Source organism: Hyaena hyaena, unplaced genomic scaffold (genome assembly GCF_003009895.1).
Source record: "Hyaena hyaena isolate Hyena2069 unplaced genomic scaffold, ASM300989v1 scaffold_429, whole genome shotgun sequence".
NCBI classification, from domain to species: domain Eukaryota; kingdom Metazoa; phylum Chordata; class Mammalia; order Carnivora; family Hyaenidae; genus Hyaena; species Hyaena hyaena.
The window spans coordinates 1,387,297-1,458,910 of record NW_024081060.1 but is presented as its reverse complement, the minus strand read 5'-3'; the positions used below and the strand labels follow the sequence as shown (position 1 = coordinate 1,458,910).

The 71,614-nt window shown below is 43.2% G+C and overlaps 2 protein-coding genes across 4 annotated transcripts; both read right to left on the bottom strand.

Moving 5' to 3' along the window:
- Nucleotides 1–25,687: 25,687 nt before the first annotated feature.
- Nucleotides 25,688–45,540, bottom strand: LHX9 (LIM homeobox 9). Of its 3 annotated transcripts, XM_039252697.1 has the most exons (6): nt 45,513–45,540; nt 40,297–40,415; nt 38,253–38,455; nt 36,724–37,079; nt 29,971–30,173; nt 28,461–28,718 (listed from the first exon to the last, which is right to left on the bottom strand). In XM_039252697.1, the coding sequence occupies exons 1-6, from the start codon at nt 45,538–45,540 to the stop codon at nt 28,461–28,463; spliced, it is 1,167 nt and encodes a 388-aa protein (XP_039108628.1). The 3 variants fall into 3 exon arrangements, with proteins under 3 accessions (XP_039108629.1, XP_039108628.1, XP_039108627.1); XM_039252698.1 differs by lacking the exons at nt 28,461–28,718; nt 45,513–45,540 and adding an exon at nt 25,688–25,782 and having other exon boundaries at nt 40,297–40,587; XM_039252696.1 differs by lacking the exon at nt 45,513–45,540 and having other exon boundaries at nt 40,297–40,587.
- Nucleotides 45,541–50,704: 5,164 nt separating this feature from the next.
- Nucleotides 50,705–55,946, bottom strand: CUNH1orf53 (chromosome unknown C1orf53 homolog). The gene is made up of 3 exons (XM_039252695.1): nt 55,683–55,946; nt 52,515–52,616; nt 50,705–51,021 (listed from the first exon to the last, which is right to left on the bottom strand). The coding sequence occupies exons 1-3, from the start codon at nt 55,944–55,946 to the stop codon at nt 50,950–50,952; spliced, it is 438 nt and encodes a 145-aa protein (XP_039108626.1). The 3' UTR covers nt 50,705–50,949.
- Between the last annotated feature and the right edge of the window lie 15,668 nt (nt 55,947–71,614).

The window sequence follows — 71,614 nt, the reverse complement described above, 5'->3', positions numbered from 1 at the left end:
GAAAATCAGTCGGCCATTCTGATCTTTGGTCTCAACATGTGCACACACAGGAGCTGTGGTGCAGCCATGTTTGATCACATGTTGAGTAGCAGGGCGGCAAACGCCCCCCTAGAGAGAGGGGCGGAGGAAGAGGAGGAGGAGGAGGAGGGGGAGGAGGTGTCTCAGTTGGTTAAGCGTTCAACTTCAGCTCAGGTCATGATCTCACTGTGAGGTGATTACTGTGAGCTGGAGCCCCACGTTAGGCTCTATGCTGACAGCTCAGAGCCTGGAAACTGCTTTAGATTCTGTGGCTCTGTCTCTCCCTGTCGCTCCCCGACTCGTATTTGGTGTCCCTTTCTCTCAAAATTAAATAAACATTACAAATTTAAAAAGATAAAAGGAGGAGAAGGTGCTGAAGGAGAAAAGACAGTAGAGAAAAGCAGAGACAAAAAGCCACGTGGGGATGTGGGGCAGAGGAGGGGAGGGCAGGGAAAGAGAGATACAACCTGATTCCCAGGGTCATTCCACCTCTTATTTCTAGTCCCTCAGGTTTATTTCCTCCGGTTCCATTTTCCCTCAGGCTGGTTGGAGTGAGTTCTGCAACTTAGTCTATTATAGCTCTTCTTACCTTCTTCTTTGAGATGTCTAATCATGCCCTACCTTCTCCCCACCTTGAAATAGCATATTTCTTCTTCCCAACTGCTTCCTTCTCATAATTTTCAGGCAGGAGTCTCTGAAAAATGTTTCTGTAGGTGTCTATTGCTGCAGTCAGCGAGGCAAGTTCGAAATAATCGATCCTTGTTCTCACTTCTCTCTTGAATTTGGGACTTTTAGGCCCCTTTTTCTTAATAAGTATTTCCTTTTAAAAGCTACTTACGTTTAATCAGAACCAGAAACATACAACCAACGGACTGCGACCACCGCGCCGGCAGCAGCAACAATGCCTCAAGAAGCAGCTGTTTTGCCTTCACTTTGATTTCCGGTTAGTCTGTCTGCTGTGCTTGTTTCCAGGCTTTAAAATAAAGAAAGAAAAGAAAAGAAAGAAAAGACCTTCTATCTGACTTTCCATATTTTTTTTAATGATTTAGCACACTGACCTGCTAAAAAGCCCAAGGCTCAGAAACCCTAATAAGGCCTTATAATAATAGAGTTTCTCCTCAGAACAAACTTCTCCTCAAGAGCACCTGAGTCAGCTGGTTGGCCGTGTAACAAGCCCCCTAACGAGCTGTGCGTCTGCAAATCCCGGAGGAACCAGAGAGGAGGCCTGTGCTCCCCAGCAGGCAAGCGCAGGATTCAGAGTCCCGTTCTGGCCGATGCAGAGGCTCGGCAGAGACACGGCTCCAACCTCCAACACCATGTGGATTACGGTTTTAAAATATATCAGTTAACAACAGAGTTTTGGAAATTTTATCTTGCCTTTTTTTTTTTTTTTTTTTTTAAGATGTGGGGCTCACAATTTTTCTGGATGAGATTTCGTGCTCTTCTTGAGAATACGCACGCAGGTTGAGACGGTCTTAACTGGGTTTTAACATGGAGCCGGGGGACGTTTTCACGTCCTGAATTGGCTCATGGGCCTTTTGCCAAGAGAGATCTTGCTCTGCCTCTCTGCCAGGTGGAAACCTTCTGCCCGGGCGACACTTCGTAGACGCCGAACTCTAACTGGAAATTGCCTTCCGGTGTTTAAGGGTTAATAAGCAGATGATTTTCAACTGTTCTTCTCTCTCCACCACTAACCCCCACCACCACCACTGGGGGTGGGGGGAATTGCACTCCACAGGTTTTAAATTCAGTGCAAGTGTGTCACAAAAACTGTAACCTGATAAAGAGTTGTAGGACAGAGAGATGACTCATTTAGCTCAGTGGTAGCGATTCTTCTCCATCGTGTGTCGAACCGGTGGGAGGCGATGAGGTAATCTGAACTAGGACCTCTTGAAGTCGCTCCCAGGCATAGGGTTTTATTATTAATAACTCCAGGAATACACTAACACTTTTATTTGCCTGCCCCCTGTTTGTGGGAATAGTCACAAATAGAAGACACGCTGCGGGGCACGCTTCACCTTTAGTTAACACTCATATTAATTAATGAATTTTACCTGTTAGTCAAAGACCTTTCTGTAAACTGGATTTTGAGGACTCGGGCTGTGCGACACAATCTCCATTTTCAGGCTCTCTGTGTCTGGCCACCTCCTCCTGTCAGGCCAGCTCATTTCCTCTGGTACCATGACCCCAGTGCTTCTGGGTCCCGGGAACCTCAATCTGTTGATCCTGCCACCTTGGCAAGGTCCTCAGCCCCTTCGTGTCATCGCTCTTCTCCCGTAGCAGCTCTGCTTTCCTTGTCCGTCATGATAATTGCTCCCTCTTAGGCCTTCACTCCCAGGACCCTCTCTCACTTTGTCTTCCTTCCTTGGCAAAGCTCCAGCTCCCGCCTAATCCACGCCTGCACCTGCTCAGCCGATTGGGGCCCGAGACAGGCTGGGCTCTGTTTAAATTCACCACCAGAACCTTAAAGGGGCCCTTCCGGCTGGCAGGCCATTCGGCCATCAGCTCCCAGGCCATTGTTTCGTCTCCACTTTTCAGCAAACCTCCAACACCTCCTCACCTATTTTCTTGCTCTGTGGGTCAGCTCGCTTCCTCTTCCACTGAGAAAATGGAAGTAATCAGTAGAGAACTCTAACCACCCCCTCACCTCGCCTCGCTGCTTTCACCATTACATTTACCCACTCCTTGTATCTGTGCTACAAACTCTGTCTTTTTTCTTATTGTTTCAAATAAACTGTCGGTGCCCCTTGGGGGCAGTCAATCCCCCACTCACCTACTCAGACCGCAGACCTCCTCCTCTATCGCCTCTATCAGTTTCCCATCTCTGCCACATCTTTTCTGCCAGCAAACACACATCACGTCATTTATTCCATTTTAACCAAAGAATGTTGGCTAATTCCATAGTAACTGCTTATGCAGCATCTCCACTTGAATATCTAATAAGTACCTCAAACTTAACTTTTCTAAACCCAAGCTCCTGATGTCCCATCCCCCCCCCATAGCTTTCCCACCTCAGCCAGTGGCTCTCCATCCTTCTGGTTGCTGAGGTGAAAGTGTTTTTGAAGTTTTTAATTCCTTCCTTTCATGTCCCATATCCTGACAACAGATCCATTTTAATCTTTAAAATAGATCCAAATCTGGGGTGTCTGGTTGGTCAGTCGGTTGAGCGACAGACTTTCGATTTCTGCTCAAGTCACCATCTCATGGTTGTGTGATAGAACCCACTTGGGTCTCCTTGCTGGGTGTGGAGCCTGCTTAAGGTTCTCTCTCTCCCCCTCCCTGCACCCCTCCCTTGCTCCCGAGTACATGTGCACGCTCTCTTTCTAAAAAAAAAAGTCCAAATCTGATTGGTTCTTGCTACCACCGTTGCCTTAGCCTGCTTAAACCCACTGTTTCTCAACAGGTCTATCACAGAGGTCTCTTTACAAGCCTCTTAGCTCCCTTCAGGTTCTTTTTAACATAACAGACCAAGTGATCTTGTTTAAACATTAGACATTTAGACACAGCGCGTCACACCTCAGCTGCTAACTCTCCAGTGGCTTCGCATCTCACGGAGAATTAAAAGTAGAGTCCAGTAAATACCCTGCGAGACTCTAATGATCAGCACCCTCTCCCCCCAGTAAGGCTCTGAGTTTATCTCCTTTGGCTCTCCGACTCTTGCCACACTGGCCTCCTTTCTGTTCTAGAACATTCAGGCCACTCAGGCCCAGAACTGCCTTCACCCAGTTAGCCACATGGCTCCTTCCTTCCCCCTTTCTGGTCTTTATTCCAAGCTCAGCATTTGAAATTCTGACCCCAGCAAGCACTCCCCTACTTTCCTGCTTTGCTATATTCTCCATTGCAATCCATCAGCATCCAAAACTGTTTCTATAGGGAACTTATACTTGTGGTTTTGCTCTCTTTCACCATAATGGACAATGACCTGGGGATGCAGGCTTCATGAAGGCAGGGGTTTTGTCTGCCTGCTGCTTTATTCCCAGCACCTGGAGCAGCGCCCTCAAAAACTGTTTCATGAATTAAGAATTATGTTAGTGATACGACCCTAGTTTGCAGTGCATCTGTGTCTTAGGTAGTCCCCTCGTACTACATGTAAAGCAAAAATGGTGAAAAGTACTCTCACCGTCTCACCTCTGGGCTGGGGGTATGGCTGGTTGATAGAAATCAGGAGCAAAGAGAGGAAAGCTACTGGGCGGCCATAACAAAATACCATAAACTGAGTAGCTTAACCAACAAAAATTTAGTTTCTCAGTTCTGGTCATAATCAGGGTTCTGGCTGATTTTATTTCAGGTGGTGACTCATCACTTCAGGTGGCTGCCTTCTCTCTCTATGTCCTCACATGGCCTTTTCTCAGTAGGTAGCAGGGAGCTCTCTGGTATCTCTTCTTATGACACCAAACTTAGGGCATCAAGGGCCCAACCCATACAACCTCATTTAACCTTAAATACTTCCTTAGAAGCCCCATCCCCAATTACTGCCACTCTGGGGGTTAGGGCTTCAACATATGACTTTGGAGAGGACACAAACATTCAGTTCATAACACGGTCCCATTGAATCATCTTGTCTCTGGCCTAGCACAGAGTAAACCAGCTTCTATTTTTCTTTTTTCTTTTTAAGTTCACTTATTTATTTTTTGAGAGAGAGAGAGAGAGAGAGAGAGAGAGAGAGAGCATGAGCGGGACAGAGAGAGAGGGAGAGAGAGAGAATCCCAGGCAGGTTCCAATGCAGGCTTGAACCCACAAACCAGGAGATCATGATCTGAACCGAAATCAAGAAGGGTGGCTTGACCCACTGAGCCACTCAGGTGCCCACACCCTCCCTCCCCCCATTTTTCTAAATGAGTGATGGCATATGTGGAATTCAATTCTTAGGATATCCTTTTGTTTGCTCTCATGCACAATATCCCTTTGATGGCTATAATTATGCTTTTCTTCCTGATGTGATTATCATGAGTCTACTCACTGCTCAAATTTTTTACAACATCTCATTCATAAAAACGAAATAAAAACACTACCTAGTATTGGAGTTTCAAGGTTCTACTCATAATCTGATTCCTCAGTAGTACCCAAATGGTCCAAGATTTGCAAGAGGTTTTTCTTACTCCAGTAATACATCTATTAATGTTTGCTATGCTCAGACCCAAAGATACAGGCCACAAAGACCACTGAAGAAACATGTAACACTGTCCCTCGGCTTACGAAGCTTGTGCTCTTAGAAAGGAGAAAAGATTTACGCAGAGCACAGCAGTATAATTAATACAAGACATGATAGAGTGAAGTGCAAACAAAGTGTCACAGACAGTTTGTGTTGTAGAATGACAGAAGTCTTCAGTGCAATTTGAACCCAATGAAGCCTCTTGATGGCATTTCTATACATGAAAGCACTGTTGTAGTATTATTTAATGTTCATTTATTTTTGAGAGAGAGAGCATGAGAGCACAAGTCAGGAAGTGGCAGTGAAACAGGGGGGACAGAGGATCCCAAGCAGGCTCTGCTCTGACAGCACAGAGCCTGATGTGGGGCTCAAACTCAGGAACCATGAGATCATGGCCTGAGCTGAAGCTGGATGCTCAACCAACTGAGCCACTCAGGTGTCCCTCCTGTTGCTTTCTTTTTAAATCTCAGCCAACTTTGATCTAATATGCTATGTGAGGATGCAGAGAAAGGGGAACCCTCTTACACTGTTGGTGACAATGTAACTCGCACAGCCCCTGTGGAAAACAGTACAAAGTTTCCTGAAAAAGTCAAAAATTGAACTACCCTATGGTCCAGCAATTGCACTATTAGGTATTTACCCAAAGGATACAAAAATACTGATTTGAGGGGACACATATACCCTGATATTTATAGCAGCATTATCAACAGTAGCCACATTATGGAAAGAGCCCAGATGTCCATCAACTGATGAGTTGATGAAGAAGATGTGGTATATATATATATATATATATATATATATACACTGGAACATTACTCAGCCATCAAAAAGAATGAAATCTTGCCATTTGCAACAACATGGATGGAGCTAGAGTGTATTATGTGAAGCAAAATGTCAGAGAAAGACAAAAAACATATGATTTCACTCATATGTGGAATTAAAAAAAAACAGATGAACACAGGGAAAAGAAAAAAAAGAGAGGCAAACCATAAAATAGACTCTTAACTATAGAGAACAAACTGAGGGCTGCTGGAATGGAGGTGGGCAGAAGGACGCACTAAATGGATGATAGATATTAAGGACGGCAGTTGTTGTAATGAGCACTGGATGTTATATGGAACTGATGAATCACTAAATTCTACTCCTGAAACTAATATTACATGATATGTTAACTAACTAGAATTTAAGTAAAAACTTAAAACGAAACAAGATAACACAAAAATAATATGCCACATGAATTTCAAAAACAAACCAATAGAAAACGATCCTGATAAGGAGGGCAGAAACATGCCCCAGCACTACTTGCCATTAACCAGTGAGGAACAGGGAACTCCTCTTTGGACACTATAAATCTTCAAGGAAGGGAAAATTGCTGGGTACTGGTCAGAACGATCACCTTTGCTTGTACCCTCACTGTTTTTTTTAAATCAGGACAAAATTGTCAGTCACCTGAGGGAATTGACACATGAGGCAAACTGTTATCTTGTAAAGTAAATGTGTGAGAGGGCAGAATGTTTCTTAAATATTGCTTTCACACTTGTGAAACGGGTAGTGGAATTTTTGAGGTATTTCAGGAAAAAGAATTTTTTTCCTCCATGATTTGTTGGAATGAATACAAAACATTTGCCAAATTTCATAGCATAATGTTTACTATGTAACCTATATGAATATACGAAATGAAATGCCAAAATTTTCTGGCCATGTAAAAAGAACTCTAGTCATATTGAACTTGATTCCTTATCTATGGAGTGTTCATTACATAAAGGAAGCGATCCAAAATTTTTGATATTTCATTATCCTGAAAAATACCATGTTTACTAAGTGATATAGTCTATATTCTAAAGCCAAGAGCTTCCCCTGCATATAAATGCAACAGCTGTGTTTCTGAAGATATCAATGACAACGAGGCGGTGTCGGGTTTGATACACTGTCACCTGGTTGTGATTATGAGTGGAAGAATACCATTTTTCAAGGCACAGTACTTCCTTACGACTTAAGTCCTCATGTCCTGAGCAGTGAACATTCTATAGTAGCCCTGGGTGCTTTGCAAATTATCTCTGAAAACGGTTGCATACAACAATAGCTACAGAATCTACTCAGAGTGATTCTATAGAAATGTTTTAAGCACCTTTCATAAAAAAGTAGAATCTTAATGAGTTAGGATAACTTTTACCAGGACCTGCTTTTATTACCTGAAAACCAAGCATTACAAAACTGTTGACACTTTTGTTCCTACAGTTTGGCTCTATCGACATCATATTAGAGATTGTAGTGATAGAATGGAGCACATAGTAGTTCACAATCCTCCCCCCATCCACTCCAACCCACCTTATAGAAGCCTTTGGTTTTCCCTGGGACCATTGTTCCTCTATCAATGAGGCAGGTAGTGAATAGAGAATGGAAAATGAATAGAGGTATTAATTTTGCCCCCAACACAAAAAGTTACTAACCCACCTTTTCTTCTATTAGGCTATTCTCACTGCTCAAAGGCTTCTTCCCTTCTCTCCACTTCCTGTCTAATTTTACGTTCTTCCTTTACGTGAGTCCTAGGGTCCAGGTAAATAAGCTGATTCTCTATACCTCCACATACAGTGTTTGCCTTCTCTTCTTGGCACTATTGTTCTAACCACTCCTCATTCCTACTCCACCCTGAGATTTCACCTATTCAACCTTTCTTAAATTCCTGCAAAGCTCATTGTAAATCCTATGAATTATTTCTATGATCATTTCAGTATGAACTGATTTTTCTTTTTCATAAACGCCCATTATTGTCACAATAATTCTGGCTCCTGCAACTTTTAATTACTGTAGTTTTTTACTCAATTTTCTCTTATCTACTCTTTGCACCTGGACAGAACTGCAAATTTCTTGAAGACAGTACCCATGTCACAATCATGTATTTAAATCCCTAAAGCAATGGTCCTCAAATTGTGGTCCCTGGGCCAGCAACATGAGCATACCTTGGAACTTGTTAAAAATGTAAATTCTTATGTGACACCCAAGACCTACCGAATCAGAAATTCTGGAGCTGAGGCTCAGCAATCTGTGCTTTAACAAGCCTTCAGGTTATGCTGATGCTAAAGTTTAAGAACAGGTGCCTTAGAGCATCTAAAACACTGCCCTGAACATACTATTATATATTCAATCCACATTCACTCGATAAATATTTATGGAGTGTCTACTGCATGCCAAGCATTTTGCTAGGGATATAGTGGAAGAGCAAAAATGTCCCTGCCCTCGTGTGTTTATAGGCTACTTAGGAAGGCAGACATAATAAGTAATCTCACAAATAAATATAAAATGGCAGCTGTCATAAGTTGTATAAAGGAAAGGAACATGAGGCTATGAAACCTTATAGTGGAGAATTGATCTTGTCTAAGCTGTGCTTCTGAAAAAGTGTCACTTAAGCTAGAAATGAAGGGTCAATATGTGTCTAACAGGTGCAGAGGGACTAATGCACATTCCAGACTGAGGGAACAGCGTGTGCAAAGGCCTGGGTTGAGGGGGAATGTGGCTGGTGTGGCTGGAACATAGGAAGTCAGGAGGAGCATGATGAAAGATGGATCTTCCATCTCAAATTAAAAACTGGCCCTTTTTTTTGTTTTGTTTTTAAAGATGGGATGCGATTTAAGAAAATGTAAAGCAGGAAGATGGGTGGGACTAGTGTGGTGGCTAGACATGTCTCACATGGATCACACAGTGTGGGACAGGGATTAAAGGCAGCAGGAGGGGCGCCTGGGTGGCTTAGTCGGTTAAGCGTCCGACTTTCGCTTAGGTCATGATCTCGCGGTTTGTGGGTTCGAGCCCCACGTCGGGCTCTGTGCTGACTGCCAGCTCAGAGCCTGGAGCCTATTTCAGTCTGTGCCTGTTTCAGTCTGTTTCAGTGTGTCTCCCTCTCTCTCTGACCCTCCCCTGCTCATGCTGTCTCTCTCTCTCTCTCTCTCTCCCCTAGAAATAAATAAAAAAATATTTAAAAAAATAAATAAAGGCAGCAGGAGTGGCTGTGCAGGAGCCAGTTAAAAGGTTTTGCTGTCATCCAAGAAGGGAAAGACACAAGGTTGGACCACAGAAGTGGTAAAGGTGGAGGCGGATTTCAAAACTATTTTGCAGTAAAAATTGACAGGCTGTGATGATGGGTTGGATTTTGGAGATGAAGAAAGCTAGGTGTCACAGATTAGTCTGCTTTTTTCTGGCTTGCATAATGGATAAATGATGGTGTCATTTCCTAAAATAAAAATTAAAAAACAACAACAATGAGATCGGTTGACAAACAGGAGAGAAAGGAATGAATTTCTGTGTATGGCTCCTGCAAACACTGGAGAATATGGACTCACTGGGGGAAGAACTGTATCTAGGAGAGGTAAACCTCCTGTACTGTGATAAGGGAGAAGAGATCTGGCCTCCTGATGTGGCCAGGCTGGTATGTGTTAGCAAGCATTGATACAGTCCTGTCTGATAGATGATATTTGCTAAGAAATCAATGAATGAACGAATGAATTAGTGATGAAAGAACTCTATTCCATAAATATTTTAAATTTAGTTCCTTGAACATTCATGGATGAAAATAGTCACAGCCAGACCGTAGTACATGTGATTGTGTATGATAGTAACCTTACGCTACTTCTTCTAACCTTGCTTGAAGGCAGTCCACAGCTAACTATTCCAAGGTTTGCTTAGGATTTTGGCTGTCACCTCCCCTCTTCATATGTGCCATTTGATGGGCCAAAATTATAGTGAGCTTGACTTTCACATTCGGGGCTGCCCCTAGGGAAAGGTTCCAGGATCTCATTACTGGTGACCTGATTGGGAATGAAAGGGCCGGAGTTATGCCTGTGGCATTGATAAAAGCCACCATGTCTCTTCTTGTGCTGCCTGCATTCTAGCAGGGGTTGAAACCAGCCTCTATCTCCTTCACCTAGGTGATACGTGTCTTCACTCCGAGGGAGACAAAAATGAGAATATGGCCTTCGAAAAGTTTGAAAGAAAAAAGGAACAAAGGGAAGGAAGAAAGGGATGAAGGAAAGGAAGGGAGGAAGGCAGGAAGGGAGGGAGCGGGAAAGCGAAGGAAGGAGGGAGGAAGAGCAGAAAGGAGGAAGGAAAGTGGGAAGGGGAGAGATCAGGAACTTAACAGGCCAGAAATCATATTAAAATTCACTAAGAAGTTACACGAAAGCACAATAATTCAACTTCTTTGTATGCTCAGTTCTTCTATCCTTTTCCTTTCTTGATTTCTGCATTGTGAATATCCAAGCAGAGAAAAGGAGAGAAGAATGGCCCAAGTAATGAGGCATTTCCAAGTAAAAGCAGAGATTTGGAAGCATCCAGCACTTACCTTACAGCTCCAGACTCTGCAACAACCATGATAAACTGGGTCCTCATTTTGTGACCATTGGGCACTGCTAATACAGATCATGCAGTGATCTGGGCACATCCTGGCTCCTTCTTAGGAGTAGAAACACCTCAAGGTAGGGTTATCCAGATAAAAATGTCATTCTTTTCTGTGAGCACGTTCCTGCTGCAGGGACTATGACACCCGCTCTCCCTACATCCTCATTTGTGGGATACAAAAGGGTGGTGGATGTTAATTCTCTTCCCAAATTTTGGATCTCTGGTATTGCTTCCCACCCTTATTTATCTCAGTCTCCAATATCCTTCTTCATCCCTACATTTCAGTTTTACTCCCTGGAGATCTAATAACTATCCTAACATTTTGTTCTTAGGCAGGTTTCCTAAAGAATGCCCTTAATTGAAACAAAACTCAGACAAAAATGTCCATGAAAAAGAATCATGCCAGAGCTTCAAAAATCAACATATAAGGACTGAAAGAGAACTACAGGTATTATGGGATGATTACTTTTCAAATTCCTGGTGGACCCTCATGAAACCAAATAAGGACAGAAGAGCAGGAAGTTCAAGAGAGAAATGGCAGCAATGAACTCACTGGAGAATGAAATTTTGCTATTTTGATAACCTTTTAGAATATCCATTCTCAAACTTTTGATCTCACTCTTAGACTCTTAACACTTGCTGAGGACCCCAAAGAGCTTTTGTGGGTTATTTATATCAATAATTTCCTGTATTAGAAGTTAAAACAGATTTCTCATAACTGCTTCTGTTTTCAATCTCTTACAATGTGTTGTTTTGTTTACAGTATATGAAGAAAATTTGGCCTCATTAGAATATGAAATTGGAAAGGAGAAGAATATTTTAATTCCCTTTCAGATGATTGTGAATAGTCTGACAACACCAAACCTTGACAATGGTAGTTTCTTAAAGATTAGCTGCAATATGGGATCTAGAAACATGACCATGAACTTCTCATACTCTCTACACTCATGAGAGACTAAGAGTGAAAATGGCAAATAACATCTTAGTATTATTAGGCAAATAATGGTGACCCTGTGGAAGCCCCGAGAACCCCCTTGGGACTCACAGTGGTCCTGCTACCACACTTTGAGACCAGTTGTTTTAACAAGGAGACTACATGACTCTGACATGGAATGGATAGATTCAGCTGTAGTGTAATGTACTGGGTATTACCACCTCTGTCTCTAAAGACACGTTTTTCACTGACAAGAAACTATAATAGAATTGCAAAGCATTAAAGCTGAAAGAAACATTGAGAGATCATCCCATTTGGTTCATTTGTTTTGAAGGTGAGGAAACTATTAAAGAAGGTCAGGGCTAAGCTACGTGGTAAACCTGGAACCACTCTGCTACTTTGGGAGTCCATCTCCTTTGTGGATGTGGAAAGAATCCTGGGAACCTTAACTGTGTAGAGTATTTTCATTGCCTCACTTACTCTTATCACACACCCCAGTGAGGAAAACAACACACCTTGGTGTTACTATAATTCTTTAAGTCCTAGAGGAGCAAAGATTCTTTTTTTAAAAAAAATTTGTGTCATTTTCCAGCCATACCATTGTTGTACATCTGATCTTAAAAGAAGCCATCTTAGAGTTCTGAATGGGAGATAATCTAACAGAAAAATGAGAAAAAGTTAAGCGGAACACCTTTTTGTTATGTAGTCTATGAAAATAGCATCCTTGAACTTGCACAGTCCAGAGCCTGTGCAGCCATACGTGGCATCCCTGTGCAAGCTTCCAACAATGTTAAAATATTTGTGAAAAAGCAAGATGCAAAATTAAGGCTTACAGATGATCACGATGGTGTGAAAACGTAATGTTCCTGTATGGTTTGTCCAGCAGAGACTCATTCCCAGTCTTACCCTCTGAGTCTGTTAACCCACCATGTTCAAGGGATCAACCACATCACACCACTGGCTCATAGTGAGCTCACCTTGAACTAAAACTGATTAGGTTTCTGAAACACTCCATGTTCAGTCTTCCTATGCCTTTCTCCCCACACTTCCCCACCATCCCAGAGTCCAAGAGTTTTCAAACTATGTTTTACCAAAACACGGAGGCCTTAAAGAAAGATGAGAAGGAATAGGACCCATCTCAACCAGAAGAGGTTTTATCTTACATATGGGAATTCTGGTAAGGTTTTATTTGATAGAAGTATTAAATGGTAAAATAAATTTAAACACCATCACCGTAGCTTATAACTGTGCAGGTTGATTTTAGGGCCTACATGTAGCTCTTTACATTTTCTTTCTACTAAATTATCTCTTGGGCTCAAACCATCATTCCAAGTTCTTATCTTTTCAATTCTGATTTTTCCATGCTCCATATTTTCTGTCCCTCCCAGCTTTGTTCCATCTGCAAGTGTGATTAGCTTGACAGCTCTGTCCTCAAACTATTTCAGTTAATATAAATGTTGAAAAGAACAGAGTCCCTGAAAAAGCCCATAGATGCCTCCCTCAGGGTATATTAATTCATTAATTGGTACTCTCTGGGACAAGATTTTTTAAATCAGTTATCAATCTACATAGCTATATATAGCAGGCCCTCCCACCTCGGGCCCAAACTGAGACTCAAATCTGTTGAATGATGTCTGGCAAAAGGGGCAGGCCTAAAATAGAGTTGAAGAGAGTAGTTGGCTGAGGATTTTTGTCTGGGGCTGAGGAAGGAAGGAGGGTTGTGTACAGATGTCGGGGAGTGAAGTGGGGTGATTTTAAAATGGTATTTCTCTGGGGCACCTGGGTGGTTCATTGGGTTTAGCGTCAGACTCTTGATTTTGGCTCAGATCATGATCTCATGGTTTGGGAGTTCGAGCCCTGCATCGGTCTCTGCACTGGCAGTGCAGGGCCTACTTGGAATTCTCTCTCTCTCTCGCTCAACATAAGTAAATAACCATTTAAAAAATAATAAAATAGAATGGTGTTTCTCCCCGCCACACAGTCCTGTGGGCTGGTATCAAGGTCTGGGAATAAAAGAGGCCACAGGCAGAAATGCAGGGAAGGACTGTGATAAGGGGGTTCCTGCAGCACTACTCAAGTCCCAAGTGACAAAGTGCACCAGCGAGTGGGGGAGAAGGCATGTTCCTTCTTTGGGAACATTAAAGAAATAGCATCTTCGGCACAAATGCCGCACTCACAGTGGGCATCGTCACACAGCTTTACAAGCAGAAGACACCCAAGGAAACCAGAACAGAAGGGGAGAACATGAGGGCACCTCAGACTGATAAATTAGTATGTTTAAAACACCCTTGGGGACTCACAGACGTTTCCAGCAGGGGGTGTCAAGAAAATATGGAGGGGCCGTTGGATGGCTCAGTCTGTTAAGCATCTGACTTTAGTTCAGGTCATGATCTCACAGCCCGTTGTTCAAGCCCTCCATAGGACTCTGTGCTGACAGCTCAGAACCTGGAACCTGCTTCAGATTCTATGTTTCCTTCTCTCTCTGTCCTTCCCCCGTTCTCTCTCTGTCTCTGTCTCTGTCTCTCTGTCTCTGTCTCTCTCAAAAATAAATAAAACATTAAAAAAAGAATGGTGGAAATGTGGAAGTTCTTTGGAAGCAGAAAGTGGGTAAAAATCACAATTTGGATATTTGAGATTAACATGAGCCCTCCATAGCCCAGGTTGATGAGGCTTGGAGAGGTGCCAAATAGGCATTTTATTGCTCAGTGCATATTTCACTCCAGAAGAGAGTTATAGCTTATTGAACCCCAGATGCAATCTTCCAGTGTATACCCTAGTTTTTGCTACTTCCTAAAAGATGCCTGACAGCTCTTTGGATGAATTTTTGGGGAGGAAAACATCTTTTATATAATTGCCATTGCTCTGTCATGTTTAAGTTCTTGCCTTTCAGAGTTTCTATACCCTTACCAATCTGAAGAAATGTCCCCCTCCCAGAAGTTATAGAGGAAATAGAGAAACTGTGTGGAATCCCAACAAAGGCTGGCAATGAATGTCATTGAAGAAAGTATCTGAACTTGTGTTTTCTTCCCAAACTTACCTGATCACTTGAGAATAATTGTGATGTAACAGATTTCAGGCCTCTTGCATGGAATAAGGGGAGGGCAAGACACCTCCCCCCACCCAATTTTTAATTTTTTTTAGTGCCCCAGGTAAACTGTGGGATCAGGTAAGTGTTAGAAACAAGGTAGCCTCTTTTTTTTTTTTTTTTTTTTATGAAACTAACACCAGCTCTGTTCAAGTGAATCATTCAAGGTCATACCTTTACTTTACATCTCCCTCCCTCTGGCTGCCACAGAGAATCATTTTTGTTCCTCTCTACGCTTTTATCAACATCTGTAACAAGATCTCAGGACTGGACTCAAAATTGTGGTTTTTGAATTGAGCACCTAGAATCTCCCCAGACCCTAAGGAGAAGCCCGAGATTGCTATGTTCGAAGGGGTTGGAGACAGAAGGGTGAAGCCATAACTTCCCAAATGCCTTTTTCTCTCCACCAGAACAAGCCTGATTCTCACCTGTTTTGTATATTTGCTTTTGTGAAAACAGTTTAGCAAGTAAGCTTTTGTTGCTTAAAAGAATTCGAGAGAAGCTGATTTAAAATATTCCCATCTGCAAACTTGATCATACTTAAAGTTCACCTCGCTCAAAAAGAAGAGCCTCTTGTTTCAACGTTCATTAATCCTCATTGCTAATAACACCTACATCTATTTAACTAAAGGTCATATTTACTTTATTAATGGGAAGATGGCCAATAGTATACTGATTACCATTCATCTCAAAAAGTTCATGCTTAATAAGGACGATTAACACAGATTTGGTGGAGGAAATTAATGTGTTTTCTATTGTGAAGAATACCAAAACCAACAACAATCCTTGGAAAATAAGAGGATCTATAAACACCAATGGGCTGTGGCCTCTTGGGAAGAAAACAACATGCCACCTTCTCTAACATGGTCATTCTCAGCCAAATGAGGCAGCTTGTGGAAGCGAGGCTGTGAATACTGCAAAGGTTTAATACCAAACTTTGATCTATGTGTAAAATTTGTTTTTGCTCTGTGTTTATACACTGATAAGATAATGCTGTTGGTTAGATGTTTGTAAAGCCAGATATGCTTTGTGCCAGCAAGAGGAGAAAATGGAGCTTAACACTAATCTGCCACCAATAAAATATTTATGCTTATTGAAATGTGAAATCTGCCTGGTGAATATATAAGAAAGTCTGGTCAGGTCTCACTCAAATCAAGACTCAGAACAGAGGAACAGACAAGTGAAGGGTACGAGACATAAATGCCTTTGTCTTCATGTAGGACATTATGATTCAGTAGTATGATTGTATTTTTATCATCAGTGATGGTGCTCTTTGGGTTTTTTAATTCTTTTCAAGCACACCTTCAAAAACTAAGAGTGGTAAGTGCTCTTAACAAAATAGAAAGAACTTCTATAGTAACATAACCAAAAGGCTTAAGGCAAGGAGATCCCGTACTTCCCAGTCAAGGCACCAGGACTAGTCCCTGGAATGCTCTCCATGTCAGAAATGGATAATGGTGATGGGTGTCACATGCTACATTACATGCCATATTATATGCTCATCATTCTGGAGAGGTTACCTCCAAGAAACATGAGTTGATCTCAAAGAAGGAAAGTAAGACTTGGACATCTGTAAACTTTCCCCTGACTTATATCATCAAGAATTGTAAGTGCCAGTAGTAACTCATAATGACAGCTGCTCTTTCCCCCAGAGTTCAGGTCAAAATGTCTTCTTCAGCCTATCCTATCCAGTAATCTATGAAAAAACTACTGCTTCACAATTCAACTTTTAAAAATGCTTAACAAGGAATTGCTATTTTCCTAGAATCTTTAGAGAGAAATTGGAAGTATAAGACATCATCCCTTTTCTCAAGGCAGGTATAACATTTGAGTGAGACATAAGAAATACTTAGACTTGCAATGTATATATAATAAAGACCTAATATTACTCACGTCAAGGGTATGGGACATGCAGTGAGTTCTGCCGGGGTCAGGAAGGATGACATTGATCATCACAAATGTTGGTGGGAATGCAAACTGGTACAGCCACTGTGAAAAACAGTATGGAGCTGCCTCAGAAAGTTAAAAATAGAATTACCCTACAATCCAGTAGCCACACTACTGGGTATTTACCCAAAAAGTACAAAATCACTGATTCAAAGGGATACAGGCACCTCTGTGTTTATCGCAGCATTATTTACAATAGCCAAATTATGGAAGCAGCCCAAGTATGCACTGATAGATGAATGGATAAAGATGTGATACACACACATACACACACACACACACACACACACGATATATAGGCATACACACAATGGAATATTATTCAACAATAAGTAATGAAATCTTTCCATTTGCAATGATATGGAGAGAACTAATAACAAGTGACATAAGTCAGCCAGAGAAAGACAAATACTGCATAACTTCACTCATATGTGGAATTTAGGAAACAAAGTAAATGAGCAAAAGAAAAAAGAAAGAGGCAAACCAAGAAACACACTCGTAACTACAGAGAATTAATGGATGGTTACCAGAGGGGAGGTGGGCGGGGCACAGGTTACATTTGTGATGAGCACTGGGTGCTGTACATAATTGTTGAATCACTATATTGTACATTTAAAACTAATATAATTTTATTATATTGGAATTTTAATGGAATTTTATATTGGAATTATATTGGAATTTTAAATTAAAAAAATGTTTTAATGTTTTACTTATTTCTGAGAGAGAGAGAGAGAGAGAGGGTGAGCAGGGGAGGGTCAGAGAGGGAGATACAGAATCTGAAACAGGCTCCAGGCTCTGAGCTGTCAGCACAGAGCCTGACTCAGGGATCAAACCCACAAATCATGAGATCATGACCTGGAGCTGAAGTCAGACACTTAACTGACTGAGCCACCCAGGCGCCCCTAAAATTTTTTAATAAATTAAAAAATCTAGTGCTAGCAAAGACAATTTTCATAAAGATAATCAGAATAATTTAAAGAAATGATAGTTTTGAGATTCAAATCAACTACCATTTATTGTTTCTCATGTCCCAGGCACCACACTATGAGCTTTATCAAAATAATTATAATTTCATAAAATATACCAGCACTGGAATAAAGCATGGAAAAAATTATGTAGGTGCTATATGACAGTTTGGGGACATTAGGTGATTTTATTTCTTCTGAAATGTTGATGTATTCGAGTTATATATGAAATAAGTAATAAAGAAAAAATTTTCTATGATTTAGGCAGATAAGAAGTCATGAAATAAAATTTATGATTAGAGAAGATGTGGTGTACAAAATGGTGATGGGGAGAATAGACTGTGATACTGACAAGGAAGGATTAGTGCCAGGAAGGAGTGAAAAATAAACTGAAAAAGTAAATCAGCCACACTATGAAGAATCTCAGCTTTCTCAGATAGTTTATATTTAATCACATATACAGTGGGAATCCATTACAATTCCTGAGGAAGACGGTGTAGCTGACAGACAATATTTCAAAAGATTGCCCTTGCTGCATGCAGGAAGGCCTCTGAGTGGAGAGAAATGAGCAGTAAAGGGACCCACAAAGTTGTAATTGTGGAGGAAGGAATGTGGGCAAATCAAGGCTTCAACTAGAGTCTCAGGGGAAGAGGTCGACTATGAACTCAGATCTGTTGGTCCAAAGCCTATGATTTTTCTGCTCCTTCGGCCACCTGTCATGTGTGGCTGGAAGCAGGAAGATTCTTGGAGACTTCTTATACTCCAGTACTTTTCAAACTCCTCCACCTAAGTATTCCTAAGTAACTGGGGTTCACCTACAGACCAAAATGTTCTTTGACATAGAAGATTTTATGTTCCCAGCTCGAGCAACACGTGTCTTCTCTGTGCATCCCATTTGTTTTAAGATGCAATTTGCATTTTAAATGTTTATCAAGCAAAAATCAATGAGAAGTATATTCTATTCCAGTTTTACATGGACTGGGAAAGCTATTCTCCAGCTCCTCCAAATAAATGATAACAAGGCTCTTTTTAAATCTCCACCGTATTTTAGGTCATATGATTCTACATGAGTAAGAAAGCTATTTCATTTAATTCACTTAAATAGAATCTAAAATACATCTGAAGTATCTTATGATCTCCTACAAAGAATATCTTCCCATAAGCTGGGAAAATCTAGTTCCAGTGAGTATAGTGGTAGCAGGTGTGACAAAAAGAGGTAGATCAAGAGGGTTGATCAAAGACATACGGAAAAAGAAAGAAAGAAAGAAAGAAAGAAAGAAAGAAAGAAAGAAAGAAAGAAAGAAAGAAAGAAAGAAAGAAAAGAAAAGAAAACAAGGATGGTGGCTCCTGGGTGGCTCAGTTGGTTAAGCCTCTGGCTCTCAATTTCAGCTCAGGTCATGATCTCACAGTTGGATCCCTGCATCAGGCTCCGCAGTGATGGTGCAGAGCCTGCTTGTGATTCTCTCTCCCTCCCTCTCTCTTTCTGCCCCTTCGGCACTCTCTCTCTCTCTCTGTCTCTCTCTCTGCCAAAATAAATAAATAAATAAACTTAAAAAAATGGATAGGTAGGATTTGGTAACAAAATGGTACGAAATAATTTTTAAAAGAAACAGCAAGGGGAAATCTGATAACTCAATGGCTCCCAGCCTGCATGAACAGGAGAAGAGTCATCTCATTTACAGAAATGGAAAAGTCCAGGACAGTTGACTGAAGAGAAAAGTGTGTTCAATTTCATTTATGTTGCACTTCACCTAACACAACAGTCAGGTGGAAATATCCCAAGAAATATATCTGGAGTCATCACTAAAAAGTTAAGCCTTTAAGAAAGAATGCAGTTTGGAAAGAAGCGAGCAGGGGGGAGAGGAGATGCCGTGCTGGACCGTGATGTGTTCTCTCGGAGTCAGCAGAGCCGGGAAGGGAAGCAGCAGGTGCGCTGCCTGTGGCAAATGCCACTCAGGAAGATCATTTTAAAGACAAGCAAGTAATAAAGGGTGTAAAATCTGGCAGGAAAGCAGATGTGAATAAAGACAGGGAAAATGCCATGATTTTGGTAAAAAAAAAAGATCATTGCTAACTTAGGGGAAAATGTTTCAATAGTGTAATGGGAATAGAACTGAGATGAAAGAGAATTTTAGAGGAACAAGGGAGAGCAACTGACGAGCTAAATAGAAACTCTGAACATTATAGAAAAGTCCATGAAGTAAAAGTTGCCAATGGTTTGTAATAATTGTAAGCTTTCTTGTTTTTAAAGTTTATTTTATTTATTTTGAGAGAGAGATAGAGAATCTGAAGCAGGCTCTGTGCTGTCAGCGCAGAGCCCAAAGCAGTGCTTGACCCCACAAACCTTAAGATCATGAGTTGGATGCTCGGGGTGCCTGCGTGGCTCAGTCGGTTGGGCATCCTACATCGGCTCAGGTCATGATTTCACGGTTTGTGGGTTCGAGCCCTGCATCAGGCTCTGTGCTGACAGCTCAGAGCCTGGAGCCTGCTTCGGATTCTGTGTCTCCCTCTCTCTCTGACACTCCCCTGCTCGCACTGTCCCTCTCTCTATCTCAGAAATGACTAAACGTTAAAAAATAAAAAAAAAAATTTAAGTTGGATGCTCAAATGACTGAGCGATCCAGATGCCCCAGTTGTGAGGTTTCTAAATGAAAATTGCACTGAATGCAGGAGTGTTAAGAGATATTAGTATACTGCTGTTATGGTATTGCTTCAGCAATGGTTTTTTTAAAAAGCAAATCTGGGGGCGCCTGGGTGGCTTAGTCGGTTGGGTGTCCGACTTTCGCTTAGGTCATGATCTCGCGGATCGTGGGTTCGAGCCCCGCTTCGGGCTCGGTGCTGACTGCCAGCTCAGAGCCTGGAGCTTGTTTCAGTCTGTGACTCCCTCTCTCTCTGACCCTCCCCTGCTCACGCTGTCTCTCTCTCTCCTAGAAATAAATTTTTAAAAAATAAACATTTAAAAAGCAAATCTGCAGAGATTTAAACTGAAACTTTTGATATCCATACTTTTGTGAGGAAAACTCACAAATGCCTGAACCAAAAACAATACACATCTGCCTGAATGCTTTCTGTTTCAACTGAAACATAATAAATGGGAATTTGAACCAGACAACCTAATAAGGCCCTTTCTAGCCCTCAGAGTGATTTCATGAGTTTATCCATATCTGAGTCAAAATTCAAACAAAAACAAAACCTATAGTGGTCATTATTATTGGTAATACATTCCAGTACAAGGTACTCTAAAAAAGTAGAGTATACAAGAGTTGAAACCATATGTTTCATATTCCAACACTTAAAAGTTAGGTACTCCGGCTATTGAAGGTGCATATATGGTGAAATGCCTCTTGGGAAGCCTCAGACTCTACCTCGGCCTATAATATAACATGTATATTTAGCATACCTTAGCATATACTTTTGTGTACCTATATATGGGTAGAGACAGGCTAATTTATACTTCGTGTTCAGTAATGAACTCATTGAGGTCCAGCCACCTTAACAGACAAATAATGTTCAATTTAAACCAAAATATGTCCTTTCTGAGTTGTGAAAGAAACCTTTGTTTCTAATGTGCCTCTTTTAATAGATGAAGTACATTAAACTATTCATTCCAGTGAAATTTGCCCTCCTTTTTGTTCTTGTTGTTATGGTTGTTTATGTTGATATACAAACGTAACAAAATTTTGTTCAACAGAGAAGTTCAAAAAAGCAACATAATTGTAGTAAAAGGCAAAGTCATAGCCAAGCTCTCTGAAGATGTAACCTACATAGAACCTAGGAAGATTCCTGGTTTAGCAGAGACACTTCTGGAAGCATAACTGCATGTTCAGTTAACAAAAAGAAGGTCGATTACAATATCTCCAACTGAAGGAAAACTGCCACTATTTTGGGGTTTTTGTTTTGCTTTTAGTGAAAAATGGTTTATGACGGGTAGCTTTATTTCTTAAAAATATGTATCTTTTCATGGGTGTTGGAAAGAAAGTCTACAACACACACAGAGATAGACACACGCACACACACACTGGCTGGTGATTCTTCAGAAGAAAACTGAATAAAGAACTATATTAAAACCCTTGGAAACATAAAGATCTCATTAAACTAGCCAGAAGGAGACCTCACATCTGTGCTGAAATAATAAAGTAACTATGTAAGTGTATTAATAAAATAAGCCATCTCAATTTATATCATAGAAAAATACCAGCATTTAATTATTTACATCATAACATTTTGGAGGTTTTTATAGCTCTTTAAAAGTCCTGTGGAGCATCTAGGTCAATCTGGTAAGATGCTACAAATATTATATTTAAAATAATTCTTCACTATATTTTTCTTCTGAAAAACCACTCTTGAATTCAAACAGCTTCAGCTGAAATACCTTTGTGCTCTTCAAAAATCACGTTTCATAAAGGGCATTTATTCTATGGAATTAAAGTTTACTGAATAATAAATATAACTTTAAATGATGCAAGCTGTCAAAACCCCTGAATGTCAAAGTTAAAGCCGATAGCCCTGCAAGAGTTTTGCTATTTTGGAAAAGGAAAAAAAAGCAGAATAAGTAAAGGAACTTCACCTTTGAATTTCTTCATCTTTGTATATTTGTCATAAATAACAATTTAAATATCCGTTGAGGTTAATATTTTCTGGTTCAGTGGGAAGTACAGAAAAAAATTAATATATTCATGCATAATATGAGGCAACAAAGACTAGGACATCTTATTTGTAGCAAATTTTATTTTCAAATAACCATAAAAGGTATCCAGTTACTCTTCAGATTAATTTATAAGATCATGCAAGATGTAAACAAGAAGTTCCAAAGGAAAAAATTGTTCCTGACAATTCTAATATATGAAGAAAAAGTACACAGAAATGCACACCAGGAACTTTCGACATATGGCTAATACCTGGGTCTCTATTCCCGCCGCTTTTTGTCATTTCAGCACAAGATAAATGTAGTGCAAAGAAGCAAAAATTAGTAATCCAAGGAAAGAAAAACTTGTTAATGTGATGCATGATAAGGGAGCATTTACTATATTAATATTCACAAAGAAATGTTGGAAGTGGGAAGTGATGTTAGATTTAAAAGATATCCATTTTGCGGCACAGATGAAAAGAAATTTTGTTGTGGTGATTATATTGCTACTCACATCATATTCATAGACTTTTCCTTGAGTACCATGCACAGTTCTGAAAAAAAATTTTTTTTTTTGCTTTGGAAACAGGTAAAATAAAATGAAAATCTTCCCAAAGGGCATTAAAAATAATATATTAACTTAGAATTTATGTTGCAAATAAGGTAAGTGGGAATATTATTCCGGGAAAAAATGTTGGACGGGCAGAGTAGGTATTATAAAAACGTCTCAGAATCAATGGCACAATCACAAAGAAAATAATTTCCTGTTTTCACATTGGCTGTAAAGCAAAGGACTGTGGCTTTACATTAGACAGTTTTTATTTATTTAAATATTCAGAGTTGGTTCTCAATTGCTAAAAGTATGAAATCCAAAAGGCCAATCCAGAGTTTATCTACGTATGGTTTCAAAGAAAATATAATGTCATGTCTCTAATTTGAACTAAGTGCTAGTATTTTTATTTAATCCTTGTATCTAGAGACCATAAAATATAAAAAGTATTGAATCACCTTGAGAGTACACAAAGTCCCTACAAGTAAAGCTACCTTTATTTAATACACAGTTGAAAATTAAATAGCAAAACTCTATACCAAATTAGGGGTTTATATTTACCTTTTATAACAATAGTACCATTCTTAGTATCCTCCTTAGGAGCCTAGAATGACATGACTCCACATTTCCATTCCAGAACTTCCCACTTCTAACGCTTTTCTCCATGATGCCCTTTGCAAGCACTCTGGCAACATAAAATGGGATGCTATGTCTATGTGGCTTATAAAACGCTTTGACTTCAAAGAAAGGTTATTGGAAAAGAGTGTGCTGTGGATTCTACAGGGTTTTTGTTAAATAAAGCTATCTGTATTTTAGGTGATAACGAATCACCTTACAAGTCTTAAAAGTGTTTGCTTTGGGTCCCTTATTATGGAATTTTATCTTTATTTGAGGTATGAAAACCTTACCCGCTCTATAAGTCAGCATTAAGATTGCTACTCACCCAAAGGGAACAGATGCTAACTTTTCATAAAGCTTTTTTTTTTTTTCTTTTGCCCAAGATCGATTTGCCGGAATTAGACTAACCCAGGCATCCGGGAGGTAGAAACTCTGCAAATTTAGTACCTTGATCCCTTCTGAGCAGTCTACATCTGTCTCTTCCATGCCCAAGAATGAGTGTGTGGTTGCCCAGACTCAAAAACTGCCATGCATTATGGGAAAGAATGGCAGACCTTCCAATTCTACATCACATGCTTTTTTTTTTCTCTTCCCACTCGCATAATTAGTGCTCTTTCTTTTACTTTTTAAAAATGTGCCTGTTTCAAATTTGTATTATTTTTTTCAGATGTCTAATTGCAGTTACGTTCTTTCCCTCTTTGGTCTCCTCCCGCATTTCACATACCAGACAAATATTTAAAGGTCTGTAAAACCAGGCGAGGCTCCAAAATATTTCTAACCGAAACTGCCATAGGTGACAGCACAGGGAAAGAAAGTAAGGTTGTAGGACAAGCATTTGAATAAACTGGGTGGAAATGTATTGGAAAATCTATTTAAGTTCCTATAGCCATGGATGAGGTTTCAATGAGGCATAAACATTCAAGTTCCTGACAAAACCAACATGTTCCATGATCAGTCAAAATATTCTATTTCTCATGGTGCATTGCTTTTTTTTTTAATTAGCAAGTTGCTCTCTATTTTTAATTTTTTTTCCTTTTTTAGTATTCAGGAAGTGAAAGCATTTAAGAACACATTCAAAGTTCTGAGACTACATGTAAGTGAAATATTTAATGTCTGTCATTCATAAAAGTTACATCATTTACATAGGGTTCATTTGTATATAATAAAAATTTCATCATAATGAAAACTTTTCTGGAAAGTTATATGTTAATTTGTTTAACATATGCTTTGGATATACAGCTAAATAGGAATCATTAAAAAATTCTTTCTTCAAATATTCCCTTTAACAATTAAAAAAGAACCTCATTCCTAAATATTTGTTTTCCTTTCCATTTGCTCCTTTGTTTGTAATATCATATGTAATTTGAACTATGCAAAGACTGGATCTTTTCATAGTTCAGAATATATTTGTATACTTCAATAAATTTGCTCATTGCATAGCCAACATGTAAACTTACACGGGATCTATAAATTTTACCCTAGTAATCTAAAAAAGTTGCTGAAATTTTACATGATAGTTTAGTCTAAGGTTTATTTTTTGTTGTATTTGTGTTTTCTCTGTGGTTTTTTTTTTAATAATTTTTAATGCATTGGCTAATTGAATACAACAAATAAAAAGTCATAAAAAGTTAAAAACCAAGTAAGTTGCTAGACTACCAGAATTTAACCTCATTATATTGTTTGGATTGTTTTCCCCTAAGTATAACAAGTTGGAAATGTATTGTGCTGCCTCTTAAGACAGTGTTCAAAAGTAATTTCAACAGTGTGTATTTAACATAAAGTTTACTATGTTTGCATCAAATAAAATGTTTATTAATGAAAGCTATTTATCATACAAGAAACAGCAAAGATAAGTCATCATACAGAGATGTACACTAGAAGTGACAGATGTAAAAGTGCATGCAGAGATTTCTGTTTAAAAAGGAAGTAATAAACAATAATTCTAAAATTACTGGGTTTTGATTCCTATTCTCTCAAATGAGTGATAGCTTTTCTTTGAATTTACAATTGGAAAATGCCATTAACAGATAGGACTAATACACATTAGCAAGCAGGTGAAATGGATGTTTTTGGACTTTATTTTACAACTACTGTGCTTGACAAATGTGTGGGATTTTTTAGCAATAATAATTTTCTTCAGATGTGGGGTGGGCATATTACTGCCAGGTTGCTCTGGTTTATACACGGCTTAACTAATTTTGTTTTAAACCACATAACTTTAAGCCTCCATTTGTGTTAGACGCCATAAAGAACAGAATCTTGTTAACATTCAGTAATTGACATTTAAGTCTCTCTCTGTCTCTGTCTCTCTTTTTCTTTCTTTCTTTTTTTTTTTTTTTTGGCTCAATAGATTTTAAAATGTATGATTATCATAACCTAATATTGTCTTTGTCTTCACTGCAGTGGATTTCCGATCAAACTTTTCCCCTTCTTTTAATACTTTAGGGAATTTTCAAACGTCGGGATGTTTGGCTGTAATGCCCCAAGATTTGTTCTCCCTGAAAAAAATCATAGTGACAATTTATTAACTACAGAGCAACTTGGCTTTTAGGGGTCTGCAATTTCTATTTTGATTTACAAATATCCATTTGTGCTCAATAGACCTAACATTAAATCTTAATCATAGTTAAGTTTCTTTTCATGCAACTACTTTGTCTGCTAATTATCTTTTTTTAATTCTAAAAATTGGGGGGAGTCAAATCAGTGGGGCATTATTTTTATTGTAAGAAAATACATTTAAAAATAATTCGAGGTTGAATTACATTGCATATGCAATGGTGTGTACACTTAAAATGAATCAGAAGTTTGGAAATCTGAAAACTGTATGTTTGGATATTTAAAAATTGTTTGTATTGCCATTTTAATAGCTTTTACATATAGATATTGGAAACACACTAGTACAATTAAGCCTTAAATAAAACTGATGGGAAATAAAACTCTTTAGATTCAAAATGGTTTATTCACACAAATTTAATAGGATATATCACAATTGTTTGGTCCATAAATATTTAGGGGAAATAGTTTCTATACAATGCATTTATCAATAAACAAAGAAACATGGACAATTTTGCTAGACCACTTACTGTACTATAAACACGAAGCTCAATATATAAGATTATTGAATTTATCAACTATATTTGAAAGAGTGCACAACTGCTTTCTATGACATGTTTGTCCCCTCTAACAGGATACACCATAAAAAGAGTTTCGGAAATAAGAGGTAAAACAGTACAAAACTAGTGAGGTGTCAAAAGGGCTTAAAACAGTTAATTTAACAAACAACACATATATCCTGATTTTTCACAAACTTACTTCCAAGTTATATCATAAGGCACATAGGAGAACTGAGTTATAATTAGTCTACTTAATAAAGTAGATCTATAGTACCATACATTGTTCTGTCAAAGAACAAAATTTATAAGTATCAATATTTTACCTGTAAAAGTGTATTAATAAGATCTCAGCCTTACCAAGGTTGTTTGGTCTGGTTAGTGGTAAATGCCCAAAATGTAATAGAAATATGAAAAGTCAAGATTTAAGCTCCATATAAGATGATAACCACACTTGCTAAATATATAATGGCAATCACACCTTTCTTCTGTTACAGTGTTAACTTATCTTCCATCATCTTTTTTAAAAAATAAGCTACTTTCTGTGCTAATTTTCTAAAGACCCTGAGCAAAAGTTACAATAATGCACTTTAATGTGGGCAGTGAACTGTCAATATGTAACCACACGTTTATACAGCCAGAAGGACACCTTTAAAATCTATTAAATAGCCACTTCGACCACCAAAGGAGATTTAAGGGGTCCAACAAGTGGAGAATATGTGCAAAGTTATTCTTAACAATCCACTAAAGCAAGACATATATCTTGACTTCTTTTTTTATTTTTATTTTTTTTAGGAAATCCACAATCTAATTGGTATTTAACTACAACAGAAGCATATAGATGAACATTCACCACTGCCCAGACCATTAAGATTTTAGCTTAAATTAAAAGAAAAATAATGCTACTGTAAACTAGGAAATATATTCAGATCAGCATCCACGAGGCTTCTGAGTTTATCTACTTTAAGACTAATAACTTTAAATGTGTAATGCCAGAAAAGTTTTCTTTTTCTGACAAATATATCAACCTATGCCAAAGTAAAATAAAGCAAAACAAACCAAAGAATTCTAGTTGTTGATATTAGTCTACTAAGGTTTGTTTTAAACATTATTCATATAGAATGCCAGATACAATATCATGGTACAGCTGAAGCCAATTAATAGAGCTATTATTTAAATTATACTGATTTTTTAACTTCTTAAAAAATTATATTTTGCTTATTTCCATTTTCCCTAGGAAAAAACTAATTTAGAAAGAATGGTTTTAGAACTATCATTTTTAGCTTTAGGTTAAAGGTATAGAATTTCAAACTCTATATGGAATTATCATAGATACACAGGGAGTTTAAATATTTTTCAAACGTTGAAAGGCAAAAAACTAACAAGTTTTCCTGGGACGTACATCCCTAAAAGAAGGAAAAGTCACATCCTTAGAACATATTTCCCACCTAATTAATCGTTAATATTTAGAGCTGTTATAGTTAATGCTTTTTGTTTAATCATATTCCTCATTTGTAAGATGAAAGAATAATCAAAACATTTTTGCTTAAAACTAAAAACAATTGGAAGGTTTCAAAATTCCATAAGTATACATACAATCGCAAGATTTAAAAAATAACTTTAATTATCTGATTCTTTATTGACCTAATCATTTAATTGGGAATATGATTATTTGCCCATCATTATACCACTTTTTTTTTTCTTCGAGATTCTGGAAATAAGTAACATACAATTTTAAGAGGCACTTATTAGAATAATTCAAAAACTCCCCTTACCAACTGAAAGATCTAATTAATTATTTTGAAAAACCATCCAAATACACTTTGTAGACAAAAACAAAAAAAAACCCAAAAAGCAATAAAAAAAAAAACACTTTGTAAAGGAGACAATACTGTAAACTCATTTGCCAAGTGGCTGCAGATGCTACACACCAAGCTGTCGTTTTTATTTCCCAAATATCTTGTGGGTTAGAAAAAAAAATCTGGTAAATAATAAAATAATAATAATTAGAATAATCATAAAAAGAAGAGGAAGAATTAAAAAAAAAACAAAAACAAAAACCAATGTTAGAAAAGGTTCGTTAAGGTAGTTTGTGAGGGGCTTCCGGATTCGTGGCTGTCCATGTTAGAGGTCACAGATGTCACTACAGTGATAGTGGGATTGGTCAGGTCTGTTAAAGTGGTCGCTGTGCCGGGTGGAGTGAGAGCGCCGCTGTCTGCTGAGGGCGGGGCCGGAAGCGATGTGCCTTCAGCTTTATCAACACCCCCATTCTCCTGCCGCAAAAGGTTCCTTCTGAATTTGGCTCTTGCGTTTTGGAACCAAACCTGCAAACCAATCCCAATGGATTTCTTTACCGATGTTTATTTTAGACTTTTGTTTCTCTCTCTCTCTCTCACTTTCTTTTTTTTCTTTCCTTTTTTTCTTGCTTGTTTTTTTTAGAAGGTATGTTTTCTTTTTAAATATAATTGTTTATTTTTCTTGGGAGAGAAGGGCTGGGGTTTTGTTTGTTTTTGTTTTTGTTTTTGTTTTGTCTTTTTTTTTTTTTTAACAGAGTAGTTCAAGTAATACTACGGGTACTCTCAATTCCATATATTCCCCCCCAGCATTAACAAGTGTCACTTGGGACAAGTGATGCTTAAGTGGAGATACCACAGACAGGAAGGTGCAGAGATACAGGGGGTAAACGTATCCTGATTCCTTAACTGTTATCTTTTGAGAATGAGGAAAGGCAGGGTCATTGAAAGTTTTGCAGTGTAAGAAGGACTCATATGAAACGAACATCAATGAAACAGATTTCAGGCTGTTCTGGAGTCTGACACTTGGGAAGTATTCTCCACATAGGTCAAACCCAGGGCCACAGACCCCAAGCAGCCAGAAACTGGTCGGTAGAATTTTAAATGCCTGCTCTTTGTCACTGAGAAGTAGATCACAGGTGACCCACAGCAACCCAGTATAATTTCATTCATTGTATATTCTTACCCTGACGAGTTTAGAAAAACAATTGGACAGCAGTCTAACTCCCAGTATTTAGTTTTGATATACAGTTTATTCAAATGGGAAAATACTTGCTACAGTTGGTTACTGAGACACTAACCATGGTTGTGGTTTTTCCAGAGTTGAAAAAAAAAGGGGGGGGGGAGGTCAATCTGAATTTGGAAGGTCGTGGCATGTGAGTGAGGCTGCCGAGAGTTTGCTGAAGTAAAACAGCACCGGCGGCTCCCCCTCAAGTCTGTGCACTGAACCCAATGTGAATGGAAATCTCTGAAGCCACAACTTGTACAAGTGACATCACCCACATTAGCAGAGCAGTGAGGTGAGCTGTACTGGCTTTGGTGGCTCCATCTCTCCATCGATAGGAAGAATGTGGCTGCATTTCAGAAGACCCTGGGTCTCTCTTTGGGCACCCTCCCGGAAGCCCCTGCAAAAGTTCCGCACACCCTCTGGGGAGATAACTAAGGTAAACTAATGAAGAAGCAGTACAGGAAATACCTGTATTGCTCAAAACAGGGAAGAGAACTCTTTTGACTGGCAAGGGTGAGGGAGATTTATACACAGCCAATGATGGAGGTTTCTTACCTGCAGAACTCTTTTGGTGAGGCCTGTTTTCTGAGCAAGCTGCTTGAGGTCCTTGGCATCCGGGTTGTGGTTGATGGCAAAGTAGGATTTCATGGTCCGGAGCTGGTGGTGCTTGAAGGAGGTGCGCATGCGCTTGGTCTTCTGTGAGGGTGGGTAAGGCTGCTGATCCCGGTCCAAGTGGTCTGCCTCATTCTCATTACAACCTGTTGAGGGATCAGTGAACAAACAGCTCAGTGGAAAGTCCTGCACTCGCTGCAGCTTTAGCAGGCTGTGTGATGCTATGATAATAAAGCAACGGTGGGAAAGGCTGTCAACCCATTTGTAAGCTGTATCGAGGCAAGAAAGAGGTTAATTACCAAAGTCAGCCAAAGCTGCCTCTTAATGTGGCCACAACCAAAGTTTATGTAATAGAAAAATGTTAGATAAATCCTCTCTTTTGCATAATGGTTGCTGGAAACCTCAGGAAGATAAATAAGTCACAAGTGTAAAAGAAACATTCAAGGATGAAAAGAAAAAAACTCTAATATGTTTATGCACATTGGCACCCTACACGCTTCTGCACACACACAGTCTTAGAGACCCCACATTTTGTCTATGTTTGCAAAATGAGACATACTCTCTAAAGGCACTGCTGTTTGTCATTAGGGGTATGAAAACAAATAATTTCATCTCTCTCCAATCTGAGAGTTTCTGAGAACCCACCAACTAAAGAAGACTCTAAGTCAGTTTCAATTTTTAGCTTTTTCTGATATTCCTAGAGTCTTCTCAATCAGGAAAAAGGTAGTAGCAGAGAATGGGTTAAAGTTACAAACTAAGAATTTGTAGATTTCTTATGTAATCCTAAGAACATTAATTTTTTTTTAGGCTTTTTGGCAATAACTGCTTAACAAGGCAATGCTAGGAAGAAAACAGTTTTCCCTTGGAGTTATTTTAATAAATATTTCCGAAAGAGAATGAGCCCAGACTTCTCTTCACTCAGTTCATGCCTGAAGCGCTCCCCACAGCCTACAGTTCAGAGGCACTGCTGGTGCTTATTTCTCAGCTCAGATCTTGGCCCTCTTTGCTGTGGATGTTTGTGAGTGGGATTTGAGCTGTGCCCCTGGCTGATCTGGCAGAAAGAGGGTGACATCTCTCTCCCTGCAAAGCTCTGCTTAGCATTTAGGGCAAAACAACCTAGCCTTTGAAACCAGCCTGAAAGTCATTATCCCCAGGATATAAAGCTGCACATTTAAAAGGTCATTTCCAATAACCTATTGGCTCTGCATAGGAAATATGATTACAAAATGAAAATGTTTTGCTAAATATTTGCTAAAGAGTCAACCAACTTCTCAACTTAAAGGGCATGGCAATTTTTTTTTCTTTAAACCCTTACTTCAGGTATTTATATGATGCATTTTCAGATCTGATCATCCTACATTTTAGTACATTATAATGGAATATCTAAAATCAACCTGATCGTGTCACTTGGTGGTGGTGAGGGGGTGGGGGTAAGGGACAAAACCTCAATCTGAAGAAAGTAAAACATTTCTTAATATTAACTCTTCTGCTAAATAAAACATTATTTGCCTACTATTCTCTGGTTAGAATTATGTTCCGAAACCAGCATAATCAGGAGAAACAGTAGTTTGGGCCATCAACCAAGAGGTCATGCACATCACAAAATCCATTTAACAAGAAATTTGGTCTGCTGTAAGAAGACATTACATTAGACATGAATTAATGTCTCCTTTGTTTATATTTCCAGAAAATACACAAGTAGGAGGGTGCATTTGGCAAAAGAGCAGATGAGTTCATTGAGGGAAAGATTACATAATATTCACCTTTGCATCCCCTGAGTCAAGCACAGGGCCAGGACTCAAAAGCATTCCACCAAGATTTTGAATCCTTGTTCATCGATAAAATCAAGTGACTATTAATGCAAAGTCAAGTCAACTTGAGTGGAATCCAAGCTGGATATATACATACAAATGTTGAGCATATCCTTCTTTTTAACTGAGCAGAAAAGTAACATATCCTCAGAGATAAGAGAAAGAATATGTGTTACATCTTATCCTATTTTAACCAAGTGGGGGATATGTTGGGTTCAAATATTCTACAGAATTGCACTTTCATATCCTCAGATGGATGAAACAGCCTCTTAAGACCTACTATAAAACTGTATTTATCTCTAGTAAACTGAGCTATAGTTCACAACCAGATTATAAATGTACCCAGAACAAAATGGTCAAAGAGGCACACCTGTCACTGGAGGCTTCTTCAAAAAAGTTTTCATTCTTAGCGTATGTGAGTAACATGTAACTTCTTCTGAACAGCACATCAGATTGAATACTACACTTAGAAGACTTAACTTAGTGTTTAAGTAATGCCCTTAGCCATTCCCCCACCCCAAGGTAATATTGCTTAGAGATGAATGTGATTCCTAACCTCACTATGTACTCATTAGTCTTTTTTTTTTTTTTAATGTTTTATTTATTTCTAGGAGAGAGAGAGAGAGACAGCGCGAGCAGGGGAGGGTCGGAGAGAGAGGGAGTCACAGACTGAAACAGGCTCCAGGCTCTGAGCTGGCAGTCAGCACAGAGCCCGACGCGGGGCTCGAACCCACGAACTGCGAGATCATGACCTAAGCGACAGTCGGACGCTTAACCGACTAAGCCACCCAGGCGCCCCTGTACTCATTAGTCTTTAAAATGAAGTTTATGAAAAATAATCATAGAATAGTTTAAGCTGCTTTTCTGAATATGCATTCTACATTTATTATTGCTAATTAAAATCTCAACAGATACTGTTAGTTCATTAGACACAATTATGGGACTTGTTTCCACACAGTATACAATTCAGTGCATAAGGAGATTATTAGCTCTTTAATAAACAGATATTACTGTATGCTTTTCCTATGACAGTGTTATCATATTCCTCAACTTAAAAGAGCAATCTACTTCTTCCACACAGTAACTCGGAGCATTATCTTAAATTGTTTGTGTTTAACTACAAATGCATTATATAAACTTGCAAGTGATTGTGTTTCCCCAGGGTCTACTTCCAGAGTATATGTGTTTCCCCCCCACCCCGAATTATGAGATGGAATGGCAATTCTCTTAAAAACTGCTTTAAACAACAACCTGTAAGTGCACATCTGACATTATAAAGCCAGTGAGAAGATACAGATTTTTTTTTCCAGTCACTGATGAAATGGTCACCTATACTAAAGTGAGTTTCTGTTCTGAAGGTGTGTAACCTTCTGAGAGCTAACTGATCCCTGGGAGACCACTAGGGGTCAGTGCCAGGCTAACTTCACAACTATCAGGAGCTTTTGAAGTTTGGAATCCAAGAAAACCGAAGGAAGGGAGATTTTAAAAACTGGCAAAAATTTAGTCTCGCCACTAATGCTAAATTATCCAAATAAGAACTGCCTATCCTAGACTAAATCTTCTCACTTCTGGAGGGCTGCATTTCAATCTAGCGTTGCAAATCAACTCTCTAGGTCTCTTTCTAAAATATCTACCTGGGGGGCGCCTGGGGAGCTCAGTCTGTTAAGCATCCGACTTCAGCTCAGGTCATGATGTCACGGTTCGTGGGTTCGAGCCCCGCATCGGGCTCTGTGCTGACAGCTAGCTCAGAGCCTGGAACCTGTCTTTGGATTCTGTATCTGCCTCTCTCTCTGACCCTCCCCTGCTCATGCCGTCTCTCTCTCTCTCTCTCAAAAGTAAATAAAACATTTAAAAATTAAAAAAATATATATATCTGCCTGGGATCTGCAGAGGGAGGAGAAACTAAATTAGGAATATTCTCACTAAAAGGCATTTGCCAGATGACAAACGCTAACTGATCTTTGCCAAGTTTCACATCTTCTCTGGACGTCTTTGAATCATAAACATATTTTGTGTAAATGTTTTTAAAAATACATATCAATTTATAGATTTAGTGTCAACATTACTCTTTCGGAGACTACTTTACATTTAAGTGGAGATGGCAATATGAGATCCAAAGAACGCAAAAATAATGAGTTAAAACTGTGGATCCAATTCATTTTCTACCTTTTAACATGATTTCAATTCGCTGAAGCTTTTCTTTTGCTAGTTTTGTAACAAACTGGCATTAGATGCATAAACATTTTTTTAACAGTGGGGTTGATTTCTGGTCATGTATCTTTCACCCAGTTTCTCTAGATTATTTATTTCCATCTGATTCTGAAGAAGTATGTATTCATTTGTATCTCTAGGAAAAGTCCAGAAAGGATGGGGTGGATACTAATTAAAAGGCATCGAGTCTGGGGTGGTGTGATGTTCAAACTCTGGATAGAGAGGCCCCGGCAACCCTCTTGGCCAGCAGGAGCCAAACAGCATCACCCTTCTCAAGAAACCTGCAGCAGTATTAATATGCAAACTAAAGACTTAAGTGGAAGGAGATTTTCGGGTTTTTTTAAAGATATAAATTTGTATTCTCTACCTACCATTAAATTCTACTGTCCTTAAAGCACGCAGCTCTTTCTAACATAAAGATCCAAGGTGAAATCAAATTGAGCTAGTTAGATTCAATAAACAGGCGGAAAAAATAGGATTGCTGCCCTGTGGCTAGAAATCTCCACCTTTCTGCACACTTTCTCGGGCTGAGGGATTCCCTCTCTCCAAAAGACTCGCCAGTTATGTGGGTCCCGGCCTCTCGGTCTCTGTCTCTGTCTCTCTCTAATTAGGGCATTAGGGCCTTGGTGAGTGGCTCGAGATTCCGATGTCATCTTCTATTAATAAAGAACAATTAGTGCCCTGCCTGTCCTGCTCCGGGGACCTCGCATCAAAGGAGATGAAATGAGCGCGCTGGGCAAAGTGGCCCCGAACCAAAGCCCCCCGCGGAAGCGCAGCAGGGGCGAGCTCGAGGCTGCGACCCGCAGCCGGGGGTTGGCAAAACCCGGGCCCGACACAAACTGGTCCTGGGGGTGTCTGGAGCGAGCTGGCTGCCCTTTCCCCCCTCTATGGTCTAGCGACCCTGGCCTGAACCCCGTAGGGACAAATGTTGCCGGCGCTGAGCTCCCTGGTTGCTAATCTCCCTGGGATGCCGCCTGCCATGCAGTTCCAACAGCGGAGAACCCGGGAGACGGCCGACCGAGCAGAAGGCTGGGGAGAGCCCGCTCTTCCTGAGGGGCTTGCCCTGAAGCTCTTCCTGAGGGGCTTGCCCTGAAAACTCCGGGCTAGGAGCAGGCCTCTTAGTTCCAAGTGGTTCACGCTGGCTGTGTGACCATGAGCAAATCATTTATCCTACTGGATAACACTGAGTGACAACGGGTCAGGCACCATACCAGGCACTGGGGACGGGAAGACTAAACCAGCACGATCTGTGCTCTGGGATGTCCATGCTTTGGCTGGTATGTGGGTGCTCATGGTAACAGAGTAGGGTTCCCACAGTCCATTCCAGGAGAATGGACTCCCTCTCCTGAGTCTACTTCTTTTTTTTTTTAATACTTTTATTTATTTCTAGGAGAGAGAGACAGTGTGAGCAGGGGAGGGTCAGAGAGAGAGGGAGTCACAGACTGAAACAGGCTCCAGGCTCTGAGCTGGCAGTCAGCACAGAGCCCGACGCGGGGCCCGAACCCACGAACCGCGAGATCATGACCTAAGCGACAGTCGGACGCTTAACCGACTAAGCCACCCAGGCGCCCCACCTGAGTCTACTTCTGCTAAGATTCCCAGCCAGGGCTGGGCCAGGCATGGGAAGCCAGTCCTTGGTTTCCCAAGAGTTAGCCTGGGGGCTTTCCAGATCCCCTTTTCCTCCAGTGTCTAGAACTCATAAGAAGAGCTTCCTTCCTGCTTGGAGTTAGATATGGTCTACAAAGTCCATCTCCACCCTCACTGGGATATGGGGAGCAGGCGCAAGTTACCAACCACAGGAAACTGCTGATTGAGGGAGATAAATGATACGTGTGCTCCCAAAGCAAGGAAGAAAGTGTGCTCTCGGGCCCGTTGCCTACAGTTTGTTTTTAATTAAGACAGAAGGCTGGTGGAGGACAGAAGCTCAGCCTATCACAACACCAAGCCTCCTCAGTGGTTCTGACCTGGAGCTTCCTTCAGTTTTCCAGGGGCCCTGGATGTCCGGGTGGTTTATCACACAGGGAATGAGCTGGCTGGCTGGCTGCCCTGACCTACAGAAGGGGCAGGCCAGCTCAGCTGTGGAGGGTGATTCTTGCCCCTACAGCTGCTTTTCCACCAAGACCAGGAATTCGGTTTTCGACACTCTTGCCAACTGTGTTCCTGATTAACTCTGGGCTGGTGACCACAGCCTCTGCTCTCTCTAGACAGACTGGGGTTGGGCTCTGAAGATTTTTTTTTTTTTTCAGTATATAGGAAAACCTCCTCCAGGATCTATAATTTGGCTTCCACACAGGAATTGCCCTGGGGCTGTTTTGCTCCAACTGGGAGCCAGAAACTAATGGGCTCATTAACTAATGGGCAACAAGGATTTGGCTCTGCCTGTTTGGGGGAAGTCACTGCAGCTTCATGGTTATGAATGTGTTTTCTGCCACAACCTAAATAAAGGTCTTTCTCTCTCTTCCCTCTCCCTTTCTCCTCCTCTCCCTCTCTCCTCCTTTCTCTCTGGTTTCTCTCCGTTTTCTTCCTTCTGAGTGAAAGGGAGTTGTACTGAGGAAAGAAGAGTGTTAAGCAAAACACTCTCTTGCCAGGAGATCTCAGATAGGACGGGGATTCTGTGGAATCTTCCTCTGGACGGCCGGAGGCCAGGGCTGATACAGGGGTGAGGAGGGAGTACCTGAGTTGTAATTGACGATGTCCACTCCCAGCGCTGGGCTCTTCCGCTTCCGGGGCCGCCCTTTCTGCACGGTGCCAGTGCCATTGAAGTAAGGCAGGGCCAAGCCTCCGCTCTTGGCTGCCAGCTCGGTGTAGCTCAGCTGCGGTGGATACTCCCCTTGCAAGAGGGTCTCGAAGTGGGCACGGCAGTACACCAGGCTGTCCTTCATGCCAAAATGGTCGCCCGTGGTCAGGGTCTTGTTGCAAGTGGAGCAGGTGAAACAGCTCAGGTGGTAGACGGAGTCTCGGGCGCGCATGACCATCTCGGAGGCTGAGATGCCAAGGTGGCAGCGGGCACATCTCTGCACAGAGAACCTTCTGGAAAAACAAACCCGTCAAGTCAGGGCGCTGGTTGAGGCAAAGGCAGGGCCACCTCCCACCCGTGACACCTGGGGTTTGGTCACCAGTGGTCCAAGACAGACACGTAGGAGGGCTCCGGGAGAAGAGGAGGACACGGGTCCATTTGGTCATTAATTTTATTTACTTATTGACCTGCTCTGATGAACCAGGACAAAGAACCCTTACATTAAAATTAGAAGAAGCAGGTAACATCCTCAGTTTCCTTCTCTGTAAAGTTAAGATTAAAAAGAAAAGAAAAGAAAAAAACCAAGACGCCAAACAAAACAAAAAAAAAACAAAAACCCGTGCTCGCTGACTTAAATGCTGTGGAAAGAATATTAAATTGCAATGCCAAGGATGCAGTTCATCCCTTACAAAATATCCTATGAGGGGTGGTATTATTATTATTATTATTATTTATGGATGTGTGAGTGTAAGTGAAAGCATTCAGACGGACGCTTTTGCAGAGGAAAGCTTATTCTTTTTTAATCACTTCTCTTCCTCTGGTTGACAGCAGAGCGGGGTCACTTGCACATAACTGTTCTCTTTCCCACTCCAGAAAAATAACTGGGAAGCAGCAAAAAACATCCCCGGAGTTTACCCTCCAGGCTGACCAGCACGGTTCTAACTGCCGGCAAAGGGAACTCACAACTGAATGGCTTAGATTTCACCAACGGTGATTATTCCTTTTCATGGTCATTTACGCAGTTCCCCGCCACCCTTGTGAAAACCTAACACCCGGACTGGGCTGCCTGGGCCACCAGTTCGTTTCCAAGGTGCGGATCTCTCCCCGTTCGTACTAAACGGAAAAAAAGAAAGAAAACAGTCCGCTTCGGTCTCGGTCGACAGACACACGTGCATTTGGATTCCAAGATTTCCCCAGATTCCCTCTACCTAGCGGTGCAGTGTCGTGAGCGGGCGGTGTTCCCTGGTAGCTCTGGACCTTGGGTGTTCTTCCCACCCATCCTCGCCGCCCTTGGTGAGGGTGGCTCAGCTTGAAGGCGTCCGCGGTGGACTCCCCCGGGCTCGGGATGGATGGTAACAGTACCCCGGAGGGGCGAAAGGGGGCGGACCGAAGGGGAGGCTCTCGGGCTGGGCAGGTGGCCGCGCCAGGTGTGCCGGGGCGTAGGGGATCGATAGGTGCGGGAATACCTGTAGTAATCCTCCTTGCAGTAAATGCTACCGTCCTTGGCGAAGCAGGTGAGCTCCGACTCGAGGGCCAGCTTACATTCACAGCACTTCAGGCACCTCAGGTGCCACTGTTTGTCCACAGCCAGCAGGTAGTACCTGTCCGAGATCTTGCCCCCGCAGCCGGCGCAGAGCGCGGGCTTCTCGGGGCTCAGCGGGGGCATGCCCTGCAAGGCAAGCACAAGGCGCCGCTGAGAAGGACGCGCGGTGGGGACGCCCTGCTCGGAACCCCCTCCCCGAAGCGCGAGCTCGAGGCGTTCGGGGGCGCACCTCCAGGGGCGGGGGCCACAGCGCAAAGGCACACGTCGGGGAAACGTTCCCCTCTGCGACTCGCTCCGTTTCTGCAGCGTCTGCCTGGACCGGGCGTTCGCATCCTCCCGGGACTGTTAACCTCAAGACGCCTCGGCCACCTCGAGCCTCTTTTGAAAAACGCTCGGACCGCACGGAGCGGAGTATGGGCGGATGCTCCCAAACTCGAATGCACACGCTAAAAATTGTGGCTTTCAACGCACACAAAATAAAACAACGGAAATGTTTGCTGGGGAAGAGAAAGGAGATTTGGACGAACACAGACTGTTTTCAAGCCCTTCTATTTCTTTAAACTCCTACGGGCAGTGTTAAGTTAAAGGGAAGGAAGTGATTAGTATACCTGTGCTCACAATCTGGCCGACTTTGTGTTGATCTGGATATATTTGGCAGGTCTCTATTTTTGCAGGGAGTTCGGTCCCCTGCCCAGTAAGGGTGTAAAGTGCCTCTTCCCAGAAGGAGCCCGTGGTCCGGTCCCCTCTGCACCGTCCCTCTTTCCCCGGCACCAACATACCCAGGAGATCTGTGTCCTGAAAATCGGGTTAGTCCCCAGGTTCAGCTTCCCGCCCCGCTGACCAACCGACTAGGCTGAGGATGAGGAAGCCTCACCTTGACGAGCCCAGCCCCGCCACGAAATAAGAATTTGGGTTGCTGTGTTTTGTTTGTAGACAGGGCAGCCACAACAAGAAGGGACGAGAAGGTGGCCGCCGGACACTTCCCTCAAGACTATCAGGAAGGGGTCGGACTTTCGCGCAAAACTTGGGCGGCCCTGGAACAGTCCAGCCTCGTCCGCGACTCAGGGCAGCCCCCACCTCCTCCCCGGTACTGAATTCGTGTCGCAGATGTGGACACACGCACCAGCTCGGCTACTTGGCGGAATCCCAAACCCCAGTGACCCGCTCAGGGCAGGGGACCGGGCTAGTCTGAGCTACAATAATACCCGGTGTGATGCCGAAGGATGTGCACAGCTCTGTGTGGCTGAAATCATTTCCGGAGACTTCTGTGGTTTCCCCCCCGCCGGCTCGTAAGTGGGAAAGGGAAGGACACCGATTCTTGATTGGTTTTCTTTATTAATCGGACACGACTTTCATTACTATGAATATTAGTAGGAGTGGTCGTTAATTACACCGTTTAAGGGTCGGAAAGTTCTCGCGACGGGGCTGGGTGCCCGCTGCTCCGGATTTTTTTGCACGGTTCCCCCAGCACGTTCCACCCGCCCGGCCCGGAAGTCGAGCGCCGTCCGGGTTCGCTAGAGGGGCCCAGGCCGGCCGCCGGAGACCCCGCGCAGCCCCGAGCGCCCCGAGACCCGAAGGTGGCCCGGCCGAGTCCGAGTCCGCTCCGAAGGTCCCGCCGTCACCGCCGGAGGCCGGGCCCCCTGCGCTCCCGCCCGGTCCGGCCCCTCGCTGAGGAGGCGCCCGCAGCCGAGGGGGACAGGACCCCAGGCCCTGGGGGCCGCAGGAGAGGACCCCCCGCCCTGCTCTGCGGGGAGCAGCCGCGCAGAGTTGCGAGCTCAGGGTCGCGGTAGCGGGGACATTTCAACGCCAGAGACGCGGCCGTTTCGTAGCCCGCGGGCAGTCGGCGCGGAGCACCCCCGCCCGCCGGCCGGGCACGGACGCCGCCCGGGACCCTCCGTCCTAACTCGGCCGGGCCGGGAACGGGGGCCGCCGCGCCCAGCGCGCTCGGCCGAGGGGCCCTTCCTTACCGCGTCGCGGCCGTTGAGCTGAGCGCCCTTGGCCAGGCGGGCCTCGGTCTTAGATCTGCGCTCCATCTCCTCCATGATGCCTTGGATGTGGCCTCCGGAGATCCCGTGGAAGAGCATGGCTGGGGGACGGAAGGGACACGAGTTGTCTTCTGCTCGGCACCCCACTATTTCCATATACACACGCCCGCGGCTCTCCGCTCATCCGAGTGAGGAGCGGAAGGGACCGCAGAGAGCGGCGTGTTGCGGGAGCGCACAGCCGCTCTGGGACGGACGGCGAGGGGCGAGAGCGAAGCAGACAGAGGCAGACGGAGGGGAAAGTGGTCTGCTCGCAAAAGAAAAAAAAAAAAAAAGGAGGGGGAACCTCAGCGGCTCCCTGAAGGAGGTGTGCAGAAAACAAACAAACAGGGGGGGGGGGGGGGGGGGGGGGGGGAGGAAAACAAAATCTGGCGAAGAAAGAAAATAGTTTTGAACACAAAGAAAGAAAAAGAAGTGCTATTTTCAGCGGTCCCTGGCTGCTTGCAAGTTCCCAGTGCCTGTAGGTTGGGTTGGGGACTGCTCCTGCCGTAGCTGTGTCCAATTTGTTAAGAGACTAAAGCCAGCCCATTTTTGATAATTTAGTAGGAGGAGTTCTCTCCCTGGAGCTGCCACGGATTTTTATTCAGACAACAAAGACCTGTCACACTCCTCTCAACCCCCTGGTGATGGGCAAGCAGGGACAAACATTACAAAGGGGAGGGGGCTGGAGGGGCGGTAGTAGGAGGGGGCATTTACTTTCCCCCCAACACACACACACACACACACACACACACACACACACACACACACACACCCTTCCAAGAGTTCCCAGTAATCATGTTTTAAAGGGGAAAAGGAGCCCATATTGTCCCCGCCCCAGTGCAGGAGGCAGAAAGCTCTTCTATTTGGTCCAAGTTCAAGATCGGACCCCCGCTCAAGGCAAACAGAGTGTCAGCTCCAAACTTTGGGTTCCTCTTTGTGGACTTTACGGTCCCTAGGTTGCCGGGGGTTGGGGGGGTGACGGGGGGGGGTGGTGGCAAATAAGTAAATGTTAAACAGAGATTCCTCTCTTCCCGTCTTCCTCAACTCACTTTTTAAAAGCAGGTCGCCTCACCTCTCCTAAAGGCCCTCCGCCCCACCAAAGCCTGAAGCATCCCCCAAAGTGAAAAATAGGCTGGGAAAACCCAGGATTCTGGTTATTGGTGGCAAAAAGCTTTTCTTTGAAAAATGAATGCAGAGGACAGGGCATGGACTTGCAGTGGGGGGTAGTCACCTGAACCAGGACATGGGGTGAGGTGTTCTCTTACCCAGTTCAGGTCAGAAAGTAAATTGCCGGTGATTCCAGGGTCCCACTTGAAACTTGTCACTGCGGGCAGCAAGTGGAGGGCCCTGCGGACTAGGAGCACACCCTATTGCGCGCCGTTCCCACTGCCCCTGTTGGACAGGGGACTTGTAAAACTGGATGCGCCGCACATTTAGGAGGATGTGAAGGGGGTTCCTCGCGGTGGAGGAGGGGAAGGTGAGAGCTGACAAGCAGAACGGCAGACCTGCGCCTCACAAGAGGCGGGATTGTTCTGTCTCCTTCTGTTCCCGTTAGCGGCCGCCCCTCCTTGGCCCTATTAAAAAGTGCCCACAATACTCTGATATTGTCGATTCATTCAAACCACCAGAAGCCCCCTAGGGGCCCAAAGCACAGAGCAGCGGCAGGAGCCAGCCCAGCTTTAGCCAGAGAAAGGAGGAAGCCGGGGCTGCTCGCTGCTTCTTTCCTTCCTAGTGCCTGCCTGTTTCCCAGCGCTCTCCCTCGGCTTTCCCAGGACCGGCTCGTGGCCCGACACATCCCGGATACCTCAGAGGGGTATGCTGGCGGCAGGCTTGCTTCCCTCTAGGGAACCGACTTGGAACAGTGGCCAAATCTGGAAAGATGAAGGGAGAGAAAGAGGAGGGAAAGATGAAGGAAAGAAGGAAGGGGACGGGAAGAAATGAGAGAGAGAATGAAAATGAGAGGGAGAGGAAGGGAGGGAGGGAGGGAGGAAGGAAGGAAGGAAGGAAGGAAGGAAGGAAGGAAGGAAGGAAGGAAGGAAGGAAAAAAGGCAGGCAGGCAGACAAGAGCGGAGGGAGGAAGGGAACTACTCTGTGCAGCAGTCTGACTTCCTGTCCCAAAGCTTCGCCTTCTGAAGCTGCTGGAGTCACCTCTTCCATGAAACCCAAGACTCCACTGCTTCCCCTTGCTCTTTTCTCAGGGTCAAAAATAATGTTATTTGCAGACTGGACGCTGTTACAGTCCTCCGGGTGCCAGAATACAGCTCATAAAACACAATTTCACACAAAAATGAAGCCAATCAAGTGAACTAAGCTGGAGACCTCCCCCCACCCCCCCAACGCTTTGGCAGCCCTACTGGACAGCAGGATCGCTATTTACTGTAAGTAATGTAATTAGCCCCTTTGGATGGAAATCAATGAGCTTTTCAAACCCACGTGCACGAACGAAGGGCCCCAAGGAGGGGCTGGGAGCAGCAACCCTTTCAGAGACAGCAGGTCCTCTCACAAAGGGGCAGATTGCCTTCCCACAAGTCAGCAGCTAAATGGACTCAGACCCCAAGGAGGAGGAGAAGAAAGAGGAGGGGTTTCTGAGAAGAAAACCGGTTAGTTAACCCAAGGAAGGCTCCAGGGAAAAAGTAGATTTGGCACCTCAATCCAGACACTTCGCTTTGTCTAGTTTCTGGACTAAACTCCCACTCTCCCCCATCACCACCTACCAAATGAGTGTGTTTGGAATTAGGCTTGGGTGTTGGTGGGGTTTGGTCCTGCTCAGCAAAAGCAAAGAGCCCAAGAATACCACCCTATTTTTGCAAGAGATGAAACTTTGGAGACTTCATGAAAGGAGAGTTTAACAAACAACTCCAGGAAAAAGCCAGAGTTTGGTGAAGTCTCCAAGGAAGCCAATCACAGAAATGCTGTAAACCATCCACCCATCCACCCATTCATTCATTTGTCTTTCCCACAAGTATTTGTTAATCATCTATCAGGTACAGGCAAGGCAGACCACCTTCTACAATCAGCTTCGGGGTTGGATCCCAGCTATGCCTGCTTTTCCTTATAAAACTCAGGTTATAAGTTCCTACACCCAGTGGGAGTTGCTACTTCCCATAAAGAAGCCAACTGCCAGGAGTCTTCCTTCGCAGCCAATGCAGAAAGTTTTTAGAAAGCTAGGGGTGGGGCAGGGGGTGCTGCTGGAGTTTGGGAGGTCCTTTTTAATCCTGCAGAAATTGCTCCCCATTCACTCAGCTCTGCCTCCTCTCACAGTTCCTTGAAGAAGAAGCCCATGGAGGGGCGGGAGGGGCTCCAAGAACTCCTAACCTTTTTGTCTCAGAGCCCTTTAAAGATACCAAAGAGCCCCCCCCCCCTTACTACCGCTTATTCACAAAGAACAGTAAGCACTTTAAGGAGAGCATCTTTGTAGCTCTGACTTCTCTCCCCTGTGAAGAGGAGGGACTGGAGCCAGTCATCCCTCAGAATAGCCAGAGTGTGCTCTATGAAAGTTGGAGTGCTCCTGGGTTCATTTCCTTGGGCTCCGCCTCTCTAAATGGGACAGGTGCAGTGGGCTCTCCCAGCCTGGGGCCCATAATGAGATGTCGACTCTCCTCTCCGAACTCAAAGCTGTACTGGGACCAGTGGCGCGGCGCTCCTCACAATTGGGCACACACAGTCCACTCTTCATTATTCCAGGATCCATCCATCTGGCTACTGTTACAGCTTTCAGAAACGTGGTTAGTTGGTCTCTAGCAGGGCAGAGGAGTAGAGATCGAGGGTACAGCGTTCCGGAATCTCCCCGAAAGTAGCAACTTTGTCCCAGACGCAGGCCCAGAAAAACTCCCCAGAGGGCAAGGAAAATAAAGGGAATGGATTGCTCTACCCTGGGAGCAACCAGAGAGGAAAAAAAACAAAACAAAAACCCAGCAGACCCATCTCTTGATAAGATAGGCAACTCAAGTTCTCTTTATATCTGAATTTCGGAGGCCAAGATCCTGTGGCCCCAGTTTGCCCTTAAAAGGGCAGAGGTCACCTTCCCTCCTGACCCGGTTAAACTGTTTGAGGAGCCCCCCTTGGTCTGAAAGGTGCAGCTCCTGAAGCAGTGTCTGGCTTTGGGCACTGTTGAGAGCGGCCCAGGGCCCAGGGAAGTCAACGTCGTCTAAGGCTAGGAACCGCTTACTCAATCCTGGTCACCCCGGCTGCTCTGGGTGGAAGGCCAGCCGATGACCCCGCGCCACCGGGCCTTTTCTAGTCGGTGCGCTTAGGGAATCTCTATGTTCAAACAGGTCCTGACGGGCACTGCAGCACGGGCGCATCTCTGATTCAGTCGTACTAGGAGGGCCTCCCTCCAGACAGATGGGAGTGGGCTGAGCGGAGCTGCGGCCGGGGAGGCCTCCCGCGCGGAGGGGGGACCCAGGGCCGCGCCCCAGCTACGCGCCTCTGAAGCCCCAGTACCTGCCCCCCTGCGCTCTGTGACCCACGCACATCGTCTGCACCCGCAAAGCCACCTGCCCATCATTTGCTCCGTTCAAATCTCCGGCTTCTTTTCCGGGAGGAAGGGAGGAGGCTGCCACGTCCGAAATCTGAAGCCCTTTTACCTGACATTTGCCGCGCCGCTGGCCCTCAGCCGCCCAAGGAATAAAGGGAGATGTCCCGCACCACGTTCTCTGAGGTCGCCCGCTGGGACTGCTGCGCTGGGTTTGCATTGAACGGCAAATGTCGGGGAAGCCAGTTTCCAGTTAAGCCTTACACAGGTGAGCAACGGTGTCAGCCTGCCCCCCCCATCCCTTCCGGTGGGGAGACGCCCCCAGCAGCACAGCGGAGGATCTAGGGCGCATCCCTCTCGCTGCCGATAACTTGCGGCTCAGCTGCGCCGTGCCCTCCACCACCCCCTCTCCATCCTCAAAAAAGTCAAAGACATTCAAGAAAACGGCAGAAGGAGGGAAACGTAGCTTTCAGAAATCCTGGCGGGAGACTGAACGAGATTACATTTTAGAGCCTTCTAAACGTGATTGAATGTCTAACACACACACACACACACACACACACACACACACCCTTCTTTCTTCCACCCAGTGAAGGTGCGCACACGCGTGTGCACACACACACACGGATGTGCACAGCAGCCCAAAGGGCAGAGGCAACGAGAAGGAGCCTGGTGGATAACTCACCTGCCTCTAGAGTGGTGCCGTTCAGCATTCTTAGAGCCATAGGAGTTGATCACGCTGTAATGGTGGCTGCACTGGCAGAGAAAAGCCGCGCGTCAGCCAGGCGGTGCGGCCGGGCCCGGGCCCCTGGGCGCCGTCTGCCACCCCGCTGGGCGGTGCGTCGGAGCTGCTCCTCCCGCCGCGACCTCGGGCGTCGGCCGGCTGAGAGTGAAGCCCAGGCTGCCCCCGCTAGAGCCCGAGACGCTCCTGGGGCGTCCGGCCGTCCAGGCGCACACCCAGGCCGGTGAACTGCTCCGACGAGACAGCCCCCGTGGGGATCTTACCTTGAGGTCCAGACTTCTCCCCCCAAGAACCTGATCCTCGGCGAGGGAGGGCGGGAGGCTGCGGCCAGAGGTGCGGGCTGGTCCCCAGGTCTTGCCGAGGGTTCCTCTGTTAATCCAAATAAATAAACCGTTGGGTGCAAATCAAGCTCGCTCTCTCTCTCTCTCTCTCTCTCCCTCTCTCGGAATTGACCCGATTCCCTCACCTCTGACCCGCAGCTCCTTCCACCTGTCTTTTATTTTCAGTTTATGCTTCCAAATCGGGAGGAGGAGGAAGGGGTGGGCAGAGGGCACAGACGCGGGCTGGTGCGCGGAGACACGCTCTGAGGCTGCGTTCAGCCCTTGCAGCCTCTCAATAATCAGGGGAGGTGTTAATGGAGGACTCGGCTGTAACTGAACCTCATAAAGCCCTGAGCATCTTGAGGCTTGGGCGCAGCGGGGGTGCTGGGGTCCCGCGGCGCGCCCTGGGCTCCCGGCCCCCCAGCAGGCCTGTGCCTTCCTGGAGCTTGTACCTAAAAGATGCTGCCGCCAGCTGGTGCCTGCATAGACCGTGAATGGGCGGTAGCTCCTGCGGGAAGCGGGGCTAAGCCATTGATTGCGCCCCCGCTGCATCACCGCCTTCCCCTCCCGGTCCTTCTCCGCTCTCGGCGCTCCCGGGCCAGGTGCCAGGGACCCAGCGCTTGGAGATGCACTCCGCGCGCTGCAGCGGCATTCCCAGCCGGGTCAGCGCGGGGCTCGAGGTGTCTCTCCCACCGGCCCCGCTAGGAGGTGCGGATGGCGACTAACCGGGAGAAAACCGACTCAAATCTTGCGGGATGAGCATTCCTGGGGACACGGACAGACTCCCAGAGCCAGGACGGGGCGGGGGCCAGGTTACCTGGTGTCAGGTTCCCGAGGGGCTGCGTCGCCCCAGCAGCCCAGGGCGCAGTCGGGCCTCGGGGAAGCAGAGCGAGAACCGGGTAGCCGGGCCGCTGGCCAATTATTTACTCACGCCCCCACCCAGTGCGCCCTCCGCAGTCGGAGACGGGGGGCGGGGGACTGCTGCGAGGCTCCTGCGCGAGTGCGGGAAGGGCGTGTGAGCAGCGAGATTGGCAGCTGCGGGCTGCGGGTCCCGGTGCCCGAGCGGCCCTCCCTCCCCAGCCCTCCCCGCGGTGCCACCCGCGCGGCTCCTCCGCGGTGCGTGGGCAGAGGGCGCCGAGGGCTGGGCTGCCCGCGCTCCTATCAGCCGCCTGAGAAACTAGTGTGGGATGCGGGCGCCTGAGGCTGTGCGCGCGGGGAGGGGGACCACCTCTTCACCAGACCCGCAAGCTCCGCCACACAGCTTGGGGGGGTGGGGGTGGGGGGTAAAGTATCCAGCGGGAGCCACGGATCCAAGCCCTCTGGCTTTCTCTTTCCGTCCCAAATCCTGGAATGTAGCTCAGAGCGCCCAGGACAGAGACCCTGGTTTCCTCTCGAACGCTTGGCTTCACTGGCCAGTCCCACCCGCCGTCCGGTTCCACTAGTTTACCTTTAAGTTCCCCTCGCCCCCGATATTTCCCTTCTCATCCCGGTCCCCTTGGCTCTTTCTCTCCTCCAGAACCCACCCCCCACTCCCCATTTCGGTCCGTTTTCGCAGCCAGGGAGGAGACGAGCCTCTCAAGTTTAGTTTCTATGCTCGCCGGGCGAGGCTAATGAACCGATGGTTGGCGATACCGACCAGAAACGCTTAGGTCTTTCATTCACTCCTTTTCAAAGCAGCGGCTTTTATCCTCTTTGGGGTCACGAATTATTTTGGATATTTGGGGGGGATTCTACACACCCACACACACACACACTAGGTGCGCGCTCACTGAAGCGCACACTGGAGCTCACACTTTCTACAAATTTCGAGTGGGAGGATGGGGTCGTCATGAATCTCCCAGTCCCTCTAGAGCCCATGATTCCCAGGTTTACACTCACTTTTACACCTATAGTCTCAAAAATGGAGGTCGTGTGTCAGGAGCCCAACCTTGAAACCGTTTGCAGGGACGACCGTCGGTTCAGCGCCTGGGGTGCCCACTCACAGCAGGGCACGCGGGGATCCCGGGTAGGCTGGGCGTCCCGGAATGACTTAACCCCCAAGTAAAAATAGCTGCGGGCTCCTCCCCAACCTTTTCTCAGAAGCCAAGTTCTCCACAGAGGCGTGCAAGACGGTGTAGACAATCCCCTCCCAACTACACGCACGCACGCACGCACAAACATCTGAATTTTTTGTTGTCGTTGAGGACAGAGGAGAGTTTTGGCACCCGGAAGTGCCTTTTAATTGTTGCAGGGTAGTGAAAAATAGCACCGACTTTTAATCTTCCCCCAGGAGCAGACGTCCACAAACTCAAGCCTTCAGTGGAACGGAGAGATGATATGGCAGGTATCGGTATGGAGTGGAGAGGGAGGTCCCTTCTGGGCTCGCTACAGACTGTGAGGTCTCTAAGTGCTAAGAGGAAGGCGGCACTCTAAATGCCGTTCGCCCGGTAGTGAGCTCCCTTCCCTAGCTTTGTCTGGAGATTAATTTAAACCCAGCTGCTTTCTGGTAGTGGAAACGCGCGAGAGGAACAGACTTTTCAAATGCCTTGGATAAGGGGCACTGCGGTAGAACAAAGGTCGGTGCAGGGCCCAGTAGCATCTATCTCTCCTTCTGGTGGTCCCTTCTTTCCCAAACACATCAGGTTTGGGACCCCCAGGTTTCATTGGGGGGGGGTGCGGGGGGAGGCTATTCTCTTCCTTGCTCTGCAAAATCAATGGGCCCCCAAGTCTTCTGAAGAGAATGAAGTGTGCATTGCAATTCACCTGCTGTGAAAACTACCAGGACAGGGCCCTTCCCACAGAGAAGGGAAGCACCCCTGCTTCAGGAATCTATGCCCATCCTCCACCGAGGTAAACCCCATAAGAAGATTCCCGAGTTCCCCAGGTTCTGCTGGGTCTATGTTGGAAACATCTAGAAATTAATTCCCCTTGACTTACGGTGACCTACGATAGGAATCTCAAGAAACCGTGAAAGGGGAGCAGCGCCAGAGTTGACTTAAACTGGGAAGTTTCTATTTCTCAGCATCCACATGTGTTTGTATACACACACCCTATAAGAAACCTGAATTTTTACTTTACAACGTGTGAATACAATATAGCTTGGAGCTCTTGCAGTGAGGCCCATTTATGTGGCCATATTGTGTTTAATGTGTGATTCACAAGCATCTCCTCAGAACCACAGCAGAGAACTTCAGCCCTTGGCTGCCCGGCCCCACCCCAGGTGCTGGAGAGAGTAAGAGCGCTCCCCTCCCCTGCCTCCAACAGCTACTACTTCCTTCTTGCCCAAGCTTGAAGTTCTACCAGGAAGAGTCCTACACGACAATCATCCCTGATGGACTTAGGAGTCCTTTTTCTCTGGCCAATTTCCTTAGGTAGGAAGACCACTGGGAGGAGGAAGGAGCTGCCTCTAGGAAGGAGACATCCCATAAGTTGTTTTCATCTGTCAAGGGGCTTTGTCAAAACACTGCCTTACATGCAGCGGGGGGGTGCTTTTCAAAATGAACTTCCTTTCCACTTTCTCTTGTTTCTCCAGAAAGATGACCTTTTCAGGCTCCATTTCTTTCTCTTCTCTCTTTTGGGACTGCTGAAGAAAGCACCATCCAGCTCCCACCCAGAAAATGGACTTGGTAATCTTCAAATCTGGTGGAAAACATTGAGCTATCCGGTTGCTTCTTGACCTGAGAATAGAAAGGAAATTGGCTCCCAGGAGTCCATAAACCTGTCTGGAAAGTCTAACTGCCTCACAGTCGTAATGCTTACCTCCTCCTCCTATTTCCCTCCTCAAAATGATTTCTAGAGAGGACAGCACCAGGCCACAAAGACTGCCTTTTTCAACACCTCACATGGTCCAAGGGCAGGGTTATGTAGGGCACCACAGTGGGGGCACTAGCAAAACTGAGGCACTAAAATGCCAACACTCTGGGAAAACAGTTTCATATTTGACATAAAAATAACAGCATAAATCACAATCAAGGGGAAAATCAGAACCTTACCGGCATTCTTTTTCCACTTATTTTACAGTTTAGAATGGCTCTTACTTTGAATCAAAGATGTGAGAAGGCACCAGAATCTTGTGGTTGCTCCAGATCTCTAAACCTCTTGTGCAGGCCATCGGCAGAACCCAAGAGAGAGTCCTGAGATGACTGAGAGCCTTTTGGATTCTGTTGGGAGGAAAGGCTGAGGGCCAGCTCTGGGCAGAGCCAGACTTCCAACGCACAGCAGCCACGTTTCACTGAACAGCTTCCATTGGGAAAGAAAAGGCATTCTGGGACCATTGTCCTCAGAGGGAAACAGGGAAGAAGGGTAGAAACAATAGTTCCTGTGAGCTCCTAACCTAGGTTGCATCCTGCTACCCAAAGCTGTCACTGCAGTGAATGGAATAGGTATAAAGCTAATAGGGTGTCCTAGGACAGATTTGCCTGGGTAGTGCCATGAGACATGGAGGAGGAGACTGGGGGGGGGAGAGAAGAAAGAATGGTCTAATCAGAGGCATCTTAAGCGGTCCTGACCCTCAAGTCAGAATGATTTAGAGTTTTTATTGAGAGAACAGATGGAAGATGAGAGCATTTCTTAACGCAGAATGGCACTTCCTGGGCACTCATATGCTGCACAATATAGCATTATATCAATCTTCTTATAGCTCGAGGTATAAATAAAATGAAGACAGTATTCAAACCCTTCTATTTGCCAGCAACCTCCCTTGGGTTGCTAACACTGAGGAGGAAACAGTAGGAGAACGGAGGCTATAAGAAAAATCGAGAGCTCCTAATGTGACCCGATTGCTACTATTTATTTAATGGAACAGTCATTATTTTCTTTCTTCAACATATGTGTCTGATAATGAAGCAAAAAGAAAGGAAAATAACTATCAGTGTGCCACTTTAGAAACACACAAACATTTGCTAGCTTTTTCATTTCATTGATGTTCTTTTAATATATGTACTTATGATTAAACTAGTGCTCAAGGACGAACCGCACAGAGAGCAATTCCAGATTCAAATTTTTGGGTTTTTGTTTTTGTTTTTGTTTTTGTTTTTTTAAATACAGGCTCAGTTAGATGGGGGACAGAGATGAAATTGTTGTCAAACATAAAAATATGAGTTGAATTTCTTCCTTTTTGATGGATCCTTAACATTGACTTGACCATACGGACACTGCAGAAGAAATAAAACAAACTATTATTGAATTATTTAACAAGCTTCTTGAAAAAGTATAACACTTCTCATGGTGAAAAGAGAGACTGCTAATAATGCTATGTAGATCATTTGATCTATTGGGTCCTGCCGAATAAGAGGAGAATAATGGCAACCTCTGGCAAATGGTCTTAATTAGGGTCCAAGAATCACTTCCTAAAGGCATCCTTCCAACTTTAAGAATTTTACTGTCAAAAAAGTACTGCTTAGAAGATTCTCAGGTCCTCAATTTATGCAAAGCTCATGCATTTGACTAGAAACAGCTAATGGCACAGGTAGAAACATACATAAATGTCAAGGCTTAATTTTCCATTACTGGCTACAGTTAATACATGCATTGGGTGTTTATTCCTTAATTGTAAAGTGGGTTAGTCAAAGGAATAATACCTTCTTGCCCCCAAACATACAGTCAAAATGGTCTGTAAATAGAGGTCGTTACACCTGTGTATAATCTTAATGCTATAACAATTTACCTTACTAATATGCTTAAAATTTTTTTAAATATTTATTTATTTTTGAGTGAGAGAATGAATGAGCAGGAGAGGGACAACAGAGAAAGTGTAAGGGAGACACAGAATCCAAAGCAGACTCCAGGCTCTGAGCTGTCAGTACAGAGCCTGAAGTGGCGCTCGAACCCACAAACTGTGAGATCATGACCTGAGCAGAAGTTGGACACTTAACTGACTGAGCCACCCAGGTGCCCCAATTACTAATATGTTCTAAAAGTTATAGTGACAAACACAATCCCATTTATATTTTTGCTCAACATAGGGAAGGATTAGTTAATTCACCTTAATCAGTGAGCACAGAGATACATTCACTGAAATACACATTTTAGAAAACATGCAGCACTAAGTTTGGGTTAGCTAGCTTCATGGTTTTGAAGATTGAGTAGAAAACAGCCACAGAAAGGATGGGAGAGGGAGAGAAGGAAATGAAGAAGAATAAAAGAAAGGGAAGGAGGGAAGGCAGGAATCAAAGAAGGAAGGAAGGAAGGAAGGAAGGAAAACACTATCATTTAAAGGAAACCCACTTCACAATGCTGATCAAATTTCTATTTATTCAGCTAATAACAAAGACAAAAATGCTGTCTGGGATCTAGTTTGTAATATTCTGGATTTCCTTTTCTGCCTTCTTTGTACTTGCCTAGTGAACATGACTTATTTGAAACCTCATGAAAAGTTTCCTTGTAGTAAAGAACTCCCATGAATCTCAAATCACAGCATTTCAAGGAACTGATGCTCACAATGAAAAGTTACAAAATTCCATTAACTTTAAAGGTCCTATGTTGGTCCCAAGGACTTCGTTGTCCTTGGCTAAAGCAGCTTGTGAAAAGTGCACTCCAGGTCTACTTAGCTTTTTTTTTTATTTGTCTTGTTTTTCAAATAATAGGTATTTACGAAGTTACAGAAGCACTGAAAACTGCTGGTGTAATGCGAGAATTTGCTACTCACGTGTCTGCAGGCGGAGCCACAGCATGTGCCTCTCTGCAAGTGGGCAAGCTGTGTGAGCACCGTATAGCCAGTAGCGGGATCTGTATAGTTTAGCTGGCCAGCCTGAAGAATAATGAAATGAAACAATTCATTAATCTCAATATTCGCCATATCTCCTCACCATAATCTCTACTCATAAAATACTGCAAGATTTTCTTTAAACAATATTAAACTTCTTCCCAGCAATTCTGGTGGCACTTGCAATTAAAGGCGGAATGCATTCCAACATTACATACGATCCAACTTTATGTGACATAAGGTGAAAATATACAGTTTGAGAAAAATGAGAAGTTGATGGAAAAACAAGAACTCCTCTATACCCAATAACTATGTAGCCACTGCTCAGGTATTTTTCATTCAGTTTCTAGGTAACAAGTTTAATAACAGGTGATTTAGATGACTTTAAGAGCTTAAGAGGCTGAAAATGAACTTTCACTCAGAAGTTGCAGTTGCAATTTCAGTACTTAAAATATGTGGATAATGATTTAAACTTACAGAAGAGGTGCTAATCAAAACCAACAGTCCTTACAGAAAAGTATTACCTTGCTATTATTAGACACTTTTCTTTACCTTCATGATGTGTTACCCCATTGCACATTTTATACTATTTTCTGTTTTTGGAGTGTTGTTAGTTCTGTTTTTAAGTGAAAAAGGTATTGTTTTGACATATTAACACTCACAGCTTTCACAAAGCCAATCAAACGCAACTTTTACTACACCACTTCAAGGAAGCATACTCTACTGACATTCAAACGCAGTTTTTAAGAAGTGTCCCAAGTACACAGTATGAAGGCAAAGGAAATAATGTGGCCTATTCTCTGGATTTGGGCCACGGGGGTGATATTATTTATCCTCGAGATTTTGTAGAGGAACTTTCTCTTGGGCTTTTTATATAACTCATTTAACCACGAAGTAACACTGCAGCATTCATGTACAGAACCTTTTCATTACACTATGCATGACACCTGAATGTCTTCTAACATACCTTTGTATGTGCCACAAGTTACTTCTTCTGAGTGTCTTCCTTAATGAATAAATATTTAATCTGGTTGAGAATGTAACCGACATATAGAGTTCAAGTCTAAGTCTACTCTAAGGCATTCCAGCAAAGCCAGACCAGGGCCAAAGAAATCCAGCAAGCAAATCTCAAGGCCAGTCTAAAGGGCCTCTCAAATCTTTTGGAGCCACAGAAGCAGATTACACAAAACCGGGAGCAGTAAACACTACTTTAGAAGGACCAACTGTCAAGACCTCACTTCTTTATGAAACCTGGGTTTAAAGACTTGGAAGAAAAACCAAACCTAACCAAAGAACACTGGGAACTCTGTTAGCGGCCTTCTTTCCACCTCTCATAGTTTCTGGGAGTCTTCTGAGAGCAATCATCTAGCAACCCGGAGGCCTACCAGATTGCTCCTGCATTTGGGCCTGCTCTCCTGCTTTCCATGTTGATTGAGGAACTTTGGGCTTGTTGGCTGCCCCCACAAACTTGATGTGTCCTCAGTAGAGGAGCCTCGGGGTAATGGTGGCAACAAAGATGCGACAAGAATGCTGGCAGTTTACAAGATACAGATCAGCAGGGCGAGAAAGTTAAGAGACCCATCTGCCTTGAGGTGTGGGAAAAGGACCATTGAGGCAGGTGGGGGTGGGGCTCTGATTTGTTGAAAAAGAAAAACAAACTTGTTACTGGATTTACTTCTGGTCTCCTTCATAGTCATTTCGCCTGTGCTCGTAACACTGATGAAACGAGTGGGGATTTCCTCAGTGAGAAAAATTGTTCCTTTCCCAGGATGACTGAACCTGTCTTTACATGCCACTGCTGTTTGCTCTAAAAAGGATGAAACTTTTGCTTATATTTACCATATTTATATGGTGATGTATGGCAACAAATTACACATGTTATTTTCAATAGAGTATAAACAAGAACACTCAAAAACTGCCTGTCATTTCCTGATGAATCTTTATGCAGAAGTTTCAACACCTGAAGGAGCCAAGCAGTGGATTCCCGGGCCTACTGTCAGTAGGGGAGAAAAGGTCAATTTTAGAAAATCTCCAAGGTTTTCTTCTCTACTCCTTTGGTGCAAGCAACACCAGATATCAAGGACTGGTCACACATGGTGTATTAAATACACCATTACATCGCTTTTGTATCTTCATGATAGAGTGCATTTGCTCTCTCAAGATAATAAAAATATAAATATGTTCCCCTTAAACTTATGTGGTCTGGGGTGCTAGAAACCGTGAGTGGAAATGGTAGGTTGTGATATTGGTACTGCTAAGGGATTGCCAAGTGCCCCAAACAGAGAAAAACATAGCTCAAGATTGTCTAGGGAGAATGTAAATGCCTGATTATAGTTTCCCTTACAATTGTGCTGTTGGGATGGAGAGAAAAAAGGACAGCAGCAAACATTAAATTAAAAATAAGTGTAGGGGCGCCTGGGTGGCTCAGTCGGTTGGGCGGCTGACCGGTTCAGGTCATGATCTCACGGTTCGTGGGTTCCAGTCCCGCGTCAGGCTCTGTGCTGACAGCTAGCTCAGAGTCTGGAGCCTGTTTCAGATTGTGTGTGTGTGTGTGTGTGTGTGTCTCATAAATAAAAAACGTTAAAAAAAGTTTCTTAAAAAATGTTTGGTTTACTTTTGCATTATTAACATCATTGGACAGCGAAGTGTTTAACTGATAACGCAGATAAACACACAACCTATCTTTCCTCTGACTCTCAGATTCTCTACCTCCATCAATTGCTTAACAACCCCGCCCCCAACACACACAGAGGCACAGAAATCAAGACGGGTTCCAAATTGCAACCAGAGTTGAGCTCGGACGCTGATCAGAAAGGACCCACACTTAGTACAGATATACGTCAACCCTCTGCCCGGAACAGCAAACTGGACAGTTTTCAAGAGAAACGGTCACAGCATGAAGCGCGCGTGCTCGACAGACACCAGGGAAGGACTGCGCGGGCTTCCAGCAACTACTCCCTCGGCCCGGGGCGCGCAGGCGCACGGATCCCGGGCCCCCGCGGGGCCTGGGCGGGGCGGGGCCTGGGGGCGGGGCGGGGCCTGGGGGCGGGGCGGGGCCTGGGGGCGGGGCGGGGCCTGGGGGCGGGGCGGGGTGGGCAGGAGGGGCCTCACCGCGCACGCGGCGGCGTGCAGGTCTGCGATCCGCCTCTCGGCCGCTGTTAACTCTTCGCTCGCCCGACTGCTCGCTGCTCCTTCTAGTCCGCCTTGCGAGCGGAGCCCAGAACCTCCGCCGTCTTCCTTAGAAGCGGAGCAGAGGGTTAAACTGAGGTGCTGTCGGAACCCTCCTCCGACCCAGAGAGGTTTCGGCGGCGGAGTCGCTTGGGGTTGCGTCCTGAACGCGGCGCGCGCCCACGCCGGCATCTGCCTGGCCGCCATGGCCGCCGCCGGCCCGGAGAGGCGGGGCGCCCGGCGCTGGGGCCCGGCGGGGCGGCCACGCGGGGCGCGGGCTGCGCGCGGGGAGACCCGGCTCGGGCTTCGGGCCTCCGACCCGGGCCGCGCCGCGAGGACCCAGCCTTCCCTGCGTTGCTGGTCCTGCTGCAGAAATAAAACGGATTTTTGAGGCGGCCGATGGAATTCCAGCACGATGCGGGGACGGGGAAGAATGAGCCATTTCTAATCTCGGGGCCTAAATTCTAAGTGCACATTTTTTTCTTATGTCGCGCTACACTTGGGATCATTCAGCCTAATCGCCACACCTGTTCAGATGCCAGGAAGGGATCAAAATGCCCGAGGTTTGTTTATAACGAGCTTGGGTCTGTTCAGAAAAGGCTGGGTATTTATAGGTAACGTGTACTGTGAATCAAGCTGGCCTCGCCTAAAAAGAGGACCAAAAGTGAAATCGCACGCCGAATAAGAAAAGGCGGCATTTTCATGTTGTTAAATATTTGCAAAATCCAAACTACAATTCTATCTCCTTTCTGAAGGGTAAACGTTATCCTGGTAACCCCGCAAAATTGAATTTCGAGAAAATTAGCACAAGCCCAGGAGGCAATTTCAGGTGTTAGAATTAAATTAACACCACTCCTACACCCCGGGCCCCCCCCCCCCCTCCAAGCCTGCGTTTCTGAAAAGGAGGGTTGAAGAGTAGCCATTTTGTAAGTGCTCGTCAGTTTTGAAGAACTGAGGGCTGGAATCGATCCCTGAGTGCAAGTAGATTGTTGAGTTGCGCAGAGGTTTGACCAAGCCGCCAGAGGCCATCACTACTTTTTTTTTTTTTTTTTTTTGTATCTGCGTTTACCATGATTGGAATTTTCTTAGTAGGTGGTGATTGAACTGATCCTATTATAAATTTCACAGCAAATTCATATATATATATATATATATTCCCCCCCCCCCCCAAATCGGTTTCCTTTGTGTTGGAATCATCAATTAGTTAGAGGTCTAAAACCAGGAAGGCTAAAGAGGGACCTAAGGAGAAAAGCAATGCAAAGGTGGGACAAACTTGAGACGAGAATCCACCACAAATCAGGTGTGTTTGTGTGCTTTCTCTCTAACCACGTTCTGGGTTCAGGAAATAAATCAGGGAGTTCAGATTGATTGTGTTTTTTTTTTTTAATTGAGGATGACGACCTATTAATAGGTCATGGCATTAATTCACAGGGTAGGAACAACATTTTACAGCAATGAAGTAGTCTAGACCACGTTCAAATAGAAAATGCACACTCCTCTTGAAACAGAGTTAAGTATTTTTACATGAAGCTTCTGTTCTGGTGTTTGAGGAGGTGGGAAATCTTTGTGTTGATAAAATAGTTCTATATTCTGATCATGATGGTCTCACAGAGCTACACATGTGATAAGATAATAGAACTAAACACCTTGTTCCCATGTAACGTTCTTGGTTTTGGTATTAAGTATGTAAGCTGTAACCATTGGGGAAAGCTGGGTAAAGGGAATCTCTCTGCATCTATCTTTGCAACTTTGTGTGAAACTATAATTATTTCAGAATCTAAAAACAATATTTTTTTAAAAAGATGTAAAAATGGCTTTCAAATTACTTGTTACGGTACATCACTGAATTAGCCAGAACCTTTCCCTCCCTTCTCCATTCCCAGTTTTAAAAATCAGCCTTTTCAGTTAAGGCCCTAGGGCACGTAGGCTGAGAAAGTTGTTTTGTACTCTTCACATGTTACCTGGGTGTGCATGCTTACGGGTATTTATTTAAGTATAGTAACAGCTAGAAATCTGTATGATTAAGAGTTTAAGGGGCGCCTGGGTGGCTTAGTCGGTTAAGCGTCCGACTTTGGCTTAGGTCATGATCTCGCGGTTCGTGGGTTCGAGTCCCGCGTCGGGCTCTGTGCTGACTGCCAGCTCAGAGCCTGGAGCCTGTTTCAGTCTGTGACTCCCTCTCTCTCTGACCCTCCTCTGCTCACGCTCTCTCTCTCTCTCTCTCCTAGAAATAAAGAAAATATTAAAAAAAAAAAAGAGTTTAATAAAGTATATTATTACAAATAGTTTCCAAACATTTGATAATTGAGTATCATTTAGACATTGAATAGATTATCTGCCTCCTTCACTCACCAAACTACACGCCCGAAAAACAAACAACCCAGTGAAGAAATGGGCAGAAGATATGAACAGACACTTCTCCAAAGAGGATATCCAGACGGCCAACAGACACATGAAACGATGCTCAGCATCCCTCCTCATCAGGGAAATACAAATCAAAACCACACTGAGATACCACCTCACAGCAGTTAGAGTGGCTAAAATGAGCAAATCAGAGAACTCTAGATGCTGGCGAGGATGTGGAGAAACGGGCACCCTCCTACACTGTTGGTGGGAATGTAAGCTGGTACAGCCCCTCTGGAAAACAGTGTGGAGGTTCCTCAGGAAACTAACAATAGAACTCCCCTATGGCCCAGCAGCAGCACTGCTAGGAATTTACCCAGGGGATACAGAAATGCTGATGCATAGGAGCACATGTACCCCAATGTTCATAGCAGCACTCTCCACAATAGCTAAAACATGGAAAGAGCCTAAGTGTCCATCAACAGATGAATGGATCAAGAAGATGTGGTTTATCTATACCATGGAATACTTCATGGCAATGAGAAACAATGAAATCTGGCCATGTGTAGCAACATGGATGGACCTTGAGGGTGTTATGCTGAGCGAAATAAGTCAGGCAGAGAAGGACAAATATCATATGTTTGCACGTATAGGAGGATTAGGAGGAACTTGACGGAGGAAGAAGGGGGGAAATGGTGGGGGAAAGGGAGAGAGGCAAACCATGAGAGACTCTTGAATGCTGACAAAAACTGAGGACTGATGGATGTGGGGGGGGAATGGGCATAGAGGAGGACACTTATGGGGATGAGCACTGGGTGTTATGTGGAAACTAATTTGACAATAAACTATTTAAAAAAAAAAAGGATGTGGAGAAAGGAGGGAAAAAAAAAGATTATCTGCCTCCAATTTTCATTTCATCTTCATACTTTAGAGTCAGTGTCATTTCACATCAAGTAAGTTGCACTCATTGTGTCTCCTGTTTTAAAAAGCCTCCTCAGGGCTGACCCTTACCGTATTCCAGCATGCATTCATTTCTTCTTAGAGTCTCTGGGCTCACAGTAAACAAAACTGTATGAACGTGGGGATACAGAGTTCTACCTTAGAATGGTAAAGTAAGGCCTCACTTTATCTGCAAAGGATTTACATCCAGATTTGCTTTAGAAAGAATTATTTTGTGTCATGTCTCTGCAAGTAACATGAGATGGGATATATTTTATACTTCTTCTCATCACTTGGGAAGTTTATGTTGATAATGAACATGCTTGCTATTTTGGAGAGGAGGAGGAGAGGAGTTCAAAGAAATGCATTCCCCTAGGTTTCCTCTATATTAATTTTTAAACAGATGTGTTAGGTGTCTCTAGGTTGCAAGATACAGATCACACAACTTAATCTGGTTACAATAAAAGGAATTTGCTCACTTGACTACGAAGCATGACTTGATTCAGGGCTCAACAATATTACCAGGGCTCAGTATTTCCGTTTTCAGTTTATGCCTCTTCACTGCTAATTCCCTTTTGAGGCTGGGTCCTTTCTCATTGGTGAAAGATGGCTGCAAACAGCTCCCAGGGCATCATCCTTTTTCACCCTTGTCTACTTAAAAAGAGAATCTTGTTATGAAGCTTCTAGCCAAGAAGAAGCCTTTTTGCCCCCCACCCCCACCCCGAGTCCTAACCATATCTCTTCACCATGTGTCCATTCCTGAACCAATTTTTACAAGTACATGTTATCCATCAGCCAACCAGAGCCTATCTCTCGAACTGCTTATGTGCAACCCCCTCCAAACCCACAGCTGCCAAGGGCCTGTACTGGTGCTGGGGGCACAATTAACAAATGTCCACTATAGTGTGACTTGCAAAGACCAAATAAATTCTACCAACCCACTCAGTTCTGTTAGTATTTAGTATTTAATTGTCATTCTGCCATTGTTCCTCTGGTTCCCCTCTAGATGTCCTTCTTTTGATCCACAATTATCTGCCTCATTTTAGCTTTCCATATGATTTTTTTTGCATTGTTTTCCAACAGGTCATAAACAAGACAGTAATGTGCCATTTTATTTTTTTCTTTTTAAAATATTTTTATTTATTTCTAGGAGAGAGAGAGAGACAGCGTGAGCAGGGGAGGGTCAGAGAGAGAGGGAGACACAGACTCTGAAAGAGGCTCCAGGCTCTGAGCTGGCAGTCAGCACAGAGCCCGACGCGGGGCTCGAACCCACGAATCACGAGATCATGACCTAAGCGAAAGTCAGACGCTTAACCGACTAAGTCACCCAGGCGCCCCAGTAATGTGCCATTTTTATCTCTATATCTCCACAGCCCATCTTACAGAACTATGACACTTAGTGAATAATAAATCATGAATATTTGAATGGATAAATGAGTCAGTGGTTCTTCATTCTCAAATGCATATTCCTAACTACTGGGCAAAATTTCCATATGAAAGTTTAAGATGAACATTCTATATATTTGCAGATTTGAAAATATTTATATTATTGGTTGCAAATAAATACTTTTAAAACTAGATGGTAAAGATACCAACTGACATCTTATTAAATTGTATTTATTAAGGAAGATGGGGTCACTTTACTGACAAACAGGACACATGCATACATTATCAAATTATCTGATCTAAGCCCCTGAAATTATTTTAAGTGTTATCTTTTAATAAATTATGAATGTATTTCCCTATTAGTGGACAACTTAGTGCAGGAGTCACAGAGCTACTCACAGATTTCTTGTCTATAGACTGCCTGCTTTGCACAGTTCTTTTTGGACACTGATTTATATATTTGATGTTTTTCAAACAGCCGAATGGTGTGTTATGACATGCCATGCTCCGTGTATAGTGCATTTTCACTATCAATTCTTATGATTGAGAGCAAATGTTACATGCCCCTAAGGTTGCCTATAGGGAATCTTTGTTTCATAATGGGACATCCAATAGCACACTTTGTTTCTCAGAGCTGGTCTTAGAAAATTCTTTGGGGAATTATAACCATTTTTATTTGCAAGCCCAGTGAATCCCTGCTGACTCCACAATGATGCCCCCCCCCCCCAACGCTACATGCCCAGAGCACCACTGCACTTGGCTCTTATATTTCTATTTTGTCTTTGCTTTTTTCGATGAGCTGTAGAAGAGCTATAAGATATGAAGTGATTTAGCCATTTATCTCTTCTTTCATCCTCTATGTCATTCTTTAATGAATAGTAGTGTGTGCTCTACCCCAATTGCCAATTTAAAGTGTCAGGGATGACTTGATGGTTAAATCCAGTATACTTAGACAGTACTTACCTGACTAAAACTGCATGCTGCTTTCACAGCAGTTCAACATCTTCCCTTCTTCAGTAGTCCTCAGCCCTTCTCACTGTAAAATACTTCCCTGAGTGGAGTGCCTGGGTGGCTCAGTTGGTTAAGCATCTGACTCTTGGATTCTGCTTGGGTCATGATCTCATGATTCATGAGATTGAGTCCCATGTTGGGCTCTGTGCTGACAGCACAGAGCCTGCTTGGGATTCTCTCTCTCCTCTCTGACCCTCCCTCACTCAACTTGCACTCTCTCTTTCTCTTGAAATAAATAAACATTTTAAAAAACCACTTCCCTGAGTTTATGCTTATGTTTTTAATCTGTTACATATTTGCTAATGGTCCCATCTCTGCTTCAGAATCAATGCTTATGAGAGAGACACACCTATCTATCCAACCACCTGCTGGACATAAGCACTTAGAAATACCCTAAACTCATCAGATTCAAGATGCACTTAATCATCATTCTCTTTGACATCATCCTTGTTTATTGTATATTTGTTTCAAATGTTTATTTATTTGAGAGAGAGAAAGAGTGAGCATGCGAGTGGGGGAAGGGCAGAGAAAGAGAGAATCCCAAGCAGCCTCTGCATTGTCAACACAGATCCTGACATGGGGCTAGAGCTCAAGAACCACAAGATCATGACCTGAGCCAAAATCAAGAGTCAGATGCTTAACAGACTGAGCCACACAGGTGCCCTGTTGTCTATTTTAAAGGCACAGCCATCCAACAGTTCATCTAATTCAGAGATCTTAGGGTGATCCTAAACTCTTTCCACATCTTCCCATCCACTCACAAGCTACCAGTTTCAGGTTTGCTTCTCTGTGTCTCAAACCGGTTCTCCTTTGCCCCAATCATTGTACTGTTCAGGTCATTATCATCTCTTTCCTCATGACTACAATTAGAACAGAATGATTCATTGATGTAAATAATAAATAATGAGGACATATTCTGTATCAGGGCCCTCTGCTGAATGCTGGAGACTTGTGGTTCATATGTTGTGTGTGCTATTTATTCTGATGAAAAAATTACCCTTATCTTTTTGAAGTGGTGACGTTACACCTATCCTTAGAGCCTCAGCCCATATGTTGCCTCTTCCAGCAAACTTTCCCTTACCGTTTACTTTCCTCAGTTACCCCAGCTCCTCTGCAGGCGGGGCTGTGCACACCACCTCAGTGCTCCCAGTGTATCCAAACCTTACACTGTACTTTCTTGTTGTACAGTTCATGTGGATGAGGGCTTTTTAATAGGCAGATTGTGAGATATTTAAGGGTAAAGACTGTCTTAATTATCTTTGTAATTATCTAGTAGAACAAGTACATAGGAAATGCTAAAAAAAAAAAAAAGAAATGTTTGTTGAAATGTGTGGATGAACAAATAATGGAAGCAAAACCCCACATCTAAGTCACATAGCAAAGAAATGATACAAATGCCTTTCCCCCTCATCGTTCATGGTTAAGAATCAGTATTGGGTTTAATCAACATATCAGTTGTTCTCAGGATATTGTTCTGAGACACCGTATACTAAGATAACAAGGTAACTATGATTTTATTTGGCAATCTACTTATTACGTTCCCCCCAAACAGTCATTGAATTAATGGTAAGTGCAGTGTATGGGCTGCATTTCAAACGAAGTAAGTTTATGTTGACAGTGAAGTACAGCCTTGTTAACCCTGAACAATCATTCCAATTATAAACTACATGCACACAATCACTGTCACATAAAATATCCAGACCAATTACTTCTAGCCCTTCTGTGATGCAAGTATTAGAAATGAAACCTACTCATATGTATATTCAACATTAACAATGTAATCCCCACCAAGAACACTACTTTAAAACTCCAGCAAGAATGTTGTTCCATTTGTTATCTTATTCCAAAAAAAAAAGGGGGTTAGTATCCAACTTTTAAAATGATATGGGCGCTATTGTGTAGGATTTCCCACATACCAACACAGTTGTAAAGAGATCTTGGTTAAGGCCGTAAATACAACATACAAATCAGAGCATTGTTCTCTGCACTCTTGTTGCTGCCTGAGGGAGAAAATCATGTCCACTGTTCCATGACTGGAATGAAAGGCACACTGAGTTTCAGGTCAAATATCCATGACATTGACGTGTATGACTAGTCTACTGAGTATGATACATGTTAATATCTTCCCAGTGGTGGCGCGAGTGATATGCCTCAGTGATCAACACAGCACGCACGACCTCTTTAGGCTCTCTACAGGTGTAAAATTGATGCATCTTTGAAATCCCGTGGAATGTGAATCTTTCACATGCAGTTAAACTGTAATATTGCTGTGTGAATTGTCATATTTGTGTACTTCTGTAAGGATGGCATCAACACCAGTTGCTCTATCTGATGATATTTTTTGATGGCACATTCCGGATGGCATTGTTGTGAGCTAAACCTGTTTGTACGACATCGTGGGACCAGTAATAAGAGAAAAATCAAAGCATCATGGCTGACTGAGCACAGTAACAGTGCTCTGTCCACACTGTGATTTTTTTGAAATGGTGGTACATTTGGAAGACAATTGGGTAATTCATCCGCCAGTCTAAATTCCATGATAGTAGTAACATTTATATTCTGCCTGCCATTTTATTCCGTTAAGAACAACAGAACAAAACCTACTCTTATGTATAATTATGGTCCATAATTCTGTGGATGAATAAATCCTTGAGTGGTAGTATATGGAAATAGTGTGTTTTTGAAGTCCTAGAGTTGAATCTTAACGTATCTACTTCCTAGTCTGGTGACATTGAGGCTATTTGAATTCTCCAAGCCTGGGTTTCCTCCTCTGTAGAATGTGAAAATTATCTCAGAGCTGAATTACTATAAACACTAAATGAGATACTGTGTATAGAACATCCGACATGGTGCCAGGCTCATAAGTTCACTATTGTTATCACTAAACCAGGAAACTACTTCTGTGTTTTCAGTCTTTCTGTATGTTAGCTTCCAGGTGCTCAGTAGTTCCGTTGCTATTTTGCTATCCATCCTTTATGGCATGAGACTTAGCTTCCTTGAACAATTATTACTTTTACTAGTAAATGATAAAAAGTTGCTAGATGTTTGCATAACTAAAGAGTTTTCCATTAATTAAAAAAAAAATCTACATTGAACTAAAAATCTTCTGTACAGAAAGGGAAACCACAAAATGAAAAGGCAGCCTACAGAATAGGAGAAAATATTTGCAAACCATATATTGATAAGGCATTAATATCCAAAATATGTAAGAAACTCATATGACTCAATAGCAAAAAACCCAAAGACTCCATTATGAGATGGCAAAGGGCCTGCATAAGACATAAAAATGGCCAACAGGTATATCAAAAGGTGCTCAACAACACTAATCATTACAGAAATGCAAATCAAAACCACAGTGAGATACTATTTCACACCTTTTAGGATGGATATTGCTCCCCCCAAATCAAACCAAAACAAAAACAAAAACAAGTGTTGGCGAGGGTGTGGAGGAAAGGGAATAACTTGTACACTGTTAGTGGGAGTGTAAATTGACACAGCCATTATAGAAAACAGTTCTGACATTCCTCAAATTCAATTAAAAATGGAACTAGCATATGATACAGCAACCCCACTTCTTGGTATTTATCCACAGGAAATGAAATCACTATCTCAAAGATATGTCTGCACTCCAATTTTCATTGCATCTTTATTTACAAAAGCCAAAATTTGGAAATAACCATTATCAGTTATTTATGTGTTAGTCTGGTTGTCTCTCTTTAAAAACAACAGCATTATTGAGGTATAAGTGGTCTAAAATAAACTGCACATATTTAAAGGGCACAGTTTGATAAGATATGCCCATTAAATCATCATGACAATCAAGATCATGAACATATTTATCATCCCAGAGTTTCCTTATGTCCTATCATAATCCCTTCCTCTCAACCCTCCTTTTACCATATACATGAAGAGCATGTGTATTCAGCTGTGAGATGAAATGGTCTATAAATATCAATTAGGCCAAGCTGTTAGTCAAGTCTTCTGTGTTCTTGATAATTTTCTACTTATTTATCAATTCTTAAGAGCATTTAAATATCTGAAAATAAGTTTGGATTCATCTATTCCTGCAATTTTATCAGCTTTTGCTTTATGTATTTTGAAGCTCTGTTATTAGATGCATAAAAATACAGGATTGTTATTTCCTCTTGATGAATTGAGCCCATTATCATTATATTATTTCTTCATTTCTGCTATTTTCTTTTTTTTTTTTATAAAGTATTTCTTCCTTAGCTTTTTTTTAAATTTTTAATGTTTTTTATTTATTTTTGAGAGAGAGATAGAGACAGCGTGAGCAGGGAAGGGTCAGAGAGAGAGAGGGAGACACAGAATTAGAAACAGGCTCCAGGTTCTGAGCTGGCAGTCAGCACAGAGTCCGACGCGGGGCCCGAACCCACGAACCGTGAGATCATGCCCTGAGCTGAAGTCGGACGCTTAACCGACTGAGCCACCCAGGTGCCCCAATTTCTGCTATTTTCATTTATTCTGAAATCTGTTTTGTCTGATATTAACGTAACCATTCCAGCTTTCTTTTGATAAGTGTTGGTATGGTGCATCTTTTCTTATTCTTTTACTTTTAACTTATTTGTCTTTTCACTTGAAGTATGTTTCTTATAGGCATCACAAGGCTGGGTCTTTTTTTAAACTCAGTTTCACAATCTCTGCTTTTTAATTGATATTTAGATCAGTAGTGGGCCAATGGTGGCCCTCCAAAATATATGTCCACGTTCTAATCCCTGGAATCTCTAAATGTTTTTTCCCCTTAAAAAAGGTATTTTCAAATGTAATTAAGCCAAGGATTTTAAGATGAGAAGATCATCCTGGATAATTAGGGGTTTGGGGTTTGGGAAGAGTTTAAATTGAATGATAAATACTTTTATAACAGATATTCAGAGGAAAAGACCACGTGAAGATGGAGGGAGGGATTGTGGTGATTCAGGGATTGCTGTGATGCAGCCATAAACTCAGGAATGCTGGGACAGCCAGGAGAACATAGAAGAGGCAAGGACTGTATTTTCCCTTAGAGCCCCCAGAGGGAGTGCAGTCCTCCTGGATTTTGAACTTACAGTCATCCGAACTGTGACAGAGCAAATTGTGGTTTTAAGCCTGACAGAATATTTTTGCATCATTCAAGATCCACCAAAAGTACCATTTCTCCCTTCAAAAGTTTTGCATATGTATATGCAAAACACATATATACACACACGGATATACATAATGTGATCTTTCAATCTTTGTGATGGCTTGTTTGTAAATCCTCAATAATTCTCCCCATCCACATACTCATATTCCTTCACTTTGTGATTTTTGCATCTCTTCCCACTAAAGGGTGGGGCTAATGTTTCCCACTTGAATTGGAACTTGGTATATTACTTGCTCTGGCCAATGTGATTTCAGCAAATGTGACACAAGCAGCTTCTTGAAAAGCATTTGTGCACTGAAACTCCCTCCTCTTTTAGTTGGGAGCATGAGATCATTATGCAAACAAGCCCATGCTAGGCTTTTGCAGAGGTCTTGAGAAGAAAAATTGAAGCACCCTTGCTGACATCCAGCATCCATTGGCAGACATGTGACTAAGGCCATTTTAGACAATCCAGCCCCAGGCAATCTGTCATATGAAGATGGCCTCATGAGTGATTTCTAGAGAGGAGAGAAGGACTGCTCAACTGGACCTGCCCAAATCGTTGCCCACAGAGTCATGACCAACTTAAAAGGCTCTTGGTTTCAGACACTAAGTATTGAGGTAATTTGTATCACATCAATGGTTAACTGCATCACTCTCCTAAACTCATTCTAGTCAAAGAAGGTTAACTGCAATACAGACAATACCAAGATCTCAATGGATTTTACACTTAGGGTTTATTTCTTACTCACATAAAACCCACTGAAGATTTTTCTGGTCAGTCAACTCTCCTTGTCAACCCTCTTTCAAGTAGTAATCCAGGAATTATGTCTTCGTTCATCACCTGGTGTGCTATTATCTAACATATCACCTCTCAATTCACTGAAAGGACCATCTCATCCTGGAAGTGACTTCATACACTAGCCATATTGTCTTACCAAGATGTAAAATAGATAGAAGACGTATCCTGACTCTATATTTGCCATCTCTGATTTATGCATGCAGCCCTTTGTTATTCATACTTTCTTAGGACATGAACAAGTATGTCCCTTCTTCCTACACGGAACTGTAACCTTAAAAATAAGAGTCATATCTACTAGTTTTTCTTGCAGTACCCAATCTAAATCCTTGTATATGGTAGAGATGTCCTGGTAAAGACTTATAGTCTTACATAATTTTCAGCGTACATTTAGAAACTCTATTTTATTTAATTCTCACAAAATTTTAAGGTAGTAAATATATAATTATCTCCATTTTTTTTACAAATACTAGAGCTGATGATCAAGATTTGTAAGTAATTTTTCCAAAGTTACTACCTAGGAAATGGCAGAGCTGGAACTGAAACCCAATAACCTGACTTTAAGCCTTTATCACACTACCAAACACATTTATTTAAGTAAACTGAACTTTTGCTTTCTTTCCCCTAATTTATCCTATATCCAATTCAGTCACTGACTTTTATTAATTCTTCTCTCATAATGCGTTTCTTTTCTTTTAAATTCTTATTGCAGTGTTACCTGGTTTAGGTCATTGTCACTGTACACCTAGATTACTCCAAAAGACTCCTAAATTATAACCACTGCCTCTAGTCTCCTCCCGCTCTAATTAGTTCTTAATGCTGTTGTCAAAATAATAGTACTTAACACAGCATTTCAATAGTCATTTTCTGGTTCAAAAAGCCCCAATTTCACAACTCTACACGGTAGGAAAAAATATGGACTCATTAGCTAGGTATTTATGGTACTCCCATACTTTGACCCCTGAAATACCTGTCACACTGTAGGTCACTCTGTACTAGTCAGACTAATCTACCCAATCTCCCCTAAATTATCCGTGCTGTAGGCATGCTATTTTGTCTCTACGTAAGTTATGCCTTCCCTATCCCCTCAAGTTTTTTCACTGTCCATTCCTCCCCTATAGGTCCCTGAGAAAAATTCTGACTAGTCTAAGTCACTCTTGGAAATCCCATTATTCCTGCATTTATTGATTTATGCAAATTTCTGCCCAATGAGACATGGGGGAAATTCTGCAGAGATGCTTCTGGGAATGGCTTTCTTGCTCTTACAAGACAAAAAGAACTTTGGTTTCCAGGCATATGGCATGGAAGATATACTTAAAAATACCCCTTTACAAAAAGTTTAAATGCAAACATTTTTAAAATGTATTTTTAAATGCATAATTAAACCTGAAACAGTAGGGGGAAAATCTAGGTAGCAGAACCCAAAAACTGAGCTTAATATCAAAGTGGTAATTCATCTGGAGTGTTGTGTTAGTCTTGGTATCTATAATGCTTGAGTTTTAGTGGATGAATGAAGTCAGGAGACAGGGCCTTAGCCTGTGCCAGATGAATAGTTTCAGCCAAGATCCTCTTACATAGTTTAGACTTTCAAAAAGCTATACCCTTAGTCAGGGCCAGGACTGGGGTGAAGCCAGAAAGGCACTTAATTCACCCTCTTCACAGCCCTGCCCTTAGTGAATGGGTAGACCGGAAAACAAATCTACCTACCAAGACTTAAAGTAGGAAGGGAACTTGTCTGTCTCTGCCTGGACTCCCCTGAAAATTTGTAAAGAGAGGTCTGCCCACCCGTGCGTTAGAGGTTAAAAGTCTCATTTCCTACTGTATTAACCTGCTAGAACTGCAATAACAAAATTCCCCAGACTAGATTGCTTAACCAGCAGAAATTTATTTTCTTGCAGTCTGGAAGCTAGAAATCCAAGATTAAGATATCATCAGGTGTGGTTTCTTCTGAGGCCTCTCTCTTTAGCTTGCAAATCACTGTTTTCTCCCTTTGCCTTCAGGTGGTCTTCCTTTGTGCATATGCATCCCTGGTGTTTCTTCCTTTTTTTATAAGGAAACTAGTTCTATTGGATTAGGGTCTCACTATTATGGCTTCACTTAAACCTAATATTTCTTTAAAGGTACTACCCATAAATATAATCATATTGGGGGTTAGGATTCAACATATGAATTTGGAAGCACATACAATTCAGTTCATTATACCTACTTAGTTTATTAACATCAAGGTCAAGATAAGAACAAGAATTTATCCTGGGGTGCCTGGGTGGCTCAGTCAGTTAAGCAACAACACTGTTTTGGCTTAGCTCATGATCTCATTGTTCGTGAGTTTGAGCCCCTGTTTGGGGTTTGTATTGACAGGGTGGAGCCTGCTTGGGATTCTCTCTCTCTCCCTCTCTCTCTCTGTCCCTCCCCTGCATGCTCTCACACACATTCTCTCTCTTTCTCTCTCTCAAAATAAGTAAACTAAACTAAACTAAACTAAACTAAACTAAACTAAACCAAACAACAGAAAAAGAATTTGTCCTAAGTTAGAAGAACACCTGGCTGCCTGATAAAGCAGAATGAGAGAATAAATTCTCTCTACAGAGATAAAACTTCAATCCTGGCCCCATGAGATTTCTCAGGAGAAAGCCCTGCAGATATGATTCCACAACACAAAATTACAAAGGACATGAGGAATCAAAGTATCATGAATCAACAGCAAACATAACTAACAAACAGTATACTTTAACAACCAAAACCAATAATTAAATTATTCATTACGGAATATGAAACAATGGTCTACAATGTTTAAAGAAATAAAAATTAGAATTGAAAACATGAGACAGAAACAACAGAAAAGATTTTAAAAGCCAGATATATTGTAATGACAACTAAATGGAAATTCACAAGTGAAAAACAGAATAACCAACAGTAAAAACTCAATAGGAGGAAAGTCGAAGATGGTGACATAGGAAGATCCGAAACTCATGTCCTCCCATGGACACACTAAGTCTACAGCTACAGAGACACCTGGCTGACTCATTGGTAGACCATGTGACTCATGATCTTGGGGTTGTGAGTTCAAGCTCCACATCGAGGGTAAAGATTACTTAAAAATAAAACCTTTAAAAAATTAAAGTAAAATCTTAACCAAAAAAATCTACAACTACCTGTTGATCATATCCCTCTGGAAAAAGATATGAAATCAGAATGAACTGCTTTTTGTAACAAAAGGTAAAAGGACTACGCTGACGTGGGTAGGAGAGGCAGAGACATGGTCTCACACAAAACCACCCCAGCTGCACCAACACACAATTGGGAGAGACCTTATCAGACAGGCACTCCTCCTGGAGGAGCAAGGGTTTGGTGCCCTACATTAGGCATCCTGGCCCCTGGGATCTGTACCAGAATGATGAGTTCCCAGAATGTCTGGCTTAAAAAACCAATGGGGCTGACATCTGCGGGGGGGGGGAGTCTCAAAGTGCTTTAAAAAACTGAGTTTCCCCTCTAGGATAACTTGAGTATAGTCTCACCAGCCCCCAGACCCAGAGTAAAAATAGCAGTTTGAAAAGTACTATATGAGGGAGATTCATTTGCTGATCTGGGGGCATTGGTGGGAGGGGTGAGGTACAGTTGAGATGTTCCCTGGGGATAGAAGAAGTAGTAGATGCTGTTGTACTTTCCCCATGATCTGCTGGCCCAGGTAGGCAAGCACAGGGGAAGCACCATCCCAATCACCTTGCTGGGATGAGTGGGGAGGAGGGAGCAGTCTTGGTACTTGCTGAGACCACAGAGCACAAGAGATTAGAATGCTCCCCAGCTGTCTGGCTGTGTTGGGGAATTATTAAGCATTGGAAGCATTTTCTTGCTTTGCTAAAATCTGTAACAGCCGTTGAGACACTCTCCTGCCCCATGGCTGGGGCTGGTGAGCAGGAGTGGTAGCAACCTTGTCTCTCTCACAGCCTAAAGCTGGTGTGCATGCTCCAGCAGGGCACCATCCCACTGACTTGTTGAAGCCAGTGGGTGCAGGCAGTCAAGCCATTTTCCCACTGCTTATCTGAAGCCATTACGTATACCCTGCCTTCTACACACTCCAGCTGCCTTGCTAAAGCCAGTGGCCACATGTAATCTACACACACACAAGGATCACTTGGCCCTTGTGGCCAAAAGTGCTGGCATTCCAGAGCTCCACAGGGCTCCAAACCCCAGAAAGAGCTTTTGTAGGCTGCCACACCCAGAGCACTGAAAATACAGCAGACTGATACACAACCCTAGTCTTTCTGTGAACAAGGCCTATTC

Excerpts from the sequence above, each read along its gene's own strand:
- LHX9 (XM_039252696.1), bottom strand. The coding sequence starts at position 40,470 with ATGGAAATAGTGGGGTGCCGAGCAGAAGACAACTCGTGTCCCTTCCGT. Across the intron at positions 37,080-38,252 it reads TGCAAGGAGGATTACTACAG|AAGGTTCTCTGTGCAGAGAT; the intron begins GTATTCCCGCAC and ends TTGTTTTTCCAG. Across the intron at positions 30,174-36,723 it reads CATCGTCAATTACAACTCAG|GTTGTAATGAGAATGAGGCA; the intron begins GTACTCCCTCCT and ends ATCCCTCAACAG.
- CUNH1orf53 (XM_039252695.1), bottom strand. The coding sequence starts at position 55,946 with ATGGCGGCCAGGCAGATGCCGGCGTGGGCGCGCGCCGCGTTCAGGACG. Across the intron at positions 52,617-55,682 it reads TGCACGCCGCCGCGTGCGCG|GCTGGCCAGCTAAACTATAC; the intron begins GTGAGGCCCCTC and ends ATTATTCTTCAG. Across the intron at positions 51,022-52,514 it reads GTGGCTCCGCCTGCAGACAC|TGTCCGTATGGTCAAGTCAA; the intron begins GTGAGTAGCAAA and ends TTTCTTCTGCAG.